This window comes from Archocentrus centrarchus, chromosome 1 (assembly GCF_007364275.1).
Source record: "Archocentrus centrarchus isolate MPI-CPG fArcCen1 chromosome 1, fArcCen1, whole genome shotgun sequence".
In the NCBI taxonomy this organism is placed as follows: Eukaryota; Metazoa; Chordata; class Actinopteri; order Cichliformes; family Cichlidae; genus Archocentrus; species Archocentrus centrarchus.
In genome coordinates, this window is record NC_044346.1 from 23,360,779 (window position 1) to 23,432,867 (window position 72,089).

At 41.3% G+C, this 72,089-nt stretch overlaps 1 protein-coding gene and 1 pseudogene across 1 annotated transcript; one reads left to right on the forward strand and one right to left on the reverse strand.

Annotated features, from left to right (window-relative positions):
* Positions 1 to 15,942: 15,942 nt before the first annotated feature.
* Positions 15,943 to 53,621, reverse strand: LOC115790039 (serine hydrolase-like protein; annotated as a pseudogene).
* Positions 53,622 to 55,104: 1,483 nt separating this feature from the next.
* On the forward strand, positions 55,105 to 57,809 carry LOC115783810 (myoglobin-like). Its single transcript, XM_030734816.1, has 4 exons — positions 55,105 to 55,123; positions 55,682 to 55,782; positions 57,168 to 57,387; positions 57,504 to 57,809. Exons 2-4 carry the CDS (start codon positions 55,700 to 55,702, stop codon positions 57,642 to 57,644), a joined length of 444 nt encoding a protein of 147 aa, XP_030590676.1. The 5' UTR covers positions 55,105 to 55,123; positions 55,682 to 55,699; the 3' UTR covers positions 57,645 to 57,809.
* The last annotated feature ends 14,280 nt before the right edge of the window (positions 57,810 to 72,089 follow it).

The window sequence follows — 72,089 nt, forward strand, 5'->3', positions numbered from 1 at the left end:
TATTTGAAACTTTGGCCGAGGAAAAGTATAAATGGTCCACTATTGTCTTTAAAAGGTTGAAGAGGGGCAGCATTGCTCTCAGCAGTGTTGACTCAGTTACTGGGAGAGTTCATAAATGAGACATGATCTTCTTGAACTTCCCGAGTGGTACGGCCCTGGCAGTGCCTGTTATGATCTTACCCCAGTGGGCGTGTCTTGCTCTTTCAACCTTAGGCACTGCCCTTCTGCGCCGCTACTCAACAATCAGGCGAGGATTACTTAAGTCCAGGGCGAGGACAGCTCCAGTGCCAGAGTGCCTTGCAGCATGGTGGCTGTGCGTTTCAAAGGCTTACTCCTGCTAAGTGGAGAAGAGGTTGCTTTTGATTGTTTAACCCTTTTCTTTTACCCTTATTTTGTGACCAGCTTCTGAGGTTTTGCTGTGTTTCCTTCTTTTAGGCAGTGATGGCAGCTTGTCTTTAAATATTATTTGCCTCCTTGCTTTGTTTTTTCAACCCAACACTTCTTGTTACTTCCCCACATCCCCCTGGACTCTGAGGGGAACATAACATCAGCTTTTTTTTTTTTTTTTTTTTTTTTTTAATTTAGCTATACCAGCATGGAAACAAATGAATTAAATATTACTACAAAGGTAAAAGTTTTGTTTTTCACATCCAGTTTGTTAAAGAAAGTTCAGTGTTTCTTTTGCCTGAAACAAAAATCGCCTCCATTAACATCATTCAAAGTGACGTTTCGTTAAAGATGTAAAGCATTAACCTTTAGGCTAAATAAACAGCTCCTCGTAAGAAAGTCTTGAGATGAGCTAATAACTATAAATATATGTAATATGCAAAAACGCCGCAGTACAAATCCTGCATTTAAAATCCTTGTGAAGTACCAGAGCATTAGTCTATAGGCGCTTTGGTGTGTTTTTGCTGCATATTTTATTGTTGAACCTTTTTAAGGTGAAGTTGTTTCACTTTCTTTATACATACTTCAGTGGTTCCCTTTTATATTATTTATATGAGTTAAATGAGATTATTTGAATACACACTGCAGTGAACCCAGAAGGCATCTGCAACGTGACGAGGAGCAGGATGCTGATATAAAAACAGATTTTATAAAAGCTTCTAGTTTAATGTCTTTGATTGTATAAACTTGGGTTTTATTGCAAATCTGTAAATTAATCTGTAAATTAGGTAAAGTTGTCATTTACAGTGGAGACAAAAATTAAAAAGAAAAGAATTTAGCTGAAAGATTAATGTGTTAGGTAGCCATAAAAGGACCTAAATTAACTACATTAAAATATAAATCTGACTCTTTCATGACGCTAATGTGACATAAAACTACACTAAGAGTTAACATATGCACCTCAGTTACAGCTACAGACTCATTTGCACAGAATTGTTCAGATGAGTGTTTTTATGCGTACATTCCCAAAAGATAAAGTTAGAAGACAGAGATGAAAGCAGCACTGAGGAGAAGCGACTAAATGACTCTATGTGGCTGTTCTTTAGAGCAGGGCTTAAATGATTTTGTATTTTTGGATACTTTTAAACAAAAAAGAGAGAAAAAAAATGCCAAACTTCTCATTCAGTCTTCTCAGATATTATTATAGGTGTCACTAGAAACAGAAAGTTTTGGCTCAACAAAGATTTATTCCTTCTCAGAGTTACCTGATTTACCTTAATAGGAACTTAATAGAAGCTGTGCAAAGTTTCAGGTCTCTGCTGTCATTAGTTTTGTTTTTAGATTTTTTTTTTCTACCGTAGTTTTTTGATGAGTCATTTTAAAATTTTATTATCTACAAATCTTCTTGAGCTGGGGGCCTTGAAGATAAATATCTGGTGCTGTGGCTCTATGAATATGGATTCTAACCAGCGAAACTCAGGTTAAAGTAAAATGATGGACGCTTGAAGTATCTAAAATATGTGCATGTCTAACCTCTGACAGCAGATTTGTGTAGAAACCACAGCTTTGAAGGAAGGGGGCTGATGTTTTATTTACAGCTTCTCATATATGAGGCACGTGGCATTTCTTTTTTCAAATAACACAGATCAGGAGAGCACTTTCACAGATAAAGCTTGAATATGGGAAAGAACATGTTTCTGTTAATTTTATATCCAAAATTTATAATGGTGTTCTCCCTCATATTCCCAATATGAATTTTTGAAATAGTCATTTATGTACAACAGCCAAAGATTGTCTGAGAAGCAGAACAAGATGTTAGAATTCACTTTATGCACCCTCACGGTCCAGCAAGAAGTTTTTTCTGGCCAGGAAGAGAGGATGTGTGCTGGCTGCCATATTCATAGAGCACATCAGATATTTACCCTAATCTGAGGAACCTCAAGGAGATTTATAGATAAGTGAATTTTAAAATGGCCCCCTCAAAAAAATGATGCTAGAAAAACTTCTAAAAAACACCTTGACCTTCATCCTTTGGAGTACTTTTTTGAGAAATGAATGACAGTAGGTGTCACGATCGCCGGGTGTAGAAACCAGGGTTTTGAAATGTCTTGTTACTGTTGTTCCTGGTTTGTTTCTTTGTTTTCATATTCTTTGATTTTTGTTTTGTTCTGCTCATGGTTGCTGTGTATGTTATATTTCCTGAATCCCTGTGTGTTACTGCCCTGCTTATGTTTCTGTGTCTGGTTATATTTCCATCTTCGTGTCCTTGCATGTGTTTTGTCTCACTGTTTATCTGTTTATCTCGTCTTCCTTCCAGTTATGTCTCTCTGTTTTCTGTCTCCTTAGTTCTCTGCCTGCTTTTGTTGTTGGCTTGTTATTCCCTTTTGTATTTCCCTTCAGTCCTGGTCTTGCCTGTGTGTTTTGGCCTTGGCATTTCTGGTGTTTGATCACTCTCTTCTCTGAATTGTTTACCTTCTGTCTCTGTGTCAAGTTTGTAAGTCTGAGTTCTGGTCTCTGTGAGTTCCTGTTTTATTTTAATAGCCTCTAGCCTCTTGTATTTTGTATTTAGTTTTACTTCCCTTGTCTCGTCTTCAGTGATTAGTTTCAGCGGTAATTGTGTCTCCTACTCACAGGTTTTCAGTTTGTGAACATCAGTGGGCCCTTTCAGGGCTTTGAGAAGCAGCCAAACCAACTGAATGAACTGATTTTGAGCTGCAAGAGGTGAAAAAAAAAAAAAAAAAAAGCATTTGTCATGTTCACTGAATTTAAGCTTCATGTGAGGATCATTTCTTTGTCTTCCATCAACACTGTGCACAGAAACAGGCAGTGAAAAGAGCAGTGAATACATTTGACTTGACGGTTAAATGGTTCGATTAAGGAGGTGGCATTTCGCAGTGATTTGTAAGCAGAACACATCTTTTATCAGGTGAAAACGTGTCACACAGAAGCACAAACAGACAAAAGGTGTTTAATGCTGTTGCTGATGTAAACACTCACAGTGCAATTCAATGAGATGTGAAAGCGTTGCCACAGCTCGGCTCCCGGGCCACAGCAAAAATAGAAAGGACACAGCAGTTGATGGGTGTTATGAGTGTTTATTATGACTCATTTAAAAAAACTTTTTTTTTTAAATATTGAGAAAGAAAGAAAGAAAACAAACAGAAACATGAAGTGTGTGCATCAGTGGTGTGGGTGCAGGTGTATGAGAATGGTGAGGAGCATCTTCTAAACTTAACCAAACTGACAAAAAGTTCACCAAGATGAAGGACAGAGAAGGCTTTTCTCATTTTTCAAATTTGTGCCTCCTCGTCTCCCCTGTCCTCCTGGCTGAGACCTGGAAATCAATCTCAGTGCACCATCTTGAAGGATGACTCAGCTCCTGAAATGCATCTAGAGGACAGAGAAAGAGGAGCTATAATCAAGGATGCACATGCGCAGCCTTTGTGGAAGGATTTTTACCTTCAACGTGTAAAAGGTGTGCGGCACACAGCTGGAATATACAAAGCATTTGTGTCTGCTTCCCAGACCAGGTGTGTCATTCGCTTCATATCAACAGGCTCCTTTAGAAAGTGGCCATCAAAGTGTGTTTATTAAAGTTTATAAATTGGCTTCAGGGTTATTTAGATCGCCACGTTAATCATTTGTTGTCACAACAGCAAGAGCAACACAACAGGATGCCAGCTGGAAACATTCAAACTCAACAACCATGAAGAGGAAAGAAAAGAAAACATTTTAGTTATATATTAATTTTGTCCCCTTTGTTTGCTCTCAGTTTTGTCCTGCAAACCCTTGAAAGGTGACTGAAGTGAAATTCTTTGGGATGGGTCAGAATTTTTTTTTTTTCCAGTCTTCTGTTGTCCAATTTTGGTGATCCCAAATTAACTGCAGCCTCAGTTTCGCATTCTCAGTTGACAGGAGTTGTGCCGCAAGACATTTTCACCCAGACAGCTGCTGCTCACTGGATATTTTCTGCCTTTCAGACAATTCTCTGTAAACACGAGAGATAGCTGTGCAGGAAAATCCCAGCAGATCAGCAGTTTCTGAAATACTGGCACCAAAGACGGTGCCATTCTCCTGCATTTTGATGCTCAGTTTGAACTTCAGCAGAGCTTGACTATGTTGACATGTCTGATTTGCTACCAGGTGATTGGCTGGTTAGATACAGTATTTGCATTAACGAGTAGCCGAGTAGGTGTACTTTATAAAGTGGCCAGTGACTGTATTCTGTATAGCAGCTTACAAACATTAATTACAGTACAGGGATCTTGGCTACATCTCTACACTCTGCTCCAAATAGATACAGATGTCTAAAAAAACATCTTTTCTGTGGTGTGGAACCTTATCAACAAAAGAAATAAATGAATTAAGAGAGAGGAGGTGGTGGATTGCTAGAGAAAATGAACTCTCTGGGGAACACACATTCATCAGAGTGAGATAATTCCTCTCTGACAGGAGAAGAAGGGATAAAGGCAAACCTCCGTTAACCTGAATTAGACCTCACTGTAAAACCATGTACACAGACTGTTTACACCGAGCAGCCTGAAAAAGAAATAAAGCACTTGTTGAATTTTCACCCCATACAGCTAGAATATGACCTCTATGATTCTCCATGTGTCTAAACTCTATTCTGTCCCATCACTGATTATTTTTTGTTTTGTTTTTTTGCCAGAAACCAAAACAATGGAATGATGGAACTAAAACTTCTGACAGGATTGGAAAACATATCAGAATTAATTTAAAATGTGCCATATTTTAATAAATAAAAATGCACATTATTGGAGCAGAAAAACTGCAGGAATAATCTTCATCACTGGATGAAGTGATGAATTACTCATCAAGATATAAAATTTCTCTTTTTACTCTAAGTATGAACATTTAACCAGAGCTGTAGCCAAATAAAAAGACCTGACTTTAGTCCCATGCTGTGATAACAACCTGTTTCCTTCGAATATGAACACAGTTTAGTCCTTCTAACCCTTCATTTTGAGAGCGTTATGGACCTTTTAATAAAAAATATGAAGACCATTTTAAGACCTTTGTTTTTGGCATCTAGTCAGACTCGGTATGACGTAGGGGTGGGATGCATTAGGAGGAATGAGCTTGCTACTGCCCTCCACTGAACAACACAAACCATCAACACTCCACCGTCTGTATTTGAGGCTAATTTTAGTGTTTACATGATATTAGGCCCCTTTTTTATAACAAGCTTCCGCACCACAGATCTACATTACTGAGATCATGTCTCTGTAATGTAATGTAAATAGTACTCACGGAGTACTATTTAGAGGGTCATTAGGATTTCATGTGACTCCTCTGATGTGTTGAACTGTGCCAGAGATACAGGCTCCCATTGTATGAGCAGAGTAAAATGAAGGACTCTCACACACACACACACACACACACACACACACACACACACACACACACACACACACACACACACACACACACACACACAAATTAATCTTTTCCTGCAATTTGCCTTCTGCTGCAATCTTCTCTGAAATGTCTACTTTCCCACGCTGTGAAAATGCTTCACAGAAAATCATTCACAGTTCTGACATCGCCACATCAGACTAAAGATGCACCGGAGATTATGTTCTTCAGATCTCTCTGAGAGACATATAACAGTGTGACCCACAGCCTCTCCATCACCGTTCATTCCTGTGTTTGTTTCAGTCATGTGGTGATAAGTGTGCTTTAAAGTTGGTTTGAACAAGAAACAGAAAGACAGCTGAGATCAAACAGACAGACAATTTTATTGATCCTACAAGGGGAAATTGACTTGTCGGGCAGCAGGATATTTCAAGCAAATAACAGAAAGTAGAAACTATATTAGCAATAAGAAATACAAATAAAGAATAGTGTGTGTGTGTATATATACTGCTCAAAAAACTAATGGGAACACTTAAACAACACAATATAACTCCAATTAAATCAAACTTCTGTGAAATCAAACTGTCCACTTAGGAAGCAACACTGACTGACAATCAATTTCACATGCTGTTGTGCAAATGAAATAGACAACAGGTGGAAATTATTGGCAATTAGCAAGACACACTCAATAAAGGAGTGGTTCTGCAGGTGGGGACCACAGACCACTTCTCAGTACCTATGCTTTCTGGCTGATGTTTTGGTCACTTTTGAATGTTGGTGGTGCTTTCACACTCGTGGTAGCATGAGACGGACTCTACAACCCATACAAGTGGCTCAGGTAGTGCAGCTCATCCAGGATGGCACATCAATGCGAGCTGTGGCAAGAAGGTTTGCTGTGTCTGTCAGTGTAGTGTCCAGAGGCTGGAGGTGCTACCAGGAGACTGGCCAGTACACCAGGAGACGTAGAGGAGGCCATAGGAGGGTAACAACCCAGCAGCAGGACCGCTATCTCCGCCTTTGTGCAAGGAGGAACAGGAGGAGCACTGCCAGAGCAGATGAAAGCAGGTTCACACTGAGCACATGTGACAGAGTCTGGAGACGCTGTGGAGAGCGATCTGCTGCCTGCAACATCTTTCAGCATGACCGGTTTGGCAGTGGGTCAGTAATGGTGTGGCGTGGCATTTCTTTGGAGGGCCGCACAGCCCTCCATGCGCTCGCCAGAGGTAGCATGACTGCCATTAGGTACCGAGATGAGATCCTCAGACCCATTGTGAGACCATATGCTGGTGCGGTTGGCCCTGGGTTCCTCCTAATGCAGGACAATGCTAGACCTCATGTGGCTGGAGTGTGTCAGCAGTTCCTGCAAGATGAAGGATGGATGCTGCACATCCATGCAACCATGGGGGGCTCCACGAGCATGTCCTCCAGCTTGACCTCGAGCAGGTTAGGCTGGATCGTGTTGAATGCGCTGGAGAAGTAAAAGGAACATGATTCGGACTATGATGTTTGGTTTGTCCAGGAAAGAGTATGCCTAATGCAGCAGGTATATGTCTTGAGATGTGCACACCAGTGGTCTTAGTGCCACCAGATATCTCTTCTTGGGCACTGGGACCAGGCAAGGTGTTTCCATAGCACTGGGACTATCCGGAATTTCAGGCTCATGTTGAAGAGACACAGTTGGCTGGTGCACTTTTTCAGCACCAAGGCACTGATGCTGTCTGGTCCAGCAGCCTTTCTTTGGTTGAGCACCTTCCTGCTGTGATGTACAGCTCTGTCGGAGGCTTGGGGGATGGTTCGGTGTCTGTAGTGAGTGTCAGAGGGGAGGTGGTGGGTGATGGTGATGGTGGGGGGTTGAGGATCATCGCGGTTATCAGGTGGTGGTGGTGGTGGTGGGTCTATGGGTATATGAGAATATGCTGCAGCTGGGGGGAGGGGGAGCTGGAGTCAAATGTGTTGAAAAACTGGTTTGACTCGTTTGCTCGTGTATTTGCTTTAACCCCCCACCTTTTCTTTGGAGGCCAGTGATTTCTGTCATGCCCCTTCACACTTCTCTGGCCATGTTTCTCTCCACATTTTCTTCCAGTTTCTTCCTGTATGCATCCTTGCTCCCTTGCAGTCTGTATTTTAATTCCTTTTGTATTCCACTCAGTTCCTTGACCTAAAGGCCCTCTTTTTAGCTTTGAGGAGACCTCTCAGGTTGCTAGTTACCCAGGACTTGTTGTCAGAGTAACAGCTAACCACTTTAGTCGGGATGGAGTTGTCCACACAGAACCCATTGTACTCAGAGATACAGTCTGTTAGGCCATCAACACACAAAGCAAAGGGGGTAAAAAAATCCCCACAGACATTAAAAAAAAAAACACAAATGGAAAGCACAGACAATGGTCGTGGTGGACAGTTGTTTTTTTTTGTTGTTTTTTTTTAAATTAAACTTCAACACAAAGAAGTTCTTTGTCTATTTGGACTTGTGTTTCTTCTGCAGCAGGGACTAGGCAAAAGGATCATCAGCAGAATAAACAATAGGCCAAATTACTGGCTGCTCAATATTTTAAACCCCCTAGCTACAACATGTAGCCATAGATCTGCAAATCTCTGCAGAACCATCTGCAGTCCAAGCACCACACTGGGACCTCCTGTGAGATCCACCAGAGAGGTTTTTATCTTCTATCCGCTGGCGTTTGTCCATCAATAACTGGCACAGAAACTGCCTATATGTTCAGTGAAGATGTATCACATTTGTGGATTCTAATATCCTTCTGTTATTAGCACAAAAAACAAAAACCCTTATACACATTTTAAATGTGTTTTTTGAATTATTGTGTTTCTGTCCTTAGACGTTGTTGGAAATCAGGTGGGAACAGGTTTTCACTCATGTTAACAAGGAAAGGAAGGGAGACCACATGTGCACAAGTCTTATTATTGCTCCTGTTCTGAAGGCTGTCCTTGCACAGGGAGTATTTATGCTATTCAGCAGTTTGTTTCCTTCAGGATTCTACACACTTAAACAGATCCCAGATAAAAGACTCTATAGCAGAAGCCCTGAGGTCCCCTGGAGAGTCAGGTTATCACGCTAAAAGAAAAGAGGTCTTCTGTTTTTGACCTCATAAGGCTTGGCCAAATAAGGGTCAACCTATCATAAAAATGTATGCATATACTTATAAATTATTACATTTTTTATTGTAAAGGTGTATAATGAGAAAAAGTTAACTCAAATTCTTTTTTAGATAAATTAATTGGGAGCAAGGATTGGAAATGGAATTTTGGAGTTGACAGAGATCCCAGCTGAAGACCACTCACCTGCCCCCCTTACCATACCTTCTCTTGGGACTCTCAAACAATTACTGCAATCTCTGCTGTTTATTCAATAAACTGTTTAAACATCTGCTTCCCGCATTCTGCGCTTGTTTCCAGGATTCTGTGAGTGCATGACAAAACAAATATTTATGGCAGCAAAATGTTTTTTGGATGAGTCCTGGTTGTCAAATTTGGTGGAGCTACAGTATTGGTTACTAACTTTATTTTAGAGCCACTGTTAATTAATTTGGTGTAGGATAGTTAAATGTGAAATGACCTTAATGAAACCATGTTCTTCAAGTCATCAAATAGACCACTCTGTTCATGAGATTGAATAAAAAAACGAGCAGGTACACAATGGAGATGAGTTTAAAAAAAAATGCTCACAGGCAGACTCTGAAAGACCAGCAGCAGAGTGGACTGTATATCTGTGAGTAAAATGAAAAACAGGTGAGAAGCAGAAGCAGAAGCAGGGATCAGTGAGGATGACCAGATATGACTGAGATCACAGGCAATTTGAAATCAGTTCAGCAGGTATGGGTAAGGACGGTGACTGATTCAGAGGAAACCGTTCATATGCTTGAAGACAAAGACAGCCAGGATTAAGACTGCGGAGGAAGACGGGAGATATCCAGGATAACAATCCAAATGACTGAAATACAGATATAATAGAGCAAATTTCAAAGTCTGGGGCTTTGGGGTATCAATAAAGCAGCAGATCTTTCAGTGGGATAATGATCCAAAGCATTGCCTTCTGAAAGAATGATTTCGTTAAAAAAAAAAAAAAAAAGAAGTAATAATAAAATAAACGTGCAATGGTCTTACCAACTCTAAAGCCCAGAAAACATCTGTGGGATTGAAGAAAATTAACTGAAAGCTTTGCTGGCTGAAACATGGAGGAAATGTTCCCTATGCTGTTTGGTACTATTATGTGGGGTCATTACTCAAAAGTGATGTCTTACACATTATTCGTTACTTTATACTTTACTACTTGTTCCATTACTTTGCAGTACTCAGTAAAACGGCTCGATATGCACTGTCACGAGTTTACCAGGTAACAATATAAACCTGCTACACACCCACAGCTTCCTGTTCAGGTGAGAAAACACACAAGCTCACTTTTTGTGTTTAAGCTTTAACAAAGCTGAAAACCATCCCAGAGAGCGCCCCATTAAAACTTTTATCTACAGTGGATAAAGTTACATTTTTGTCCTTTTTTTTGACCCACAGGCGCCCCACCTCCCAGGGGAGGCAGCAACGATCAGTGGGGAGCAGTAGGGAGGGGTAAATCCTGCCCTCTACAACCATGTCCCACAGGGGCCAAAGCTCAGTAAGCCTTAGACCCAGGACCAACTGTACACATGCACACACACATGCCAAAACACATAGGCCACATACTCATACACACAAACACACATATATGCCAGTCACGCACTCTCACACACACACTGACCTTACATGGACTTGAAGTGTGGGTGAGCAGGTACCAGCACAGAGCTAGTGGCAACCTGGGGAAACAGCCAACCCAGCCCCGAACCACTAGCTAATCCCCACCACAGGTAGGGTGCAGGAAACTGGGGTGTGGGAAGACCTGCCCATCCCTCCTCCCACTCATTGTCTTTGGGGTGATGTGTTGGTTGTATGAGCTGGTGTATGTGAGTGTATATAGTGGGGAGAATGTGTAAATAAAATTGAGGAGCAGGCAACAGTGAGGCGACAAGTGGGGCCACTTCAGCAGCTCCACCCACTAACCACTGTCTGACACACCTGCCCCTCAAGGTCCTATGTGTACTGTGATGTGTCGTGCTGTAATGGCTATGATGTAATTAAAAAAAAAAGAAAAGAAGGAGGGGCGAGACATTATCTAGCACAGCGAGCAAAGCCAGGGGAGTGGCCCTACTCACTGCGGCACAAGCCACAAATTTTTGTCCTTTTATGGATTAAAAATAAAAGTTACTAAATTAGTTCAGTCAGGACCACCACAGACAGAAGAAGACTGATATTTTCAGTGATTCATATTTGCAGGCATGACTCTGTTTTGTGTACAGACCAGAGCAGCATTAATGAAGTCAGACACAGCATGAAATGGAGGAATGCGGATGGAGGTGGGTTGCAAAGCAACTTGCAGGTGTGCAGCAAATGTTGGTGGGCTGAAACAGCATAAATCATGCACCCTTTATGAGTTGTGACAATTGGGTGTGTAGAATAGTATCAGTTGATGTGGGCTGCCACTGAGAACAGCTGATCTACAGGGATTGTGGCCTAGCTTGACTTCAGAGCCTGTCTGAACTGACGCTATGCTCAAATTTGCAACAAAGCAAAACACACATCATAGCTTTAAATAAATTTTGACCCATTCAGCACCAGATTGTGGCCTGTGTGAGAGAATACTTTTGCAGAGCTGCAGGAACGAATCTTCACAGCTCATCAAAAGGCAGATTTCAAAGAACACTGAGATCAATTTTAGTTCCCCAAAGTCAGACAGCAACAAACAGGAAAACCAGCAGAGATCTAAGCCTGTGTTCAAATTTTTATTTTGTTATTCTACAACTTCATAAATTCATATAACCTCTGCAAGTCTTTGTACATCCACTACATACACAATGAAAGAAAACTCCAATCCCAACTCATGTATGCATTAAATTACAGGTATGAATTTATTTTAGCAAATATTTATTTAATTATTTTTGAGGATATCTTCTGGAAAGCAAGATTAAAGATAAAATAAGATAATCCAGATAAAAGTTTGTATTTACTAATCCAGTACTACGCAAAAAGTCTTGAGCCACCCCACATTTTGCTTCCAAGGAGCAAGTTTCTGCAAATTTTTTAAAGAGGTCTTGAGCAAAAGTTCCCAAAAGTTCTGACACACAGTTAAGGCTGATTTGTCTTGATTTTTGTCACACCCAAACTTCTAATCCTACACACTCAAAAGCAGAGTATGGGTAGTGCCTTGTAGAATATGACTTGCTATCCATACATTTATTTAAGAAAGGGATCTGAATACTTCCTCAAGCAGAGGTGACTCTGCCATAATTGAACCTACCACAGAAATTCAAAATGGATGAAAGGGGCATCAAAGATTTGTTACCTAATAAACTGAGAATCAAAGAAACTGCTGAACTGGATCAAATGAGTTATACAGAAAGTAGCAGATTAGTGCATCAAACCGTCACTGCAATGCAATGGATTTTTGCTCGAGCTTTATATGCAATGACAGTTTTTCTTCAAGGTTGCCCACCATAGTTTTTCACGGTGAGGAGGAAGGAGCCCGAGCCCTTCTTCAGTTCAGCTCTCAGGTAGGATTCAAATTGCTTTTCTGCAGTAAAAACTTTAAATTTCTGAAGAATCACTCCTGTTTCAACTTTAACTTTAAATAAAAAAAAAAAAAAAAGACAAACAGAAGAGAGACACACATATCCCAAATCACACTCCTTAATGCAGTAGGAAGGATAACTGCAGTAAATCAGAGCATGTAAGTGTGTGACTCCATTCATGCTTTCTTTTCCTCTTGGTTAGATTTCTGTAATGGCCTTTTGACAAGTATTAAACAGAACACATTCAGTTGATTTCAGATGGTGCAAAATGCAGCAGCCAGACTTTTTACAAGAACCAAGAAAACTGATCACATTACACCACCTTAATGACTCATCATTGGCTGCCTATTACTCTTAGAGTTCATTTTAAGATTTGTTACTTTAAAACCCTTCATGGCCTCAGATTATACATTCAAACTACTGTTTCCGTACCAACCGGTGTGCATCCTCAGATTCTCAGGGAGAAACCCGTTAACTGTCCCACCTCACGCTTAAAGAGAAAAGCTGATCGACCATTTACTGTTAGAGCTTCTTGCTTATGCAATGACCTGCCTGAGGATATCCCACTCAGCTCACCAGTGTCTTCCTTTAAATTACTGCTAAAGATTCATTTATATCATGAGCCTTTTTTAAAAATAAAATTTATTGTAGATTTTATAGTTTTTGACACTCTTAGCTTAACTCCATCTGATTCTTTTAACTTACTCTTTACAATTAGAATCACAGTGTTATTCCACTTGAGTCTAGAGTGGCCTTTTTTCATTGAAATGTGATTTTTTTTTTATAATTTCCTCCTAGTTTGATTTTTTTCTTTTATTCCGTGTTTCTGGGAAGCAATTTGTAATGCTGATGTTGACAAGTACTATACAAATAAACTTATTTTTACTATTATTATTAAAATATCATCTTGTATACTCATCTTGTAAATTCAGTATATCAGTCTATTTAAATTAAATGGTAAAGCAACACGACTGTGCAACCTGCAACAATGATTCTCACAGTTTAATCTATATGGCATTCATTTAATAAAAAACAATATATAAATCATTAAAATATATGAATCATTCAATTTTGGGAACAATATTATAAATACTATATTTTAATTGTTAGTGCCTATTAAAATGAATATTTAACAAATGTTTTAGTGGTGTTATCAAAGGGTGTAGGTCTCCTTTCTGAGGTTTCAATGTGCTCAGTACTTAAGATGCACTGTTTGAACATTCGTCCAGTCTCAGTCTGAATGCTGCAATAAAATAAAACAGTACAAATAAATTTACCAGAACACATTTTAGTGGGTTATTGTGAGATGTCCAGCATCTTCCTCTTTTCTTGAGCTTCTTTCATTAACTGATGTCAGCATATCAGGCACTTTAACACCTGTCAGAAAGTCACAAATGAAGCTACAAATGAATTTTTAGGATTTTATAATTTCATGAAGGATAAACATGCTGTAAGACAGTGACAATGAAAGCCATTAATGTAAAACAAACAAACAAACAAACTAACAAAAACAGCTGAAGCTTCAAGTACAGAAACTGAGTTTTCTGACATTTTTTTTTTCAAACTAAAAGCTTTTCAGTAACAGATTTACAAAAAGACACCCTGTATACATGATAATATATTTGACACTAAAGTACTCAAGTCATGATTCGTCCTCTGCTCTCACTGTGTTGGTACACAGTTTCCTCCCCACTGCTCACTTAACCTTTGAGATTAAACATGTGGATGCACATCTGAGAAACTGTACACTTGCTAAAATATTAATGATGCACAGCAGACTGGAGAGACTTCTGAGCTGCCACAGTGAATCCCAATCATTCCTCAAAGACAGCAGAGGATGGGGGCGATGTAACTGATGGCATCGCTGGCTCTTCAGGATAAACTGAAATATGATGAGAGGCACAGCTCCATCATCTGTCCATTGTTTTGTTAAACTGTCCCAAGTATAAAAATATCATGTGATCATGAAATACAGCAGCAGTCTTTAAGTTCACAACATGGCACAATGCAACAAAATATCAGAATTTTTTTTTTTTTTAACTCACACACAGAAAGATATTATTTAAGTTTGATCATCTTAAATAACTGAACTGACCCCTGGTGGATGAAATGAGCAGTCGCTTAAAGAGTCCTCCCACAGCAGTTTGTATATTCTAGCTTTTTTTGTAGCCTATGCTGGAGGTTAAAACACTACTACAAAAGGTACAACTGTTCAGCCTCCTCTCTCCTCTCCCATCCAGATGCATTTTAGGAATAGAGACACCTTTAAACACAGATACTGATTTCCAGGTCACAGGAAGGAGGACAGAAGAGACAACGAGGGGAAAAAATTAAAGAAATGCCTACATGCCCATGTTCCAGTATTATTTGGCCTGTTGTGCTGCTGGTAAAGTGATAATCACAGTGAGAACATTTAAAAATAATCTGGGTGGCAGATCATGTTTATATGCTAAAAATGGATAATTTTAGCCTGTTGCTAGGTGGTTGCTACAGTAGACATGCATAATTTAACTTTTGTGGATATGTTATTGTTGTGAAATTAAATATACTTTTATAAGGTGTTATAAGTATGTTTAAAGTTAAAAATCATTCATTTGAGCTAGATGCTAAGTAGTTGCTAGGCAACATGATAACATCATAATATGTGATATGAACTTAGCACAAAAAGTAAAGAAATTTGTATTTGTGTTATTTCTTTTTTGCAACAAAGATTCTTGGCAATAAATATGTTGGAAATCCTGTTTATTTCCCCTTAAATGGAGCCATATTTGTAAGGAAAATGCATTTGTGGGTTGAGCAGCAGAGTTGAGTATGTGGGTTGTGTCCATGAAAAACTTGCCAAATCTTCTCTGCCAATGCCAGACAGCTCATTCTGTGACCAATGCAAACACATCGGATGAGTCGTAACAAATCCTGGTTGAAGAATGGGACTCCATCCCACAGCAGTGTGTGACCAAGCTGGCGACCAGCAGGAGGAGGTGGTGCCAGGCTGTCGTGGCTGTGTATGGTTCTTCCACATGCTACTGAGGCCCTGATTTGACACTAAAAAAGCTGGAAACACCACATTTTCATATTTTCAAAGATCCTTTTTTATTTTTAGGAGGTTCGTAATGTGATATACATTCTCTGTCGCACCATATCTAGCATTTTGTGCAGAAGAGTGAAATGATGCATGTGACGCCCCCTTAATGTGAGTGTGCACAGAGCCTGAAGCAGAAGGCCTGAATTAACAGAGAAAGTTAACTACATTCATGATACTCCTCATCTCTCAACAGCATTTTCAATTTCAAGCCAGCTAATATGAACAGAGCCTGGCTAGTTCAAACTTCATAGTGCACCCCTCTGCAGTTAAGCAAAAGCAGCTTGATGGAAAAACATTTTCTCCTTCAAATCAGCAGCACTAGTATCTAATAAAATACTTTAAGTAATTCATGAGTCCACTAAGATGACTGCCAAAGTGAGTTTTAAGCACAAAGTTAAATCTGTGTAAATAGTACAGTATAAATACAAGAAAAACAGTTAAGTCAGGGTGATGTGACTTGATGACTAACTGGTTCAAGTGTGTCTGCTATAACTTAGAAGTCTGAACATTAGTTGGTGAAGTAGAGTAAGAGAGGACTTTGGTCTGCAGGAAGTCCAACAAAACTGGAGCAACGACATCAGGATTATTCAGATGGACGTGATGATCACCTGGAATGGTCACCACAGCACCACATGCTGAAAACAGAGATGACACCAATCATGAAGGAGATGAAAGTGCTGTTCCAACATGGAATAAAGGACTTTATGGCCACTTGGGCAGCAAAAAGAAGCCGTGAACCACAGAAAAATGGACAAAGTAAAAATGGACTTAAACCTGCATAGGTGGGTGCCGCAACGAGTGGGGCCAATTCCCTGACTCTGCTCACTGCATTGCATGATGTCCCACCCCTCCTTTTTAATTACACCGTACAGCTCACAACACGTCATAGTACACATAGGGCCTTGGGGGGCAGGTGTATCACACCATGGCTAGTAGGTGGAGCTGCTGAAGTGGCTCCACTTATTTGTTCACTGTTGCCTGCTCCTCAATTTTATCTACATCTTAGACATTGAGGGCCTTGGGGGGATGGTGTAGATGGGCGCTGTTGTCCAGTGCGCATGTTACATCTGTCCCCCCAATTTTAATAGCACTGTAGCTTTCATACAGTCATGTACATTCCTCCCAATACATGCACCCACATACACCTAACATATCACCCCAACCATTTTGAGTGGGAGGAGGGGGTGGGCGGGTCTTCCCACACCCGGGTTTCATGCACCCTGTCGGGGGTAGGGACTGGCTAGTAGTTCGGGGCTGGGTTGGCTGCTTCTCTGGGGTGCCGCTGGCTCAGTGCTGGTGCCTGCTTGCCCACACTGAATGTCCATGTATGGTCCGTGTATATGAGCATGGGTGTGTGACTGGCATGTATGTGTGTGTATGAATATATGACGTGTGCGTGCATGTGTGCGTGTGGACAGCTGGTCCTGGGTCTGTGGCTTGTTGAGCCTTGGCCCCTGTGGGACACGGTTGCGGAGGGCAGGAGTTACCCCTGCCTACTGCTCCCCGCTACTCCCCACGGATTGTCACTGCCCCCCCTGGGATGTGGGTGCCTGGGGGTCCTGGGGTGCATGGCCGGATGTCTTGGCGTGGCTCCTGGCCCGCTCCCTTGGCGGCTGTGGCCTGGGGGTGGCTCGGGCCTCTTTGGCGTCGGGGGGGGGGGGGTTCTGCTGGGTGTCGGGCGGTTCCCAGGTGCCTGGGGCCTCGGGGCTGCATTCTCGGCTCGTGCTAGGGGGGGCCGGCCTGCCGGAGGGGCGGGCTGCTCATTGCCTCTGGCTCTCTGGGCTCTTGCCCGTTGACCGTGGGGGCCCCGTCTGGGGTCTTCCTCCTATATATATATATATATATATATATATATATATATATATATATATATATATATATATATATATATATATATATGTGTGTGTGTGTGTAGCTTTTTTTCCTGCCCCCCACCCCCCACCCCCCTTTTCTTTTTTTTCCCTTTTTCTTTTTTGTTTTTGCTTTCCATCTCTCTCTTCTTCTTTCCCTACCTGTCAGATCTGGCAAGAATAAAAAAAAAAAAAAAAAAATACAATTAACAAGAATAGCCTATAGCAGGGGTTTTCAAAGTATTAAAGGGTGAGCCCCCCTCCAAGGAGCACAATGCCTGCTGCGCCCCCCCCCAATAATCAACCCACACACAAACAAATGCCACTACAAAACACCTTCTAATTGCTTTTATTTTAGAACCATCTTATATTTTAAAATGACACTTTATCTGAATGAAATTTAACGCATGAACATTTTAAAACATTTCCTCCCATTTTAATTATTTTATCAGGGCTTTTGTATGGCAAATACGCCCTTTTTTCATTTTTCTAATGATAAGAACAACCCCAAACTCATTTTTCAACCGTTTTCTCAAACAAACGTTACATCTGAGATTCTGAGTTTAATGTTTGAGATACCAACAGTGTTTTCACATCTTATTTGTCCATTCTTTCTCTCACATCAGTAGACAGCAAGCAGATAGCTTCTTTTCCCGGTTTATTTTTTCCCTCGCACCGCGCCTCCCCTAAAGTGCTCTGGCGCCCCCTAGGGGAGGCGCGCCTCACACTTTGAAAACCGCCGGCCTATAGAAAATAATTATAGAGCACGTCTTGTAAAAGCAAATATGTTTGGTACAATAATGCCTTCGGATTATCATTCCGATTGCGAAAACTGCCAGACATGACCGGTCAAAAAAAAAAAAAAAAAAATTTATGTCACACTCATTGATGGGATGCTGATAGGGGCAACAATTCTGATGCAGCCACCAAATGAAACCAAACCATTTATTTATGCACAGGCCTCACATTTGACACTGGTCAAAAGAATACTTGGTTTAAAATACTTTGACATACAGAGGAGCTCATGGTGGATTCAATGAGTGGAAGATGCCTGCAAAACAAGCCCAAGTCATCACCCCTTCACCACCGTGCTTGACAGTTGCTATGAGGTGTTTGTGCTGATTTGTTGTGTTTCCCGAATCATGGAACTGTGCATTATGGCCAAACGTCTCCTCTGTGGTCTCATTTGTCTAAAGGACATTGTTCCAGAAGTCTTGTAGTTTGCTCAGGTGTAATTTTGCAAACCTAAGCTTTGCTGCCGTGTTCTTTTTAGAGAGAAGAGGCTTTCTCCTGGGAACCCTTCCGAACAAGCCATACTTGTTCAGTCTTTTTCTAATTGTACTGTCAAGAACTTTAACATTTAACATGCTAACTGAGGCCTGTAGACTCTGAGATATAGCTCTTGGATTGTCTGCAATTCCTCTGAGAATTGCAGAGTCTGCCCTAGGGGTGAATTTGCTGGGATGTACACTCCCGGGAAGATTGTGGCATTGTGTTAAAACACAGCTGAATGCTCCAGTTTATACTTCTATAGAGTGATCACACTTGCTGATGATCAATTAATCAACTGCATTTGATTAGCAGCACCTGCTACTTACTCTCTTAACTGCATCGACTCCTGTGAAAAACTCATTCACAGGACTGTGTGTTAAACATAAAACAAAGTCACTGATTTATACATGCAGCATTATTAGTCATTTGGAATAGTTTGTGGCATCTAATGAAGGCAAGTCCTATATTCCCTTGCACACGTCTACATCTGTGGTAAATGGCTGAATCTATAGTTGCTGAACGCGCCACTGTGCTCACCATGCAACACTTGTCTTTTATTGCTAAGTGAAAATCTGACTTGAAAGAAACCCACTCAGAGGAGACGATTAGTGGACACGCATCCTCTGCTCTCCCTCATCAGCAGCACTTGACCAAGTTCTTGTATGTAGGTCAGTGTTGAGATTCACCACTATAGAAATTTCTGCTGCCTCTGAGACATTGAGCTCATACTGCACTGCTACTCTAGCATCTGTGCAGCTGTCTGTCTGCTAAGCACAATTGTTCACAGGTTTAATAGCTAAAAATAAACACGGAGATGCAAACATACCTGCTTTAAACAAACAGACTGTTAGGCACACTCACATTTTTGTCCCTATAGGCTTGAAGAAGTGCTGATGTAAATTTCTTTTCCTCTTCTTCAACACATATTTTCTCTAAGCCATTTTCTGCTTTGTAAAGACAAAAAGATTGCATATCTGTTTAGCTTTGTATTATTTTCAGATGCAGTAAGAAAATGAGGGGCAGGAGAATATCTTACAGAATAACTAGGACAGAGGACGTTATCCTCGACTGCAGCTCCACATCCATGCATACTATGTTTGCCTGAAACCAAGAAACAAAGCATTCTCACTCCAGAAGAATTTTTGCTGAACGTTCAGTGTGGTTTACAGATATCAACCTTAAGGTGTCATGGTCCTGGGCCATGTGCCCAGCGTTTTGTGTTTAGTTCTTTTAGGTTCTGTTTTCATTGATTTTCTTCTGTTATGTTTCCCTGTTTGCATTTGGTTTTGATTCCTTGTTCATTATAGTTCTGTTCCTGTTATTGTTATTTACGTTTTGATTTTCTGGTTCCCTTTGTTCCTGTCTCCCTTGCGTAGTGATGCTACATCTGATACTAAAGCCCTGAGACCTGTGTTGGGCAAAGGGGGCATGTCCAAATGAAGCCTGTGTGGAGGTCCGTATTGTTTTTTTAGATTATCATGTGACAAGAGCCAAGTTGCTGAAAAAGATGTGGGAAATAGAGAAGTAGTGGTGTGTGACACTGCAAGATTTGGTATCGATCTGATACCAAGTAAGTATAGGGTCAGAATCGCCAATACTTATACCGATACTTTTTAATAATTATGAAGAATTTTAATGAAGTTTAAGTGTTTTGTGTCTTTTTTTCCTCTGACTCATTAATTAGTTAAAATCCAGGATAGAATTGGTCAAAGTTTATAGGTAAATAGAAAATACTTTTTAAAAATAAATTTTTGTTCTGAAACATTAGAACAGTAACAAAAACAATTTTCCCCATACATTGTGATATCTGGATTTTTTTCTTAAATAAAGTGTACAAAATGATGACTCAATAACTTAATTCAAAAATTTATGTTAAGAAAGTATAATACAAAATGTAATAAAAAATATCCCTTCATTCACTAAATTATCACTCCACAACAAGACAATTTGGCCCACTTTTTTGACATTTCGTTAACTCCTCTTAATTGGAGAGGAAAGAGAAATGTCAAAAAAAGCAACTTAAAGGGCCAAACTTTTGACATCAAATCGTGGGCCGGAAGTAGGGGGCGGGGCCGGACGTGGCTCGCAGGCCGGGAGTTTGAGACCGCTGACAAATTCCTTTTTTTTCCCAAGTAAAATATGTTACATGTCACGTGAGGGTATAATGTCAAAACACTGCGGGGAAGGGAGGAGCAAAGTATGCCTACTCTGTGCAGTGACAGGAGGCACTTAAACAGTCAGCTCGCATCTTTGATGAAACCGCAGCACTGCATACAGGAGGGAAACTGAAGCTAAAGTATTGATCTCATTGCACTGGTATTGGTCAGTATCAATACCAACGTCGGTATCAATATTATCGATATTTGGATCGATCCGCCCACCACTAAGAGGAAGTGTTCTGAGTGATCTGAGATGAGTCTGATCCACCGTTATAGCCGCATAATCAGAAGCACCTGTATACTCTCGGGTACACATTATAACTTCAGTTTCAGCGAAGTCCTGCTTCTTCAGTCCTCTGTGAGAGAGTTTTCAAAGGCTGGGGAAGTTAGATCAAAAAGAAGGAATCGCCTGAGCCCCAACACTTATTCATGAATAAAAATCAATAAAGCACGCCCCCCCCCCCCCCCCCCCCCCAACACACACACACACCTCCACCCAAGCACTTCCTGTAACTGTTTATCCACAAACACACCACATACTGTCTATATACAATACTTTATTGATATACCACAACTGATCCATTGATACTTAGATATACCACGATCTGGATAGATTTATTCAATCTGGTTTCACAATTCCTCAAATGGAGATTTTGACATAATAATTGCATAATTATGCTAACAGATCCACCAGCCAATATGTAACAGAACAGTAGGAATGCTTTAAATCAAATGTCCAGCAGATGTCAGCACTCCTAAATGAGCTGTTAAATGGGTCTTCATGTGATCAGGCTTTTGGCGAATCAGCTGGACGGAAAGATTCGACACGTTCACGGGGCCTCGTCATACCATCACTACTCCTGTGTCTCTGTGTCTAAGTCCCTTGCCTCATGTGTTTTTTTTTTGGGGTATTCAGTGTTATTCCCTGTTTTCTGACTAGTCTGCATCTTCGTCCCATCCCGTGCCTGCTTGTTTCCTGTTTACTTTATCAGTCTCAGTCTCATACCTTTCTACTGCCTTCTTGTAAATGTACACTCGCTTCTTCTCTATCTTTCTTTCAAACTGAAGCATCTCATCAAACCCCTGCCTGATCACTTTGGATATTTCCTTCTGCAAGGGAGCAGACACAAGCAAGCCCAGGCCTAAAGGTCAAAACTGTGCCAGAGTTAATTACACTGGTTGCTAAAAGCATTTCTTAAATGCAATGCTTTTCAAAATGTCAAACGGCCTCCAGCATTTTTCATTTTCTTACCATCTAAACTCCATCAGACACTGTCACAAAGTCATGAAGCCCTGAAGTGTAAATCAAACTATAATTAGCTAGAGGTCACCAGAGAGGTGCTTCTCTCTGAGGAGGGATTCTTGGTAACTTCAAATTATACGCTCTCAAACTGAGCAGTTCCTCTAAAGCTCTAAAGCACCTAAAGCTCTGCATGTTCACTAGAAAAAACTTTATTTAGATGATGTTGCTAGACAACAGAGAGACTTGTTGCATACTATAAAAGAAGCTGTCACATTAAATTTCATCCAAAAGAATTAGTTGTCCACTTTTGAAACTGTCAACCAGGTCATCTTTTTCTCAGGTGTCAATATGTGAAAATATAAGAGGCGACAAACAGGGTAGGAGGGATTGCTTGTAAACAGATACACCAGCATTATAATGTCCCCTTTTGTGGGTACACATGATGCAAATTTTGTCATTAGAGGGTGTACATGAGGCTCTGACAGGACTTCTATATACTCTATGTATTTTTGGAATAAATTATGTTTTTTTGTGGTAGGCTGCTAGTAATAAAGTGCCTAAAGATAACATTTAAAATTGTATCTTTCCCAAGTTTTCTGCTATGTGTAGACACAGCACTGTTTCATGCAAGGGTGTAGGAATGAGTTTACTATTGGGGGGGGGGGACACATATCGGAAACCTGACAGATCCGTAAATACTCTGAGCAAAGCATAAAAAAATGCTATTGGATCTTTAACTTTCATCTTTTTCAAATGTTTCTTGGAAAAATAGTGTTGTGTACACCTATATTATTGCATGTATAATTTACATATGTATATGTTTCATAATTGTAAGACGTGGGCAAACCACTGAACAAAATGGCTTGAGTCTTTATCAAGCATAGTGACCATGTCATTCCAGGCTGTAGGGCTTACTTTATCAGGTGGCCGCACTGGTACTAGCAAGCGAAATATTTCAGTAGCACAAAAATAATTTAGTAGCACAGACAAGTGCAACATTTGATATGTTTTATTGGTCGAAAACATTTAATACTGGTCAAAAATGCATTAATGTAGGTTGATTGGCAATAGAACTGGTTCTTTAATTAGACAACTTTCTGACATGAAAGAACCCTCACAGCTAATGTAATGAACAAATTATTCACTTTGTAATATCAACCCTAAGTATAAAACAGCTGTTAAAATATGTCGATTCAGTTTGAAACACTGTTTGTTTGGCCAACAAAATCTAATAAATAAAAATAAATATCAATAAAAATAATAACCAACAGAAATAAATAAAAGTGATACCTCTCACATTTAATAGACAAGCTGTATGCCTCACTAACAACACAGTGTGCTGTTGCACTTTACAGCCCTGCATTTAATAATTGGCAGCCACCCCCCTCCCCCCCATAGCAATTGCCGCAGCAGCGCCTACCGCATTACTCCACTTGGGGGGGTAATGAGCGCCCTCTGCCTGCTGTGTGGTGCATGTAGCTTTCTGCCATGGTCTGACAGGCAGGTTTTAACAGAAGGTTAGAATTTCTTTTAAATTTTTATTTGAAAAAAACATGGAAGAAACTCAAATATCACCAGTGGCGGCTCCAGAATTATTTGTTCTGCAGGTGCTAAGGGGGGGCTAAGCATTTTACTGAGGGTGCTATGAACAGTGGCGGTCCTAGCCTGTTTGGTGCCCTGAGCGAGCACCCCCCCTTAGCAACTGCCGCAGCAGCGCCTACCGCACTACTCCACTTGGGAGGTAATGAGCGCCCTCTGCCTGCTGTGTGGTGTGTGTAGCTTTCTGCCACGGTCTGATAGGCAGGTTTTAACAGATTTTAAGTGGTTACAGGAAAAAGCGCTGCTGCTTTGGATGCCAGAAAAACGTTTCCTTTCGTTCCATCCGAGCTCATTGGTAACGGCTCCGCCTTTTTTGCGCTTGCTGTGTGTGCACAGACTGCACGTAAAACAGCTGCTCCTGTTGTTGAAAAACTGTGAACATAATTTTTTTATGCTTTTTATCTTGACGCTTCTGTCATGACGCTGTGTGATGTAATCACGCAAATGCATCCTCATGTTAGTGGGATCGATGAGCGGAATCATTAAGCAAGCAGACTAACGATTCCAAGGAATTGAATTACTGGGAGCCGGTTCTTGATTCCCATCCCTAATTATAGATGAAATGTGCTTTGTGTTCTATCAATTGTGTGCATCTAATTTTATTAGATGCACAGATTCATTCTAGGGTCAGCAGTCAAGACGAGAGAATCCCCCATCTGCTCCTTTCCTTCTGTTACAACCTATCAGGCCATGGCAGAAAGTTACATGCACCACACAGCAGGCAGAGGGCGCCCATTACCCCACAAGTGGAGTAGTGCGGTAGGCACCACTGCAGTGATCGCAATGCGTAGGGGGAGAAGCTGCCCTGGGCGGCTGCCCATGTCGCCCATATCAGGAACCGCCACTGGCTATGAAGGATCATTTGTTCTTTCAGTTCTGAACACACAGATACAAACTATTTTCTTGGGGGTGCTATGGGGTGCTATGACTTTTCCAGGGGGAGCTATAGCACCCCCTAGCGCCCCCCCGGCACCGCCACTGAATATCACACAGCTTCTGCTTACCTTTATCTTTTGCTTGTTTCTCCTCCTCTTCTTTCTCTTTTTCCTAAACTGCACACCTGATGGCTTTGACCTTTTCCTTTCCATCTTTCATAATTCGCACTGAAGCAGAATAGGTTGTCACCGCTGCCCATCCCCAGGGTTGCCAGGTCTGACTGACAGTTGCCAGCCCAACATAACAAAACCTCCACTGAAACTCATGTTACTAGCACCAGGTGTGATATATATTTAAATATACATAGCTTTGGGTGAGTTGTTAAAAATTTGGTTGCTTTTCACCATATTTGGTATGTTTCAAGGAAGTTTTTATTGGAAAATTATATATCTATATAATTTTATAATTATATAGCTATGTCTATATAATTTTCCAGCCCAATGTGTTCACAAGTTGCCCAATCTGGCAATACTGCGCCATCCACCAACATTTGTCGGAACCGTTGAGATTCGTATTTGTGTTTTTTTTTTCATCTGGATTCAGGTTCACACAAATACTGTGAATTAAGGACCATATTTACAGTATTATAAATGAAATGTGCTTTGTGTTCTATCAATTGTGTGCATCCAGTGGCGGTTTCTGATATGGGCGACATGGGCAGCCGCCCAGGGCGGCTTTTCATCTAAGGCGGCGTGACCGCCCCTCTCCCCCCAACGCATTGCGATTGCCACAGCAGCGCCTACCTCGCTACTTCACTTGTGGGGTAATAGGCGCCCTCTGCCTGTTGTGTGGTGCATGTAGCTTTCTGCCATGGTCTGACAGACAGGTTGTAACAGAAGGAAAGGGGCAGGTGGGGGATTCTCTTGTCTCGGTTGCTGAGCCTAGAATGAATCTGTGCATCTAATAAAATTACTTGCATTAATAAAATTAGATGTTAGATTCAACTCATTGTCATTGTGCGCACAAGGCACACAACGAAATGATCGTTCCAGATCACTCATCCAGAGATGAGCATCTGCGGTCATGCAGCCAGAGACCGGCACTACCATTAGGCAATGTGGTTTAAGTGTCTTGCCCAAGGACACAACGCAGCGCAGGGACAGGGGCTCGAACCTGCAACCTTCCGGCTGCAAGGCGAGCGCCTACCCACTGCGCCACTGCCAAGAAAATTAGATGCACACAGTGGCGGTCCTAGCCTGTTTGGCGCCCTGGGCGAGCATCCCTGCCGGCGCCCTCCCACCCCCACCCCAACCCCCCATAGCAATCGCGCAGCAGCGCCTACCGCACTACTCCACTTGGGGGGTAATGAGCACCTGCTGTGTGGTGCGTGTAGCTTTCTGCCATGGTCTGACAGACAGCTTTTAACTGAAGGTCTCCCCACCATCACAGGCACACTCAGAATTTCTTTTAAATTTTTTAAAAATTAAAAAAAAAAAAAAAAAAAAAAAAAAAGAATTTCTTTTAAATTTTATTTGAAAAAAACATGGAAGAAACTGAAATATTACACAGCTTCTGCTTACCTTCATCTTTGCTTATTTCTCCTGTTGTTCTTTTCTCTTTTTCCTAAACTGCACACCTGATGGCTTTGACCTTTTCCTTTCCATCTGCCGTAATTTGCACTGAAGCGGAATAGGTTATCACCACCGCCCATCCACAGGGTTGTTAGATCTGACTGACAGTGACCAGCCCAACACAACAAAACCTCCATTGAAACTCATGTTAATAGCACCAGGTGTGATATATATTTAACTAGAAGCACTCAGAGAGCGCAAACCTCCGCCAAGGCCATAGGGTCACTGACGCTGTAATACGTGTATCTAAATACTTTGAAATAATCTTTCATCTTTCCCAGACAACAATAACCCCCTATCCCGCAATAGTGTGTTACCTCGACCAGATTGCGGCTCCTAACCGTAGTAGGGAGACCTCTGGTCTCTACTTCGCTTGGCTCGTGGCTGGTAACTAACTTGCTCATCCATGTGGGTCACCTTTAGCAAGGCGGAGAAATGCAGCAAGTCGAAGGATTTTAGCAACAGAACTTTTATTCCTTTTTCCACCGCCACCGAACACACTTTTTCCCTCGCGCTCGTCTCCCACGCTAGCCCGCATACACACACACGGGGCAGAGAAAAGTGGGTGGTGTCTCTTAAAGGGGAAGGCTCTGCCTGTATCCCGCAATACTGAAGAATCCTTAAAAAAAAATTCCTGGATCCAGATCGTGATTTGGATCGCCACCAAAATTTAATCACTTCTTCCTCTTGTCATTTCCAACCGCTCCACAAAATTTCAGTGACATCCGTTCATAACTTTTGGAGTAATTCTGCTGACAAACAGACAGACAAACAGACAAACAAACAACGCAACCGAAAACATAACCTCCTTGGCGGAGGTAAATATACAGAGCTTTGGGTGAGTTGCCTTTATTTATAATTCAGCAGTTACTGTTGGCTGTAACCAGGCCAAAACTGTACAGGCATGAATGAATGAACCCGGCTGACTGTCTCCCTCTCACGCCATCACTGCTTCACTTGACTCGCACCCCAGGCTGAGAGGAGAAGGGGGCGGGGCAGCGCTGTGTGTGTGTGACGATCTAGTGAAGCAGTGACAGCGAGACAGAGAATCCCCCGCCTGCCTCTTTCTTTCTGTTACAACCTGTCTGACCATTGCAGAAAGCTACATGCAATACACAGCAGGCAGAGGGCGCCTATTACCCCACAAGTGGAGTAGTGCGGTAGGCGCTGCTGCGGCGATCGCAATGCGTTGGGGGAAGGGGGGCGGTCATGCCGCCCTAGATGAAATGCCGCCCTGGGCGGCTGCCCATGTCGCCCATATCAGAAACCGCCACTGGATGCACACAATTGATAGAACACAAAGCACATTTCATTTATAATACTGTAAATATGGTCCTTAATTCACAGTATTTGTGTGAACCTGAATCCAGATGAAAAAAAAAACACAAATACGAATCTCAACGGTTCCGACAAATGTTGGTGGATGGCGCAGTATTGCCAGATTGGGCAACTTGTGAACACATTGGGCTGGAAAATTATATAGACATAGCTATATAATTATAAAATTATATAGATATATAATTTTCCAATAAAAACTTCCTTGAAACATACCAAATATGGTGAAAAGCAACCAAATTTTTAACAACTCACCCAAAGCTATGTATATTTAAATATATATCACACCTGGTGCTAGTAACATGAGTTTCAGTGGAGGTTTTGTTATGTTGGGCTGGCAACTGTCAGTCAGACCTGGCAACCCTGGGGATGGGCAGCGGTGACAACCTATTCCGCTTCAGTGCGAATTATGAAAGATGGAAAGGAAAAGGTCAAAGCCATCAGGTGTGCAGTTTAGGAAAAAGAGAAAGAAGAGGAGGAGAAACAAGCAAAAGATAAAGGTAAGCAGAAGCTGTGTGATATTCAGTGGCGGTGCCGGGGGGGCGCTAGGGGGTGCTATAGCTCCCCCTGGAAAAGTCATAGCACCCCATAGCACCCCCAAGAAAATAGTTTGTATCTGTGTGTTCAGAACTGAAAGAACAAATGATCCTTCATAGCCAGTGGCGGTTCCTGATATGGGCGACATGGGCAGCCGCCCAGGGCAGCTTCTCCCCCTACGCATTGCGATCACTGCAGTGGTGCCTACTGCACTACTCCACTTGTGGGGTAATGGGCGCCCTCTGCCTGCTGTGTGGTGCATGTAACTTTCTGCCATGGCCTGATAGGTTGTAACAGAAGGAAAGGAGCAGATGGGGGATTCTCTCGTCTTGACTGCTGACCCTAGAATGAATCTGTGCATCTAATAAAATTAGATGCACACAATTGATAGAACACAAAGCACATTTCATCTATAATTAGGGATGGGAATCAAGAACCGGCTCCCAGTAATTCAATTCCTTGGAATCGTTAGTCTGCTTGCTTAATGATTCCGCTCATCGATCCCACTAACATGAGGATGCATTTGCGTGATTACATCACACAGCGTCATGACAGAAGCGTCAAGATAAAAAGCATAAAAAAATTATGTTCACAGTTTTTCAACAACAGGAGCAGCTGTTTTACGTGCAGTCTGTGCACACACAGCAAGCGCAAAAAAGGCGGAGCCGTTACCAATGAGCTCGGATGGAACGAAAGGAAACGTTTTTCTGGCGTCCAAAGCAGCAGCGCTTTTTCCTGTAACCACTTAAAATCTGTTAAAACCTGCCTATCAGACCGTGGCAGAAAGCTACACACACCACACAGCAGGTGCTCATTACCCCCCAAGTGGAGTAGTGCGGTAGGCGCTGCTGCGCGATTGCTATGGGGGGTTGGGGTGGGGGTGGGAGGGCGCCGGCAGGGATGCTCGCCCAGGGCGCCAAACAGGCTAGGACCGCCACTGTGTGCATCTAATTTTCTTGGCAGTGGCGCAGTGGGTAGGCGCTCGCCTTGCAGCCGGAAGGTTGCAGGTTCGAGCCCCTGTCCCTGCGCTGCGTTGTGTCCTTGGGCAAGACACTTAAACCACATTGCCTAATGGAAGTGCCGGTCTCTGGCTGCATGACCGCAGATGCTCATCTCTGGATGAGTGATCTGGAACGATCATTTCGTTGTGTGCCTTGTGCGCACAATGACAATGAGTTGAATCTAACATCTAATTTTATTAATGCAAGTAATTTTATTAGATGCACAGATTCATTCTAGGCTCAGCAACCGAGACAAGAGAATCCCCCACCTGCCCCTTTCCTTCTGTTACAACCTGTCTGTCAGACCATGGCAGAAAGCTACATGCACCACACAACAGGCAGAGGGCGCCTATTACCCCACAAGTGAAGTAGCGAGGTAGGCGCTGCTGTGGCAATCGCAATGCGTTGGGGGGAGAGGGGCGGTCACGCCGCCTTAGATGAAAAGCCGCCCTGGGCGGCTGCCCATGTCGCCCATATCAGAAACCGCCACTGATAATTGGCCAAACAGGTTAAAACTGGAGTGATTTGAAAACGGGTGACTCGCACATGGCTGAAACGCATCAAAACGACACAGTTTCCAGTGGAAATGGCACCATGTAAACGGGGCCTCAGAGACGTTCAGAGGGGGGCGGGGGGAGCGCAGGGACATGACACTATGTTGCGCCTTCAAAATAAAAGCCCGCGAATTAAAGATTTCAAAATCAAGTATTTTTCTCCTATGGTTTCATGCCTTGATTTAGTTGCCTTTTTATGCTTGAATGATTCACAGATCACTGTTTAGTGGCTTCACAAAAAAAAAAAATAATTTGGTCAGGTAAAAGGAGTGGACTGAATATGAGTGAAAAAGCAGCCAATGTCCAAAGGAAAACTTTGAAAGTCCTTCACAAAGCTTAAAGAACTATTGATCAGGACCACTTTAAAACATTACAAAAAGTCTGGCTGTTTGGAAGCAAAATATAAAAACATTATGGGTAGCACAAGATTTTTGCACAGTATTGTAAGTCATCCCAATTTCTTTAGTTGATTCCATGAAAAAAGATAACAGCTTGACAGGCATACAGTAAAACAGTATTGCTGCACCAACAAGGTGATTCCCAAAGAGATATTAGCTGAAAACCTGGCATATTTCAGCATGGTGTGCTGTGTGTCCTTCAAAAATTGAGGAAACTGAACAAGAGGGGGACAAAAGAAGTGACAGGCCTAAAAAACTGTGCAGCAGATGAAAAGTATCCAAAAGTCATGACACTGAGAAACAGGAAAAACAACCCCAAAAACAAAGATTCTTTAGGATGGTTGTGTAAAAGAAGTTTGATCAATGTAAAACTATGCATTTTTTGTGTTAGTTTAATATCCTGCTTTTCATTTTTACAGTGTCTAGTATTTGATTTCATTAACTAAAATGTATTTATATAGTTAGCTTAAATTTAGTTAACTATATTAATCTGCAGAGCCAGTTCTGCCTTGGTGCCTTGAGAGCAACCAACATTTCATGTGGACTGAGAAACTATTAATACGCAGCATTGCTAGAAGAAGTTGAGAAGAAAACCATGTTGGACAGAAATGATCTTTTTTTGACAACAAACTTGACTAGCCATTATGGGGAGAAAACTGAGTGGTAGACAAACAGAGGAAGAAAGCAGATGTGGCAATACCAAGTGATGGCAACATCAAGAAGAAGGAACACAAGAAACTGGAAAAATACCAAGGGCTGAGAGAAGAGCTTGAGATGATGTGGAAGGTGAAGGCAACAGTGGTCCCTGTGGTAATCAATAACTCAAGGCAGTGACCCCCAAACTGGGAGAATGGCTCCAGCAGATACCAGGAATAACATTAAAGATCTCTGTCCAGAAAAGCACAGTCCTAGGAACAACTAAGATACTGCGCAGGAATCTTCTGTCTCTTGCTCTATGACAGCTGGGATAGGCTCCAGCCCCCTGAAACCCTGAAAAAAAAAAAAAAAAAATATTGTGTATTGTTGAATAACTTTTCCCATAAAAAACAGATGTGAAAACAGAAACACGTACCAAGTCTGTAGGTAAAAATCTGTAGGAGCCCAACAGCACCAAGGCATTCACCATCTCAGGATGCAAAGCACTGAACTGTGGAAACCACCACATGGACAATGATACCACACACTCTCAAAGCACAATACTCTCAAATGTGTCATGAATCACCTACCATTCCTGCAATGTTACATAAGGTGGACAGATTAATTAAAAAGACATTTTCAACATACATTTTAAAGCTCAAATTCTTTATAAGGTTGCACTCACCCATGCTGTGGCCTATAATAGGGAACTTGCTCCACTGCAGAGCTGTGGGAGTAATTTCACACATCATCAACCAGATTCAATATCAGAACACAGACCATTTTTAGCTCAAAGAAATCCTCACTGCTGTGATTCAGCTGTCAGAAAGATGCATGGCAGCTCTGGCAATGTACTCAAAATTAATAACAATCATTAAAGGGCTTTTTTCTATATCTATAAAGTTCATATTAAATTATGTCACATGTATATTCATATTAAAATAATCACATTTGAACTGCAATTTATGGTCTCCCTCACACTTCAGAGTTTAACTGTAAAAAACCCCAAAAAACTGCCAAAGCTCATAAAGCAACCTGTGAAAAGGTCACAGATGCTTTTGTATTCATATATTTTACACTCCCTCTGATGCACAGAAAAAGAAGAGTATTATGACACTCTCCTATGCATGATGCAGCAGATCATCACTACTTATGACCAGAGTGTGAGTGGGTGAAACCTCAACAGCAAGACTGTTTCATTCCTCTGTGACTGGCTGTAGATGATGATTGTGACTGCAGATGCCTGAGCTTTGGCATAACACCCAGATGTACTTGGTGGTATTCCAATTATAGATAAATGTGTGACAGATGCAATTTTAACAAACAGTTGTGTTCAGTTTGGGTGAAGCTGCATAAGGTAATCACTATAACTCTGACCAATACTCTAGGAGTAGCACTTCTTGTGACTTGAGCTATAGAATGAGCATTTTTACCAAATAAAAATGTATATGTAAAATAATTGTACTAGTGTGTGTGTGTGTGTCTATTTATGTTCCCAGCACTGGGTTTTAAGCCACTGGCTGGCTGGGGCGTTTCTGTGTTGAGTTTACATGTTCTCCCCGTGTGTGTGTGGGTTCTCTCCAGGACCTGTGGTTTCCTCCTACAATTTAAGGGTCAGCTTAATTGGTGATTCTAAATTAATTGTAGGACTGAATGTGAGTCTGCAAGGTTGTCTATCTCTCTGTGTTAGCCCTGTGACAGACTGCCAACCTGTCCAGCGTGCCTTTCACCCTGTGGCATCTGGTGAGAGAGGCTCCAGAAATGGAATGGAATGACAGATGGGCAGATAAATGGAATGATAGATACATGGACTGACTTACTGACTGATCCATAGATGGAGAATGGATGGATGGATGGAATGATAGATGCATCATAGTCCTAGTTTGTATTGTTTCGTGTGAAGTCTTAGTTTGTTCTTAGTTTCAGTGGCTTTAGGGTTTAGTTCTCAGTGTTTCTCCCTCTTGTATGAAGTCTCTTGCATTAAGATCATTCATGTGTCCGTGCCTTCCCCATTTCATTATCACTCTTCCTGTTGTACTTTGAAAGTTTGTGTTCATTGTATTTTGCTTTTAGTTTTGCTTCCTTTGTCTTATCTCCAGCTGTCTTGTTCTCCCTAGCTGTCTCCACTTCACCCTCCTCTGTATATATTGTCTCAGTCTCACTTTGTCCTTTGTAAGAGCATCTGCCTATATTCCTGTTTATGTTCCAGTTTAGCTTCTTTGCATCTCCCAGTCCATGTGTGTTCTTATATTTTTTAGATTTCAGTAGTTTATAGTTTTTCCTTTGTATGCCAGGTTTCATGTTTATTTTCTGCCTGCCATCAGCCTGACAACAAATGGCTTGTTTTGAGTTAAATCCTGTTTCCTTCCATATATCCTGCATTTGGTTCCTTACTCCTTCACACTGCAGATGGCCAGTATCATCCACTGACCATGATAATACACTCTGATCAGTAATGGACCCAGTGGACAAAGACCTGTATGAGTGGCAGCAGGTAGCTCTGTCTTTTTTAAAAGAAATCTTCAGATGGAAGCTGTGGCTCATGAGCCACTCTTCTTTGGGACTCACCTGGCACTGGGGAGACCCACTGGAAGACACCATGCTTCGCGGGTGCCAGCTACTCAGCTTCTTTTGGCAACCACTGATACAGCAATGGGTTACCTGCCTGGTCCCACTTCCTCCAACTCTTGAGATGATGTGGACTACGGTGGCACCACTCATTAGTCCAGCAGCAGCAGAAGCTCTGCACACAAGACTTGCTGCGGCAACAGTAACAGCCCAGCAACCAAACCAGCTCCTCACCACCCTTTTCATCTGGGTCAGTTGATATCAGCCCTCAGCCTGCTCTGAGGACAAGCGATGCTGGGCCCTCTCCTATGTTCCCACCTGGGTTGGTCGACATTGAGCCCCAGCCTGCTCCTAGGGTGAAGGACGGCAGGCCTTCTACAATGTTTTCACCTGTGTTGATTGACATCAGGTATTGGCCTGATCCCGAGACTGTGCCTGTTCCAGTGCTGAGGATGGAGGCTGCCAGGCATGCAGCTGTTACTCCACATGTAACAATACCAATTCGTTAATCCTGTTTGCAATTATATCCTGTCCATCTGTTATTTTCATGTTTATTTATGTTGAATTTCACATAATTTATTTGTTTATTTAGTTTTAACTGACATGTTTGGTAACTCCGTTTGGTGTACAGAACCCCTTTGTTATCAACATCTGTTCCCCCATGTTTATTTTTCTGAAACAACTCCCCTCCCCCTTTTCCTGTTGTATTCTGTGGGAGTGGTGAGTGAAAGTTTAGCAACCGGTCAGAAACCAACTGTAATAGACAATAATGTCTTTGTGTGTTCGGTTTTTGCAGGGGCTTAGACTGAAACTGAAATTGTTCTATCCCAACTCCTGTTGGTGAATGAACACAGATTCCCTTCAAAAATCGTTGGTGGTCCGATCTTTTATTAATGGACACAATGCAGAGAGAAAGAGGGAAGAAGCCACCAGTTACACACACATGTGTACCAATGCTGGACTTGTAGTGAGAGAGACTGTTTTTGTCCCCGGTGCTACTCGTTCAGAGATTGCTGCTTGCACTCCCGAGTGCATCCCCAAAGACTGTTGCTCCACCAGGGGCCTCCCCAGAGACTGAGCGCCGTGCACCCGTTCCTGTTCCCAGAGTGAGGATGCCTAAAGCCCAGCCTGTCCCTCCACCCATACGTGTTCACAGGGTGAGAAATGTGGCCAAATATATTAAACCTCCCAAAATGTATCTATCCAGGGTTGAGACCAGGAAGCAGAGTTGTAGTCTTGCATGCCTCTCTGCAGCGTCTCTCCTCCTGTCATCCCCCCAAAACCCCATCCTCATAGAGACTGTCTGGTCCCTGAACACCAAAAAAGAAACCAAAAATCAGCAAAAAAAAAAATATATATATATATTTAAATGTAGAAATTCATAAAGAAAGAACAATGTAGCATCCTCAACTGCACCAGAGTACAACAGTTAACTGTGGATTTTTAAACATTAGGTCTATCTCTTCTAAATCTCTGTTAGTAAATGATTTAATAATTGATCAACATATTGATTTACAGAGACCTGGTTACAGCAGGATGAATATTTTAGTTTGAATGAATAAACATCCCAGAGTCATACTGTCAGAGACCTTGCAGCACAAGGCAAGGAGGAGGAGTAGCAGCAATCTTCCACTCCAGTTTATTAACCAAATATGGAAGCAAACTTATGTCATCAGGATATGAATTTTAAATGCAATGAATTTCTAGCACTGAATTTTTTTTAAATGCTGAAAGAAGTGAATTTTTTGCCTCTGAATTTAAGTCTCTGAAATTTCACAATCTCATTTTCAGTTTATTTTTCAATTATCAAAATTTCAGGATAAAAAATTCACCCTTTAAAAAATTCCATGCAAAATTCTGTGTCTAAAAATTTGCTGTCAAAAAATGCGCATGAAACGTCCGCCACCCCCAGGCAAGAGTGAAGTCAAACCAACCTCCAGCCTTTGCTTACCAGCACTAACACACTGGTAAGCAAATTATTCTTTTCTTTCTTTTCTTCAGATAAACCTGAAACACAAACAATGTAACAGACAACACATGTATGTTACTGACAATAACTTTTAGTAAAAATTATAAAAACCGTACTTCTGCTTATTTAAATAGCAGTAGTGCTAACAGTAAACTAGTGTTCCTAACACTGCATGAAAAGTGGGTTTTTCGACAGTTACTGGCATGTAATATTGCCGCGTGCCTTGAGATTTAGGGCTCTCAGCAGGAGGCTTTGGTCAGAACAGAAAACTGTAGGCAACTGCCGTGGACTTTCTGTGTCAGTGTTCCCCCAGCTCCCCCCTCTCCTCAGGTCTAGAGCAGGCTTTCATATGTAAAGGAGGTTTCTGTGAGTCATACAAATGCAAATCAAGTGCTCACCAGTGGTCACCAGTACTCACCAGTGGTCTACCCCTCTCAACAGTTGTAGCCAACATATTTTTATTTTGAGATATATATAATCACATTTACATTATCATCTTTTAAGCCCTTTTCCATTACAATGTGACTACACATAAATTATTATACAGTGAAACATTCAACCAAGACTAAATTCACAAGAAATCATTTTAATTTATAAATTAGTATTATCTAGTTGAAAATATACTTTTGGAAGTTTTCAGCTTTTGTCCCTTTTTCCAATAAGGCTGTGAGCTTCTGTCTTTAGAGCCTTTGTCGTGGAGTTTTTTGTGAACCCTGAACTTTAGTGGACTGAGGGAGATAAACAAAGGCTTTAACTTTATTTTGGTGACACCACAAGCATTATTTTCATTGAAAAGCATACTCAGTTTTCAGTCTAATTCACTGTAACAAAAAGTCTGTCACACCATCATCCTCTTCTGTGCAGTGGCTTCCCAGCTAGCATTGAACATTCAGAAAACATCCCATGGACACTGCCATAAACGTTGAGTGAATGTTTGCAGACAACGTTCACATGCATTAATGACATTAAAGACTACCAAGGCAGATGTAATAAGAAAACATATACTTTTATTTTGCTATACATGGATGTACATAAGAGATATCAGCAAAACCTTCATGAGCAAAATGTAAAAAAAAATAAATAAATAAAAAAAAATTTAATGTGACAGTCACCTTCTCGGTTGTCCTGCTTAAATGGACAGTGGATGTGTATACAACACATCTTCCAGCTCATAGGGGGTCGTTTTGACTGTTGGGTTTTCTCTGTATTATTGTAGGGTCTTTACCCACAATACAAAGTGCCTTGAGGCAACTGTTGTGATTTGGTGCTATATAAACAAAACGGAACTGAATTGAATTGAAATGAAATGAATTGAATTCTGTGTGGCAGCTTCCTCGCCTTTGATTGGACAATACAGATCACGTGTGGGATCACACTGAAGGTCTCCAAGACCACATGAAACCAGTGCTGTTGTTCTCTTCCGTTCAAACTGAATGGCGTTCTTTGTCTACGCTGCTTTCTGGTACGACAATGGAGGATGTCGTCTATAGTTTCAACACCCCAGAAGCTCCTCGTAAAAGCGGGCCTCTCTACCGGCCAGCTTAAACCAGTCCCGCTGCAGACGAGAAGACACTGCCGGCTGCAATGAGTAGGTTATCTTGTCAGTTACTCAAGTTTCTACTACCGCAACTGAAAGACAAGGTGGCGTCTATTGTGTAGCGACTCGATGCTCTGGACTCTAACAAAGACTCACCTACAGAAGGACTCAAAAGGAAAATACGGTAGCACAATCCAAAAACTGCAGTAAGACTTGATCGTTTCTAAAACAAAAATACTAAGAGTCACGAAATGGTCACAGTTAGGGATGGCACAATACCACTTTTTTAGGTCACATACCGATACCGATATTTTATCTGCCGATACCAATACAAATCTGATCTTTATAAAAAAAACAAAAATACAATTGATTTCAAATGCCTGGATACATTTTACATACATCAACAGTCTCACACACAACAAAATCAAAATCTTTTAGTTGTCCCACATCAAAAATCCCTCTTTTCGTGCAGTGTAATTATACTTCAATTACGTACATAAATAGATATGCTCATTACAGACATCTAAAATACTTATATTACAATTTCCAAAGCCGTTTGTAGACAGTTTTTGACATCTGTGTTATGTTCAATAACCTTTAGGGGGCAGTAGACGTTAATTGTAAGACTTCACCAACACCGGAGGCAATGACCAAGAACAACAACAATCATGGCGGCACCAAACAAGGGCTTTTCACCATAGACATACAAACCTAGACGCCGCGTTGAGCACTGACTCGTACGTCAACGTCGCCGCCATATTGGATATGACAAAATCGGCAAACATAACATCAATGTTAATTTCATTGACGAAATATTTTCATCATAGTTTTCGTCAACGACCCTTCTTTTCATGACGAAAATGAGACGATAACTAAATTAAAACCACATAAAGGGATAAAAATGATGACGAAATTAATTGACACATTCGTCATCGAATGAAAACGAGACGAAAATGCTTGGCGGGGACAATAATTCAATCAGAACTTAATTAATTTTGTGACAGGGCGGGACAAGTTAGGAAAACATCCAATCAGAACTGATTTAATTTTTGTGACAGGGCGGGACAAGTTAGGAAAACATCCAATCAAATGCACAGTTGCACAAATTTGCTCTAAACCTGGGAAGACCAAACTAGCCTGTGATTTGTCTTTACTTCTGATAGAACTAAGTTATGTAAAGAATGTCAGCAGGGAGGAAGAGAAGAGCCAATGTATGGACACATTTGTCCTTTGACGTTGTGACAAAATTCAATATAAAATTTACTTTTACTTTTGATTTTAGATTTATTTATTTTTATGTAGCAACACCAACTGAACTGCTGAATCTGGTGAAATTCTGGACAGGCTGGGAGGTCCTGCCAACAGCTCTCTCTGTAGAAGTAATCACAGGAAGCTATATCACAGCCTCAACCCGATTTGAGATTCTGGCATCCCTTGCCACTACAATGATTACAATTCATTCCAGAACAACTTGCTTGCTTCTGATTCCACCTGCCACACAGGATTTGGTTTAGTGTGAAAGTGCCAGCTGATGTTTCCATAATTCAAAGTAATGTTTTCCTGTTCTGTTTAACTGTTTTTAAAGTTTTTTTTTTTAAGTTTAAAAGAAGTCATCTGGACTCTGTTTTGTAAAGTTGATATTTCATGTTTTTGCAAGAGACTCAGTCAATTCAGAATTGATTTTCTTGTCTTGGATAAGACATGAATTATTTCTTTGTTATCAAAACCTGAATGGCTGAGAATCTTCAGTTCTTAAAATAAAACAAACTTATCATTACAGGTAAGAGATGTAAAGGTTTCAGAATTTTTAAAAAGTCCTGAGTTTAAATGTTCTGCCTTGCATGTACACTATTCACAGGAATTCATTAAATAAATGAGCAAACACCCAACAAGTGCAGTTATTTTGATTCTTAGATCATCTTTTATTCTCAAAGAAAGCAAATGCTCACAAAACTGAACAGCAGCCATATAAATGTTGCAGCCAAAGGACTGAGATGCAGCTTTTGGGTCAACTACCTCCTTTAAGGCTCTTATTTGTTCATAAGTCAGAGGGCATGCCAAGCTGGGACCACAATGCCCAAGTACCGATTCTGAGGAAGTCCACTGTCTTCCCATTCAATACAGGAAAAGTCCAGATCCTACAGAAAGAAACAGACTTAAAATGGTTTTGAAACTATATAGCCTGTCCTAATTTAATTAAATGTTAAAACATGCACGTACTATCTGGTCTGTAAATTGGGTGGTGTGCACAGCTCAGTGCCCACAGCTGGTTAGGAGTCATGTAGCCTTCTGTTCTGAGTGGGTGATTGTCCCAACCACAATCCGGTTGTTAAGTGATGACGTAGAACTCCATTTCCGGGTCCAAACTGTCACGTGATCAATATGCCGCAATGCTGTGTCTCTGGTTGTTTTAACCAATCCGACTCGAAAAAAACACACTCAGCTGTGATTTTACCGATGAGAAAGAGAAGCGGAAATGGCTGCAATTGATAAGGAATGTTACAATCATCTTTAATAGTGAACAGTCATTGGTTATGCCATTGCTGTTTATTTAGGAGCATTTGGACCCAGAAATGACGTTGGACTTAAAGACCGGATTGAAAGTGTCAAGACCTTCCTGTAGGCGTGGCAGGAACACACAGTGGCAACAGAAGAGGTGTGTAGCATTACCAATGCTGAGGAAGCCACTTTCTTCGAGGTAATGTAGATGATTGTTACAGCAACCCACAGGTCCTTCCACAACCTCTCAATCCTAAAATTACACAGATTACATCTGAATATAAATATTTAAAACTTGACATTAACAAATTAAGAATAAAAGCATTATAGATAATTTGAAAGGTAGTATAGGAGTAAATAGGGTCTTAAAATTTCAGCTTTTGGTTATTTGTATTCATTTTCATAAGATAAGATAAGATAAGATAAGATAGTGTTTATTTGTCACATGCACAGTTATACACAGTACAATGCACAGTGAAATGTATTTTGTACCTGCAACCATATATACACACACATATAAATAAGAAGAATAAAAATAAAAAAAAAAGTAATTCACACTATACATTATACTCTATATACTATACACTATACACACTTTTATAAATTATAATATTTACATTGTGCAATAATGGTCCAGTTAGGGCTCAGAGTTGAGCAGACGGATGGCTTGTGGGTAAAAACTCTTCTTCAACCTTTCAGTCTTAGCCCTCAGGCAGCGGTAACGCCGGCCTGATGGGAGCAGGGAGAAGAGAGAGTGTCCGGGGTGGCTGGGCTGTTTTAGGATCTTCATGGCCCTCAGCCTGCACTGCTTGGTGTAAATGTCCTGCAGGTTGGGGAGGGTGGTTCTGATGGTCCGTTCAGCTGAACGAGCCACCCTTTTTAGGGCCATGAAGTCCTGCTTGGTGCAGTTTCCCATCCAGGTGGTGATGCTCCCACGCATGATGCTCTCGATGGTGCAGGTGTAAAAGTTCCTGAGCACCTTGAGTGGGAGCTTGAAGTCTCTCAGCCGCCTGAGGAGGTAGAGACGCTGTCTGGCCTTCTTCACAGTGATGTTTATGTGATGAGTCCAGGACAGGTCCTGTGAGATGGTCACTCCCAGGTATTTGAAAGTGTCCACTCTTTCCACCTCAGCACCACTGATGACAAGTGGATGGTAGTCCCTCTGCTGCTTCCTGCTGAAGTCCACGATCAGTTCCTTTGTTTTGCTGACGTTGAGCAGGAGGTGGTTCTCCTGGCACCAGTTCTCCAGGCGGGAGACCTCTCTCCTGTAGGCTGTCTCCTCATTGTGAGAGATTAGTCCCACAACAGCAGTGTCGTCAGCAAACTTGATGATGACGTTGGACTCTGACGTGGCCTCGCAGTCATGGGTGTACAGTGAGTACAGCAGAGGGCTGAGCACACAGCCTTGGGGGGATCCAGTGTTGAGGGTGAGGGAGGATGAGGTGAGGTGACCCACTCGTACCACCTGTCATCACTTTATCAATACATTTTGCGGGGCGCCTGGGTGGCTTAGTGGTGACCACATACATACGCCATGGTGCGGGCAGCGCCAGCTCGAGTCCCGGCCCATTGCCAGCTTGTCTGCGTGTCTTCCTCTGTGTCTTTCCATGTCTTTTCCCCGTTTCCTGTCTCGCTCCACTACAGATAAAAGCCACTGTGGCCAAAAATGGGGAAAAAAATGAATAAAATCAATACATATACTACATTCTGGATTTTGCTAGATTTTTATCTATAAATATTAGGTGACAGCTTTCAAGTAACAGTGTATTACATTCTTCATGATGGCAAGAAATGTTCACGTTTTCCACCCCCTGATCACCACGTACCCTTAAAAAAATAAATCTATAGGTAGTGAAGTAGTGAATAAAATGACTAAGTAACCCATGGTTTGGGGCATTATCAAACAGTTCAGGAAAATATACATTTTCCTTAGTGGAAAACCAAACTTCTCAACTGACGCGTGGAAGAAGGCCAGGGCAGTGGATGCAAGGTTGTTGGAGGATGCACCCAGGTACATAATCTGCAGCACAATGCAATGACACCACTATGAAATACTAGAAATACTACTTGATGATTGTCAGAAACATATTTATGCTGGACAACTATGTTTACCTTACGGGAAAACCCACCAATGCCTCCAAATATAACAATGTTACAGTCATGGCCAAAAATGTTGGCACCCCTGAAATTTTTACAGAAAATGAATTATTTCTCCCAGAAAATTATTGCAATTACACATCTTTTGTTATGCACGTTTATTTCATTTGTTAGATGTTAGATTCATGCACACAAGGCACACAACAAAATGATTGTTCCAGATCACTCATCCAGAGACGAGCATCTGCGGTCATGCAGCCAGAGACAGGCGTTAGGCAGCTTTCTTACACTGGGCCCTATATTGAAACCCCAAATCCTTTGGTAATCTTCAGATTTCATGATGCCTTGCACACAGACAAGGAATCCAGTGCCAGAAGCAGCAAAACAACCCCAAAACATCTTTGAACCTCCACCATACTTGACTGTAGGTACTGTGTTCTTCTCTTTGTAGGCCTCGTTCTGTTTTCTGTAAACAGTAGAATGATGTGCTTTACCAAAAAGCTCTATCTTGGTCTCATCTGTCCACAAGACATTATCCCAGAAGGATTTTGGCCTAGTCGTGTACAGTTTGGCAAACTGCAATCTAGCTTTTGTATGTCTCTGTGTCAGCAGTGGGGTCCTCCTGGGTCTCCTGCCATAGCGTTTCCTTTCATTCAAACGTCGACGGATAGTTCATAATGACACTAATGCACCCTGAGCCTGCAGGACAGCTTGAATTTCTTTAGGACTTGACTGGGGCTGCTTATCCACCTTCCGGACTATCCTGCATTGCAACCTTTCATCAATTTTTCTCTTTCGTCCACGTCCAGGGAGATTAGCTACAGTGCCATGGGCTGTAAAGTTCTTGATTATTTTGCATACTGTGGACAAAAGAACATCAAGATCTCTGGAGATGGACTTGTAACCTTGGGATTGTTGATATTTTTCCACAGTTTTGGTTCTCAAGTCCTCTAACAGTTCTCTTCTCTTTCTGTTCTCCATGTTTAGTGTAGCACACACACAGATGCACAATGCAAAGACTGAGTCAACTTCTCTCCTTTTTATCTGATTTCAGGTGTGATTTTTATATTGCTCACACCTGTTTCTTGCCACAGGTGAGTTTAAACACGCATCAAATGCTTGAAACAAAGTTTTTTTACCCACAATTTTGAAAAGGTGCCAACAATTATGTCCTGCCCATTTTAGAGTTGTGCATGAAATTATGTGGATTTTGGCTTTTTTTGTGTTTTTCCAATACACACAAAGGAAATGAACATGTGCATAACAAAACATTTGTGATTGCAACAATTTTCTGGGAGAAATACTTTATTTTCTGGAAGAATTTCAGGGGTGCCAACATTTTTAGCCATGACTATATCTAAAAAGAAAAAAAAATTGTGTTAAGGCACACGTTATTGTTTTTGTCACTTGTCTTTAACAGCAATAAGTATACTGTACAATAACATTAAACTATGAATTGCACTACAAATGACTAAAAAAACAAAACAAAAACATACCAAATCAATTTATGGTTTGTATCTATGTGCATCACGGAGTAAGGGCCTGGAACAGAGTAGGTATGTAGATTGATGCACCCCAAATTGAGTGTCTGAGCTATGACACCACTAGTGTCAACACGGTGCATGGATGCTGTGACGCAGTCATACTGCACCCTCAGTCCTCTATTTATATAAATCATCATCACATATGAAGAGCACTGAGGTGTCATGATCGTTATCCCCATAATACAACTCTAACAAATCTTCCATCGACAAAGCCGCCACGGCTAGGTCCAGCTGTGAAACCCAGGTGGCGCCAGGAGGCATTTTGTCTTCCATGACTCCTTCCTTGTCGACACCATCTGTCGCACCCCCAGCAGGTCTTTATGTCTTTCCTACAGTTATGACATTCCTACAGTTTAACTAATTGGTTTGTGTCATCTGGCTTCATGGATAGATAAAGCTGGGTATCATCTGCAAAGCAATGAAAATGTATGCTGTGCCTTCTAATAATACTGCCTAAATGAAACATGTATACTGTAAATAGAAATGGTCCTAGCACGGAATCTTGTGGAACTCCATAATTAACCTTAGTGTGTGAAGCAGACTGCATATCTACTTGAACAAATTGGAGCCTACTAGATAGATATGATTCAAACCACTGCAGTGCAGTACCTTTAATTCCTACAGCACTTTCTAATCTGTGTAATAAAATATTACGGTAAATAGAAGTGTTGTAGTACTCAAGACCGGTCTTGGTGGTCTCGGTCTTGTCATGGACTCGACCGCATTTGTACTCGGTCTTGTCATGGACTCAGACAATGAGGACTCAGATTTTATTTCAAGACCAGTCAAGACCACAGCTGTGGAAATATCAGTAAATTGTCAGAATATTGTCCAATTTATTTGTTAACATCCTTGCTTTTATTGGATGCAAAACACACAGATTCAAATCCAAAAAAGATTGCGCTCCTCTGTCTTCTCCCAGGAATGCACCCCGTGGACTCTGCCCCAGCTAGGTTGCTACTATTATCGCCGCTTGCGCCTGTATCATTTCACCGCAATTTGCAATCTACCACAGGGCAGGGGCAGTTTCATTCACAATGTGCATATTTGATGTTGCTACGGTCGTGCGTGTGCTTGATTTCGTGGCTACAGCTAAAGCTGAGCCTGGGACTGGTTTGGGGGACCTTTGTGCACTGTGCAGAGATCACAGTGGCGGCAAAAGTCCTCAACATCTCTCCTGAGCTGCCCTGAGCTGTGAAGGAACTCCCTTGGATCAGGATGTCATCCAGATAAATCAGACATTCCTGTCGGGGGATATCAACAAGCATTTTCCATTAATCGCTCAAATGTGGCCGGAGCATTGCACAGGCCGAAGCAAAGGACATGGAACTGCCACAACCCCCTGCCTGTGCTGAAAGCAGTCTTCGGTCTGGCTGAGGGGCTGAGGGGCACTTGCCAATATCCACTACGCAGGTCCAGTGAGGAGAACCAAGAGGAGCCAGAAACCAGATCTAGGGACTCATCGATGCGGGGCAGAGGGTATGAGTCCTTCTTGGTCACACTGTTCAGTGGCCTGAAGTCGACACAGAACCTCATTTTAGGGCTCTTCTTTTTTACCATCAGAACTCCCGAGGCCCAGGGGCTGTCAGAGGGTTCAATGATGCCGGCCCTCAGCATCTCACCAATCACACTGTCAGCAGCAGCCTGATGTGCCAGGGGGAGGCGGTGGGGGCGTGGCTTAATGGGCCGTGCAGCTCCTGTATCAATGTCGTACTGCAGTAGGTGAGTCAAGCCCACCTCATCTTCTGACATTGCAAAAATGTCTTTAAACTCTAGCAGCACCTGCCACAGCTCCTCTTGTTGCGTAGGATCTAAGTTGTGGCAGCTGCATGCCTATATTTCCCTCACTACTGCCAGCCTGTCCCCACCACCCGCTACAGTTTGCTGGTCCGAGGCAGGAGGACTCATAACAGTAGTGGGAAAGGGGGTGGGGGACTGGGGTGGAGTTTGGGGTGGGGGGTGTAGCTCATGGTGCACCCCTGCTGCTCTCGACTTTGGTGGGTGTAGACTTGGGGCCCATGTGGGGTGCACCAGTTCAACTGTGCCCCCCCCCCGGAAAGGCCAGTGTGTTATTTCCCAGGTCTAAAACACTTCGTGTGGGACGCAGAAAGTCCAGGCCTAATATGTAGAGGTCCTGCACTGGCGCCACCCACACCTTCAAGTTCACTACTAGTCCCCTCACCTGTATAGGGACTAGTCCTCTTCCCAGCATGGGGGCTAAGTTACCAGTCACTGTATGCAGTTTTACTGTAGTAGGTTCCAATTGAGTCCCCACTGGCACCATGTTGGGTCTCATCAAGGTTGCAGTGGAGCCAGTGTCGACCAGAGCTGTGCATGGAGCCCCTGCCAGGGAGTCCCCTGCATGCGTCCAGCCAGCCACCCTCGCAGACTCTGTGCTGTCATCTGCTTCTGGGGGAAGTGGAGTCCCGCTTCCCCGCTGTACAGTTGGGCTCCCTCCACTGAAGCACAGGCAGGTTCGGACACAGAAAAGGGGGCCTGCGCCGTCCTATCTACACAGGCCCTGAGGCGTTTCCCTGCACACCAACACACTTTGGGCAACGCGCACTGATGTGACCCGGCTGGCCACACGTCCAGCATACAGGAGGGTCTTGGCGAGGACCGGCACTGCGGTGTGATGATTGCAGGGACACAGCTCAGATCAGTTCAGTTAATTCAGTAGCCCAGGCAGGCATTCCCTGGCTCGGGGCCTCCTGCACCGGGGCCCTCACAACCAGCCAGTGTTGCCAACTTAGCGACTTTGTCGCTAGATTTAGCAGCTTTTCAGACCCCCCTAGTGAGTTTTTTCCAAAAAGCGACTAGCGACAAATTTAACGAGTTTACCCAGTCCCGGCGGATACGATGCCGCATTGAGCGGGTGGGCCCGTTGCTTTGATACATCAGCGTATATGTCTATGGATTTACTGAGCTGGCTAAAATCCTGCTGACTGAAGGATGGAAGTTTGTTCATTCAGTCTGTTTACATGTTTGTTATCTTACACAGAAGGAAGCACTTTGGTGAAGTCTACTTCACTGCAGACTGGCTTTTTAAAGAATAAGTCAGCCTTTTGCTATTTTTGCTATGTATCTTTTCTGTTTACATTTTAATTGCACAGTTGCGAGTCTTTTGTTATGGAGGAAAAAAGCATGAATTTATTTGAGGAGCATTATTATTTAAATATGCCAGTGGTTTATTTTTGAGCAATTTCTCCTGTACATCTACAGCTGAATGTTAATAAAAGTGTCTGTGTGACATTTGGGACATGTAGCTTTGACTCAGAAGTGCCTTTTTGTTTATACCTTTGGGAAGAAAAAATATCAAGATATAGTTTGTATATCGCCAGAGATACTTTGGTCCATATTCCCCAGCCCTAGTAGTTCTAAACATATTTAGCATGTTTTTCTTCAGTGTTTGTCTCTCCAAAGATGTTATTTCTCTCTCCTACAGCGTTGATTGCAACTGCATGCAAATAACGAATTATACAAATTAGGTGATGATGTCATACAGCGACTTTTAGGACAGCCAATAGCTACTTTCCTTGCTGAGGAGTTGGCAACAGTGCAACCGGCTCACTCCCACTATTGTCACACCCTGCAGCTTGTTCTGCACATCGTTGGGCATGTGGGCATATGCTTTCTTCACCAAAGTCGTTTGCCAGTGCACGGAGAGGCTCACCCGGTTGTCTTTGTCTATTTGTCAGTTCCAAACGCAAGACAGCAGGCTGACCACACTGACCAAACCGCTGCTGCAAGGCACCAGCCAAGGCTCTTTAGTCCCCCCTCTTGGCCGGGCTAAGCAGCAACAAATATGCCAAAGCATCATCGGTGAGACACAGGGCTAACTGGAATGCTTTAGTGTCCTCAGACCAGGCTGCAGCATGTGCTAACAGTTCGAATTGGGCATGAAATTCCTCCCAGTCCGTGTTACCAGAGTACTTTGGCGTTTTCACATGTGCCTGGTAGTGCTGGGTGCCGCCATCGCTGCACACGGGTCCTGTGCTGTTCTGGGTGAGCGTTCCTGTGCCAGTGCTCCCTGCCGTGTTTGATGGTCTAAGTCCGTCTAAGGTGGGCCAAGTGCTCTGCTACACTGTCAAAAACCCTTTCGTGTCACGTGTGCCACCACACTCACTGTCCATAGCCTCTTTCTTGATTTTCGGGCAAGCACCAGCCATATCTTGCTGTGCTGCCATAGTTACCGCAGGCTTTTGCTGAGTTAAACAAGTCCGGGATAATCGTGGCTAACGGAGGTCAGCAGTTTAACTTCTGACACCAACGTAGTGTCCGTCAGGACGTTAAAGAAGAGGGCAAGAAGTTGCCAGCAAATGTTGCCTTTCTTTATTCAACAAAAAGGGTTGCTGTGGGCTGCCACCACGCCAACAAAGCAACAGGCAAAAAACGGACTCTCCTCTCTCTCTCACTCTCGTGCTCCCTCTCCCTGCACGCATACACACCTTCAGGTAACAGCAGAACAGTGGGAAATCACAGCAACATCATGGCCTAACGGCATCTAACTTTAACAAACAGAATCGCTACAGTACATTGAGTGATTGACAGTGCTAAGAAACCTGTTTCAGAATTCATCACAGTACAGAAACAGCATTAGTGAAGGTTACAAATGATCTTCTCATGGCCTCTGACAGTGGACTTATCTCTGTGCTTGTCCTGTTGGACCAGCTTTTGATACTGCTGACCATAACATTTTATTACAGAAATGTAGAGCATGCCATAGGTATCAAAGGTACTTCACTGCAGTGGTTTGAATCATATTTATCTAATAGACTCCAATTTGTTCATGTAAATGGGGAGTCTTTCTCGCACAGTAAGGTTAATTATGGAGTTCCACAGGGTTCTGTGCTAGGACCAATTATATTTACTCTATACATGCTTCACTTAGGCAGTATTATTAGAAAGCATTGCATACATTTTCATTGTTATGCAGATGATACCCAGCTTTATCTATCCATGAAGCCAGATGACACACATCAATTAGTTAAACTGCAGGAATGTCTTAAAGCCATAAAGGCCTGGATGACCTCTAATTTCCTGCTTCTAAATTCAGATAAAACTCAAGTTCTTGTGCTTGGCCCTGCAAATCTTAGAAACATGATGTCGAACCAGATACTTACTCTGGATAGCATTACCTTGGCCTCCAGTAACACTGAGAAATCTTGGAGTCATTTTTGACCAGGATATGTCCTTAAATGCACATATTAAATAAATATGTAGGACCGCTTTTTTGCATTTCCAAAATTAGAAACATCCTGTCTCAGAGTGATGCTGAAAGGCTAATTCATGCATTTATTACATCTAGGCTGGATTATTGTAATTCATTATTATCAGGCTGTCCTAAAAGCTCCCTGAAAAGCCTTCAGCTGATCCAAAATGCTGCAGCTAGAGTACTGACAGGGACTAGCAAGAGAGAGCAGATTTCTCCCATATTGGCTTCTCTTCATTGGCTCCCTGTTAAATCTAGAATAGAATTTATAATTCTTCTCCTCACATACAAGGTCTTGAATAATCAGGCCCCATCTCATCTTAAATACCTCATAGTACAATATCACCCCAACAGAGCCCTTCGCTCTCAGACTGCTGGGTTACTTGTGGTTCCTAGGATACTTAAAAAGTAGAATGGGAGGCAGAGCCTTCAGCTTTCAGGCCCCTCTTCTGTGGAACCAGCTCCCAGTTTGGATTCAGGAGACAGACAACCTCTCTATTTTTAAGATTAGGCTTAAAACTTTTCTTTATGATGAACCTTATCAGGTGACCCTGAGCCCTCCCTTAGTTATGCTGCAATAGGCCTACGCTGCTGGAGGGTTCCTATGATGCACTGAGTGATTCTTTTCATTCACCTCTTTTAATCTATTTATACCCCACTCTGCATTTAATCATTAGTTATTATTAATCTCTGACTCTCTTCCACAGCAAGTCTTTTGTACTGTCTCTCCCCTCAGCCTCAACTGTTCTTGGCAGATGACTGCCCCTCCCTGAGCCTGGTTCTGCTGGAGGTTTCAGAATCAGAATCAGAATCAGAATCTTAATACTTTATTGATCCCAGAGGGAAATTTCTGTTGTTACAGCTGCAACTGTTTCATTTAAATGAATAAAACCAAAAATATATAGTGGCATAAGTGGCAATGGTGCAGTGGGTAGGCGCTCGCCTTGCAGCCGGAAGGTTGCAGCTTCTAGCCCCTGTCCCTGCGCTGCGTTGTGTCCTTGGGCAAGACAGGGAGGAGTTATAGAGTCTGATGGCCACAGGTAGAAGTGACCTCCTGCGGCGCTCTGTGGTGCATTTTGGTGGGATGAGTCTTGCACTGAATGTGCTCCTGTGTCCCATCACTGTGTCGTAGAATGGGTGGGAGCCATTGTCCATAATGGCCTGCAGCCTGGACAGCATCCTCCTCTTCGACACTGCCATAAGCGAATCCAGCTCCACTCCCACCACATCACTGGCTTTGTGGATCAGTTTATTGAGTCTGTTGGCATGTGCCGCCCTCAGCCTGCTGCCCCAGCATGTAACAGCATAGAGGATGGCACTCGCCACCACAGACTCGTAGAAGATCCTGAGCATAGTCCGGCAGAAGTTGAAGGACCTCAGGTGTCTCAGAAAATAGAGACGACTTCTTCCTGTTAAATAGAGACGAGTTTCTTCCTGTTAAAAGGGAGTTTTTCCTTCCCACTGTCGCCAAGTCCTTGCTCATAAGGGGTTGTTTTGACTGTTGGGTTTTCTCTGTAATTATTGTACGGTTGTTACCATACAATATAAAGCTCCTTGAGGCAACTGTTTGTTGTGATTTGGCTCTGTAAAAATAAAATTGAATGAATTGAATGTGATTTCTCTTTAGTATACTTAGTTTGGTCTTAGTTTCAGTGGCTTTAGAACGTAGTTCTCCATCTGTGTTTCTCCCTCTTGTGCCAAGTTTCTTTGTTAAGATCATTCATGTGTCCACATCTTACTCATTTAGGTATCACTCTTCCTGTTGTACTTTAAAAGTTTGTGTCAATAGATGTTTCAGTAGTTTATTGTTTTATTTCTTTTGTACAATAAGTTTCAGATTTACTTTCTGCCTGTCATAAGCCTAACAATAAATGGCTCTCTGCAAGTTTAATCCTGTTTGCCTCCATGCATCCTGCATTTGGATCCTCGCTCCTTCACACTCCACATGGCCAGTATCATCCAATGACCATGACATGATGTATGAATGACTAGTTGGATATAATGGTAGATGGATGGATGACTGGAACGATGGCGGATGAATGGGTGGCTGGATGGATATTTTGTTTTGTGATCTTCTAAAAGTAAAATTATGACTAAATTACACAGCTCCTAAAAAAGTCAGTTAACACATGGTAAGGGACAGCTGTTTTCTGCACATAAATCTTTTTTTTTTTTTTTTTTTGGTAGAAATGCATGGAACTGGCACTAGATTGGAAACAATCAAAATTTTGATGAAAAACAGCTATTTCTGGCCCACACTGGTGATTTTCAGCTTTTTTTGGTTTATATTGTAATATTATATTTAAATTTGCCAGAAAATCCCACAGCACAGCAGGACTTGCCTCTTGTAAAGCTTTGTTTTCTTTGTCAAAAAAATTGTAAAAAAAAAAAAAAAAGTTTTGTTTTTTAAATTAAAATCATTGTTCTGGGCTGTAAGCCTACTTTAAAAAATAAATTTAAATGATTCAACAATAACCATATCCATAGTTTGCAGTAGGTCTTTGGGCAGGCTGAGGGTTATTCTGCAGCCATCCACTCTCTTGACACGTGGTGTATTATTACACACCTGTCATCCCAGGCTCAGACTTAATGCTAGCACATGGTAACAGGAGCAGTGAAGATTAGTTACTGTGCAGTCATGAATATATAAATAGCCTGAGCATTAGACACATCCGCATCTTCAGCCAGAAGTTGTGCTAGCTGCAGGGGTTGTATAATGCTACAGCTTGCCTTTTGAGAGCAGTAATGAGCAATAAATACGTCATATTAACTCTCACAATATCCCAGAGTTTGTCTCAACCTAATGGACCAATATGATAACCGTTCCTGTGGATATGAGGAAATGCAAGTAGACATATAGTTAAAAACCTCTCGGATTATAAATGTGAGCAGCGGAAATTTATGGAAGGATAACGCAATCTGTTTTGTACGTTTTTCTGGAAAGATGCAGCCTACAAGCCTGAACAAACACTGATGTCTCTGATGGGATTTAGAGGCTTAACTGCAACTGCCCAGCAACTCCTCAAACCCACGCACCGTCAGCGACTCAGCGTACATCCATCACATAGAAAAGAAAAGCATAGCGAACTCCAGGAGGACGGTGTGACGAGTGACCGTGACCTGCCGGGTCGTCCGCCGTATATCGGCACTTTCAATGGAAACGCATTAATCAAGATGTATGGAAAAAGGCCTTTGACATGTTGAGTGCAGCGTCATTTATGCTAAGGCAGTAATTACAAATACGCCAACCTTCTCTTTGATGAAACTGACCAGATTGATTGCATATCTGAGAGCTATACTAAATGTATAACTTTAACAAAGATACTGCTCAGACAAAATCATACACACTTAAGTGCAGCAGCTCGGGCCCTCCAGTTAACTCATTAACTGTATTGACCTCAGATCAAATGTGGCACCTAATTGCAAATTATGCTCAAACGAAGCTGAGTTAGACTGTGCAGCATGTGTGTACACACTTTCCATTTGCTTGAGTAGCAAGATGCTTATTTTGAACATCCATAATGTGAGCTATAACTGTTACTGAGGGATGCAGTTTGCACACAGAACCTAAAAAATTCCCCCAAATTATTTTGAATCTTGTCCTAAAGATAGTAGTATTAAACATCAGTACAAACTGAGTAAAGTGGCTTTCTTTGCAGTAAAGGTCAAAATATCACTTGTCCAAATACTGGGTAGGTGTTATGGTCCCTGGGTATTGGACCCAGAGTGTTGAGTTTTGGGACTTCATGATTTATTCTTTTGTTTGAAGGTGTGATCTATTTTCAGTTACAGTATGACATTATTTCCTAATGATTCTGAGTTATGATCTTTGCTCCTAGATTTGGGTTCCTCATAGTTTTGGAAACTCAGTGGTAGTTTCCGTTCAGTTCCAGTTTGTCCTAGTCTTGTCTGTGTCCTGTTATCTTGGTTGTGTGGTTCCCCATTTAGTTGTGTCAAATTAATTTTGCCTCCCCATTCAGTTATGTCTCTCTTATTCTTTTCTGTCCCTTTAGTTACCAGCTGCTTTTGTTGATAGATTGTTAATTCACTATTGTATTTCCATTCAGTCCTAGTCTCATCTCTGTGTTTTGGCCTTAGTGTCTCCTGTGTTAAGTCAGCCTCATCACTAGGGCCCTTCTGTCTTTGTGTCAAGTTTTGTCGTACTTCTGGTCTCAGGGTTAGTTTATTCCTGTCTTATTTTTAGTCTCTTATCTCGTGTGCATTGGGTTTAATTCTGCTTCACCAATCTCTTTATCTGTGATTAGTTTCAGTTGCTCTCCCACTTGCTGCCTTTTCCGTCATTACCCTTCTGTGTATTTATTGCCGCACTCTCCCATTGTCTTTTGTCAGTGTATGTTTAGGTACTTGTCTCCATGTCTAGTAGTTCCTGTTTCCTAGCTCCTAGCATTAGTGTGTCTCCCAATTTAGGTTTTCAGTGGTTATAGATTTTCAGTGTCCTTATACCTTATGTTCACATTTTTGTACTCATGCTATCAGCCTCAATAAAAGGCTTGCTTTTTCTTTACCTCTGCCTGCCTGCTTTTTGTCCTGCATCTGGGTCCTTGCACTCTAACTTCTGTGACACTAGGGCTCTCATCGCTAGAGTTCATTAGTTTATGTGAACTAAAATGGAAAAAGCTAGTCATGTGCATGTGTTACTCTTTAACACATCTGCAATGTTGCAGCTCTTTTTTTTTTAAGCCGGGACAATTTACAATTAAGTCTGCCTGATTAAAAAGCATAATTTTGCCATGATTTGACTTGAGCAAAGGTTTAATTTAAAAGCATGTGGGCAGCACAGGGGCTCAGCTTCCAGGTTTAGTGGGAATACAAAATAATTAGTCATTAATAATGGAATATGACACATTTCAAATTGGCTGACTGGAATCAGATGAAACAAAGACTGCATTGTTAGTATGTCCCGTTTTAAAAAGAAGATGAATTGGACTCACTAAACTTCTAGAGGGTGAGAAAACTTGAGTCTGTATTGCCAAAAATATTCACTCACCCATCCAAATCTCTGAATTCAGGTGTTCCAATCACTTCCATGGCCACAGGTGTATAAAATCAAGCCCCTTAGCATGCAGACTGCTTCTTCAAACATTTGTGAAGGAATAGGTCGTTCTCAGGAGCTCAGTGAATCCCAGCAACACCGTGATAGGATGCCACCTGTGCAACAAGTTCAGTTGTGAAATTTCATCTCTACTAAATATTCCACAGTCGACTGTTAGTGGTATTATAACAAAGTGAAGGGACTGTGAACGACAGCAACTCAGCCATGAAGTGCTAGGCCACATAAAAATCACAAAGTGAGGACAACAGATGCTGAGGAACATAGTGCACAGAGGTCCAAACTGCAGACCCCCAAACTTTAAGTGGCCTTCAGATTACCTCAAGAACAGTGCATAAAGAGCTTCATGGAATGTGTTTCCATGGCCGAGGAGCTGCATCCAAAGTCTTACATCACCAAGTGCAATGCAAAGCATTGGATGCAGTGGTGTAAAGCACATCAACACTGGACTCATGAGCAGTGGAGACATTTTATCTAGAGTGATAAATCCTGTTTCTACATCAGGCAATCTGATGGGCAAGTCTGGGTTTGGCAGTTGCCAGGAGAACGGTACTTGTCTTGGTAGAGGGGGGATTATGGTGTGGGGATGTTTTTCAGGAGTTGGGCTCGGCCCCTTAGTTGGGGATGGCCCCTTCCTGTTCCAACATGACTGTGCACCAGTGCACAAAGCAAGGACCATAGAGACATGGCAAAATGACTTTGGTGTGAAAGAACTTCACTGGCCTGCACAGAGTCCTGACCTCAACCCGACAGAACACCTTTGGGATGAATTAGCGTGGAGACCAGGCCTTCAGTGTCTGACGTCACAAATGCACTTCTGGAAGAAGAACTTTGTCTGAGTTGGCTAGTGTGTAACTGTACACATAGTTCCTCCTGGTGCAGTTTCAACCAGGCATTTTTATATTTTATCTGGATTTTACAGCATCCCTCTTTAAAGTAAAACCTTGATTACATGAAAATGTTGTATGCATCAGAGCTATGAATATACAATTACGTGATAACAACTAGACTTTGTGTAGACTTTAATATATACAAAAAATGGTCAAGCTTTAAAATTCTGTATTTGCACTGTCTGATAGTAATTTGATCTTAACTGGGCTGAAATGTTGCTGTTGTGGAATTTGATATGAATCTACCAACAAGAATTTACAGTAGAGCTGTGTTTTGGCATATAATCATGCTATAGAACAAAGTGAAGAGGGCAAGGGGGGGTTTCAAGATTAATTATAAACCAGGTCTGTCCCTCATTCCTGCAGCTCACGTTGTAGAGTTGTTATGTAGCCTCGTGTTTGCATGCAGTAGTGTTGCTAAATGTATCTTGAAAGGAAAAACGCATGAATGAAATTGTAATATGACAGGAGTGCAACCAGATCCTGAATGGATTTACTCGAAGGTTATCATAGTAACCTAAAACCTGATGTGAAAAAATTAACTAAAATGACAACTAGATTAAGGAATTTTAAACTGAGTGATATAATTCTGAATTTTAAATGTCCTTAGTTTTAGTACCTGGTAATGCAACAACCTGCTTGAGGCTTTGGACATGTTGGGACTCAGGTGTCGACAAGACTGAGTCAAAGGTTTTCTTTTTTAATTAATTTAATTCTTTTTTTAATTGTAATACCCCCCCCCCCTACACACACACACACACAAATTCTTGCTTGCTCCTTATAGGCAAAAGCTAACACTAAAACTAAAGTCAAAGTGAAATGGAAATAGCATGACTGTAGCCTTTTTCCAGTGCCCAATGTAATTTTTCCTTTTAACATGAACAGGTCAAGATGCTGAAATCAACCATGACCTGAAAATTGTGCAACTAAACTGATGCAAAAACAATTTTCCCCCAGACAGGCTGTTACTGGCTGAAATGAAATCAAGTTTCTAATAAGAGCCCGGAGCCTTACTAGAAACCGGGGGAGACATGCAGTGAGACAGGATGACCAGAGCTAAGGGGGGTGGGGGGTGGGGGGGGGGGACACAGAAGACACAGGGAGGGAGTATAAAAGGTCAGCTCCTGTGGGATTTGGCAGGATAAGAGGAATTTGGCATAACTGCACAGGATATTTTACAACCTTGCAGGTAAGGCAATGAATTCTGTCTGTACAACTTAATCTTTAATAAAAGGGTGTTGTGGTATAATTGTTTATGGGGAATAACTACAGAAATCACTGGTTAATTTTTAGATTCAGGATCCAAAGGTTGATTTTTATTACTTAAAGGGGAAATGTAAAATACTAACACTGCCAAATAAAAAAACTATCCTAAACTCATGCAATGACTGAATGCATGACTGAAGCATTATAGGATAAAGATCTGTTAAACCAGCACTTTTTGGTCACATGTCTCATAGCCTTGTGATGATCTCAAATTCATTAAAACCAGAGGTGAATCTGATTAGACTTCAAATTAATTATGTCACTCAGAGGTCAGCTGAGGTAATACAGCCATCTCCATGAGTTGTTCTTGACTGAAGTAGTTGTTGACTGTCAGCTATTAAATCAAACAGATGTGCAGCGCAGGATAACAGTATCTGTAACTGGCAAGCTTGATATAAATAGGCAACTGCTTTTATTTTACTTGTCAATTTCCATTCCTCAGATAAGTGTCCCAAAATATTATTTCCTCTGTCCTCATCAGGATCTGTCTCTTCACATCATGGCTGACTTTGATGCAGTTCTGAAGCACTGGGGTCCAGTGGAAGCAGACTACACCACCTTTGGTAGCCTGATTTTGACTCGGTCAGTGACTCTGGGGAAATGTGTTCTTTGCTGTAGGTCAGATTACTCAAAGCTGCAGCCAGGACTTGAAATTCAACTCCTCAAATGCAGTTTAAGAATAGAATCCGTGCCTTTCAATAAACTGTTTAATTACACACTTGGCAAATACTGCCACATGAACTCTTATGACGCCTGATAAGTGTGTTTTAAACAATAATAGTGGTAATAAATCTTAGTCTTGAGGTCATGAATAATGTTTGACTCATTATAACAAAGGTTGCTTCAGATGTTCAGCACTTTCTCTAATTTGTGTAAATGGATTTTGCCAGTGCCAACAAAAACCTGAACATACTGAGGATCACAATAGTAGCACTGGTGTTGTTGTACCTGACTAAAGCTGTCATGATCCTGGGCTGTTGGCCCAGTGTGCCTTGTTTTTTGAGTTGTGTTTCTTAGTTATGGATTAGGATTTTAGTTTATCATGGTTTTGTGTTATAGTTATTTGTGTTTAGTTCCTGTTTCCCTCATGTCGTCTTGCCTATGGTCTGTGTTCTAATGTCTGTTTCATCCCTCTGTGTCTAGGTTCCTTGCCTCATGTGTTTTGGTGTTTGTGTTATCCCTCTGGTGTCAAGTCTGTTATGTTTTGATTCCCATGTCCTCCTGTTTGGTCAGTGTTCATACATCTGTTTTGTTCTCATGTCTTAGTCCCTTGTCTCATTGACTCATTGTCTCTTTGACTTCCTGGTGTTTCCCTGAGTGCTGTGTTTAGGTTCCTGTTTTGGTCATGTTTAGGTTCCCTTTATGGCTAGTCAGTGTGTTTGGTTACTTCCAGTTTTGACAGTCCTTTGTCCTGCGTGCTTGTGTTTCATTTTGCTTCCCCTGGTCGTCAGTGTAATTATGTTCAGCTGTGATCCCACCTGTTGTTACTCCCCTCTTTCACCTAGTGTGTATATATTGTCTGTGTTCTTGGTAGTTCCTTGTCAGGTTGTTGTTTATGTCCTCTGTTCTTGCTGTGCGCTTCATGTTTTCATGTCAAGTAGTCAAGTTAAGCCAAGTCATGTTTTGTTTTGTTTGGGAGTTAAAGTTTGTGCTGCTGGCCCCAAGCAGTTCTTCCTATATTCATCACGCACTAGTAAAGCTTACATTTTAAGTAAAGCTTTTCACCTCGGGTGTTCTGCATGTGGGTCCTCTGCCTGGCCTGCCACAGTGGTACATGACAAAAGCAGTCCCATGTGTCCACTCTCATCACTGCAAGGAATAAACATGCTGTTCATAACCACAGAACTTATGAGTATGATTAAATTGTGGCATTTACATCCCTCCTACCCTCTGCCCACCCTATGGATAAAATGCAAAAATGATCTGAGTGCATCAGAGTCATAACACACCAATTTCCTCTTCCTCAGTTTATTCCTGGAGCATCCAGAGACCCAGAAGCAGTTCCCAAAATTTGCCAACATCCCTCAGGGTGAGCTGGCCAATAATCCAGCTGTTGCTGACCATGGTGCCACTACCTTACAGCAACTGGCTGATCTGCTGAGGGCCAAAGGCAACCATGCTGCCATTCTCAAAGATGTGGCCAACATCCATGGAATTGAGCAAAAGGTCCCCGTTAAGAGCTTCAAGGTGAGGTTGCTGTTTAAGAGGGCAAAGTTTAATGTAACTCACTTTCCTTCATTGTCCTACTTGTTTTTACACTGAGCTTTACCTGAAATTAATGAATTTTCTTTTTCTCCTTCCAGCTACACTTTGACGTCATCATTAAAGTCATGGCAGAAAAGGCTGTACTCGATGCCGGTGGACAACAGGCCCTGAGGAACGTGCTGGACAAAGTATTTGCTGACCTTGAGGCCAACTACAAAGAGCTGGGCGTCACATGCTGAGACTGACATCCTACAAGTCATACAAAGCAGAACGCATGAAAAATATCCATGTGCAAGTGATTGTTTTTTTATAGGAACATTAAAAGCCTCAGTCATCTTTAAGTTATACACTTCAGATCAGATTAAGAGTATTCAGAGTTGCTTGCATTGCAAGATTACTGTCACTCAAATTAACAGCTTCATGCTTCAGCTAAATGGAATTCTTGATCTGCATTCTTGAAGTTGGAAACTCAATATACTGAAATTACTTATAACAATAAAATTCTCAACACTAATTTGTAATTTTTTAGTTCTGTTATTTGTACATAGATATGCCTCCCCAGACCATCGCCAACCCACCACCAAACTGGTCATGCCCACAGCATGTTCTCCATGGCTTCTCCAGACCCATTCACATCTGTTCCATGTGCTCAGGGTGAACCTGCTCTCATCTGTGAAAAGCAGTGTGCCAGTGGTGGACCTGCCAATTCTGGGATTTTATGGAAACTGCCAGTGAGCGGCCATGGTGCTGGGTGGTGAACACAGGGCCCACTAGAGGATATCGGGCCCTCGGGTCACCCTCGAGAAGTCTGTTTCTGATTGTTTGGTCAGAGGCATTGTTCTGGGTACATCACTTAAGTAATCAGCCAGTGCTTCTCACAGAAGAAGCACACCAGAAGACCCCCACACCCAACTTCCCCAGACCTGCCTGATCCAGACTCTGCCTGTCTATCTTACCAAGACTGAGCTTACCAAGCTCAGGGCGGCTTTAAAGGCGAAAACACAGCGGGCAACCGCCTGAACCACCTACCCCCCCGCCAGAGAATTAGCTTCTCCGCTGTTACCTCAAAAATAAAAAAGGCAAAATAATTACTGAGCACTCCTGTGCTGTGTGGCTCAACTGACCGCTCCCCTAATGTAGCTGAGGAAGTCGCACAGTGCAACACAACACCGTTAATACCGTTTACCGTTGGTAAAATAAATACTGTTTATTTACAAGAAAAGGCTAAAATGAGCCAGAACACAAAACAATCTCCAAACAGGAGACACTACCTGTCCTGCCATGGGAAAAGAAACACAATAAACCCACAATCAACTAACTCAAATGAACCCACTCCTCCAGAACCCCGGAGCACATCTGTGCTCGGCCCACAGACAGGTCACTCTACACCACTGGAGTAACAAAGCTTCCACACGAACATACTGTTGTGCAAACTGGTGTCGCCACCACTCTCTCCTTACCTCTTGCCGAAGCCTCATACCCACCTCCTTATACCCTGTGTCCTTAATTAGGATGGGAGATGCCCCTGCTGTGGAGGGAGAGGGGGAGGGGGAGAGAGAGAGAGAGAGAGAGAGAGAGAGAGAGACTGCAAAGGGATCCCACTCACACAACCATAACAGTACAGCACGCAGCCGTAACAGGCATTCACACCAGTTTCCTGCAGGAGGTTACTTTGTACTGTAGCTCTGGCAGTGCTCATCATACTGGTCCTGCTGATGGGTTAAAGACCTTCTAGGGCTCTGTCCAGCTCTCCTAGAGTAACTGCTTGTCTCCTGGAATCTCCTCCGTGCTCTTCAGACTGTGCTGAGACACACAGCAAACCTTCTGGCAATGGCACACACTGTGATATGCTGTCTGTAGGGTCCAGGTATTGCTTCATTCCACCAGTAGTAACACTGATGTTAACCAAATGCAAAACTACTGAAAAAAGTTAAAAAACAGTCAGAAAAGATGACGAGGGAAAACAGTCAGTGGTCTCCACCTGTAAAACCATTCCTATTTTGGTGGTTTTCTCATTGTTGCCCCTCTAGTGGAACCGCTGTTAATTTCATTAACACCCTGACACCTGGGATAGGTGCCAGTCCCCTACAACCCTTGAAATAGATAAGCAGTTAAGAAAATGGATGAACTTTAGGCTTTGGCACACAGATAGTTGCAAAAACACATTCTACATTCATACACATAAAGTATACTGCACTTCTTCTTCTAATTATCCTGGGGGGGAACAAGGTATTGTTTTTGGTTTGTTTGTCTGTTTGTTAGCAATATTACAGCAAAACTACCAGCGTGATTTATCCCAAATTTGCATGAAAGATGCCCAGTGACCCCTAGGTCATCTGATTAAAATCTTGCCATAACTGGGTCAAGGTCAGAGGTCAGACATCTTATAAACATGATAACTCGAGAACAATGGCAGGATGTTCAAATTTACAACATAGATGCATTTACTAAAAATCTTGGACGAGTTTGAATATTGTCTATTCTCTATTACGTTTTCTTGTCTATTACGTCGCAGTATTTTCTGTGGAACTGCTAATATAAACAAATATAAAATATAAAAATATAAAATATAAACAAATTCCTGCTATCCAATTTCGTGAATCCGCCATTTTTTTTTCTCACAGCGATGGTGTAGTCTGAGTTCAGTTATGCCAAAGTTGCACGTAGACAAGTGAAAATGTTTGGTTGTTATTAACCCACACGATTCCTTACACACACAGCCCGGCATCACAGCCTCTTCTAAGTGCCTGTTTCTCTGCCGGTAGATAATCGTATCACTGCTAGCAAACTACAAAAATGTCCAAATGGGGTGGGGTGGGGCATGAAATGTCTCATTCACATTTAAAGAGACCGCACCAAAACAAGTTGCTCTAAGACGCGCCTCAGAACAGGGTTAAAAGAGGGGTCTGTGGAGCTACAATAATGAGGAATTCAGACCAAAGCATTGCAGTTCTACTCTATACAGACCACAAGTGAATGATTTACATATGAAAAGGAAGGATTTAAAAGCATGACATATCCCCTTTAAGATAAAGGTCAAATGAAAATTATGGGCATGGACAGTAAGACCTACACTATATTGCCAAAAGTATACGCTTGTCTGCCTTCACACGCATGTGAACTTGAGTGACATTCCACTCTTAAGTCAAAGGGTTTAATTTGATGGCAGCCCACCCTTTACAGCTTCAAGTCTTCTGGGAAGGCTTTCCACAAGGTTTAGAAGTGTTTTGGAACTTCTGACCATTCTTCCAGAAGCACATTTGTGAGGTGATGCTGGACAAGAAAGCCTGGCTCACAGTTTCCCCTCTAATTTGTCCCAAAGATTTAGGCCAGTCAAGTTCTTCCACACCAAAGTCCTTCATCCATGTTTTTATGGACCTTGGTATCATCTTGGAACAGAAATTGGCTCTCCCCAAACTGTTCCCACAAAGTTGGGAGCATGAAATTGTCCAAAATGTCTAGGTACATTTTGGGCATTTCATTTTTTGGACGATGTGGTCTTGGCCACATGAAGTTTGGAGGTCTGCAGCGATTGACTCTGCAGAAAGTGGGCGACCTCTGTGCACTATGTGCCTCAGCATCCGCTGTCTTCTTTATTACTTTTGGCAATATAATGTATGTGTTATCTTCGTGATTCAATATTTGGAGAGTGACACTTTGTGAGATGAACAACATTAAAATCAGCTAAAATGTCTGCTGCGGGTGGGGTTTGTTGTGCTCTGCACCACTTGTTTCATACACTGTGCAAAATCAAAATGTTCTGTAAGAATAACTTTATTGATCCCAGAGGGAATTTCATATGTCTGACATAGCTTATCTGCTATGTGTATGAGAACTGAAAAGCCTAATGGTTGTGAGTACAAATCGTTTTTCTGTATCTCTCCGTTTTACAATGGAGAGAGAAGAGTCTTCCAGTACTGATTTTTTTTCCATAAAGATGTTATAAAGTGGGTGATTATTCATGATGGCTTTAGGATGCTCTGTGGTCAGAAAGTCACCAAATTGTGTAAATCCAGTCAAGTGGGAGGAGAGAGAAACATGACTGAAGTCTCCTGAAATTATGAAGAGTGCTCCTGTATTCTAGCAACAGTTTGCAACAGTTGGAGAACTTCACATGGAACTTGGAACTTCAGCTGTTGCCTTGAATGGAATGTACACAAGTGTTGTTATGAAATGGCTGAATTCTCCTGGTACATAACGTGGTCGCATACTAACTGCCAACAATCTAACACCAAGACAACGCATCCTCACCTTGACTGTGATATGAGCAGGATTATACCATCCTTTGTTCTTGCCACTAGCGTCTCTCTCTGACCATAAGAGGGTGAAACGAGATAGATCCACATTAGCGTCTGAGATGTTTTGATTCAACCATCAATCAATCTATCCATCCATCCATCCATCCATCCATCCATCCATCCATCCATCCATCCATCCATCCATCCATCCATCCATCCATCCATCCATTTACTTCAGCTTATTCGGGGCGTGTTCTCAGGGGCAGCAGCCTAAGCAGAGAAGCCCAGCCACCTCCACCAGCTCATCTGGAGGGGGAGGGTGGGTCAGGTAGATCCCCATTAGAGTCTGAGATCTTTATATTCAACCATGTTTCAGTAAAACAGATGAGCCTGTACTCACAGTATATTTTCTGAGTCTTCACCAATATCTCCAGTTCATCACTTTTGTTGGGCAGAGTTGACATTTTCCATGATGACTGTTGGCAGAAAAGGCTTATATCTCCATTTCCAAGCCTTTACTTTTGCGACAGCATGGCAACCACAAAAACGCCTCTTTATCTCAGCTGGAATAGGGTGGTATTTTCCAGGTTTGCTCCATTTCAGTGAAATAAGTTCTTCTCTTGAGTAAACTCTTCTCCTCACAGAAGTGTCCATCAGTGCTTGACAAAAGCAAAAAAGAAATTGAACAAAAAAATACAACAAAAATAAAATAAAGATCAGAACGATGAGACTTTGCTGCTGCCAGTTGATGTGTAGGTTTGAATGAGCCCATGAACAGGGGCGGTTCTAGGGGCAGGGCCACAGAGGCATTGGCCCAATCTGAAATCTGATTGGCCCCCTGAAGTGCCCCTGTCCTGTCACTCATCTGTCCTTTGTCCGAGAGCGAGGATCAAATTATAGGTGGATGCAATTCCATGCCAAAACACCAGTAGAGCTGATGAGCCAAATAGGAATGTCCAGCATGAATACAGCTTACAGAAGAAAAAGAAGATTTGAAGGATCTAGCGGAGAACGTTTTTTAACCGACAACCAATGCCAGTCTACTTTTTGAGGAGTTTGTTGGTAATGATAAGTCATAAATTCCTTTTTACTCACAGCTGTCACATAGCGTAAGTCTCATAAACATTAAATTAAGAAGCAAAGTTAGTTAAGAGTAGTGTTAACTGAGGCCCTACTTGTGTTTGGACATGAATGTTAGCATTTCACTATTTCATGTAATACTGATTCATGTACTTGGTAATTTGCATTTGTGTGCTAACTTTAACTATAATGTTTGACAGTGATAGAGAAGAATATGAAAAGAAAGGGTCAGTCTCAGGTGGGAATTCAGCAGTTTTTGAGCAAAAGAGTGAGTCTGCCAAATGAAAATGAGCAGGATGAGAGGACGGAGAGAGCAGCAGAACACAATAGACCAAAGGCTGGTCAAGAGCAGGGCACCTCCAGTCCCTTTTCATCAGGTCAGAAATCATTTAGGGAGCACAACAACAGTTAATGCTGTAATAATGTATGACCAGTCACAGGTTTTACATGCCTATAAGGTACAGAGAAGTGGTGTATTTAGCTAAAATAAATGGGACCACTTTTGTGGATGTGCCACAATCTGTGTGTGCAATCTGTAACTGGTGAATCTAAAAAAAAAACTATTTTAGTCCACTATGTGCCTGTTAAATCTTGTGGTTTAATGGTAATGAGTTAAAAACATGCTAAACAGTAATAGTTACATAATGTCGATTTGAGTACACTGGTCTACAAACTTTTTTTGGTTGCTATTGGTAACTTCAGACCAGCTCTTTATCTAGTTTTTTTTTTAAAAACGCTGATTTGAAATATGAAATATGATTTGAGCTGGCATGTCAGATTTTTGAGATGAACATCCCTGATGTTTTGACACTTTTGAATATCAATATAATATATCAACACAATGTCTGGAATTTTAATTATTTCCCTCCAAAATTATTTCAATGTGTTTTTTGGAAGACAAACCAGAAAAACATTAAAATTTAGCTCAAAATAAAATGAGGTCAGCCTGCTCAAAACTGTTTGAGGCATCTCACAGTAGTCACCCATCATACTCGGATTAAATTTTCCCCCAAACTGATTTTCCATCACTTTTATATCTTGATGCAATCTTTCACCATGCTCATCGCCGACTTTGCGCAGATTTGATGGAGAAAAGTTGAGATGAAAATTGAAAAAAATCCATCTTCACTTCAGTGACATTCTGGTACTCATTAGCTGATATGCTTTCTGCATGTTATCCACAAGCTCAGCATAATTTCTGCTCTGTGATTGCCAAGAAAACTCTGGACAACCTACACAAATACTTCTCATTCCGTTGGCTTCAATTTCTTTTAGAACTCATGCATCATTTCATGGATTTCAGGACCAACAAAAACACCTTCCTTAATTTAGGCTTCACTTTTCTGGAGACCAAACTTATTTCTTAAATGCTGAAATGCATCACCATTTCTGACCAGTCATCCTAGAAGACCTAAAAAAAAAAAAAAGGGAAATGCTAGACAAAAAACAGTTTTTCAGATTTGGAGCCTTGGAAGTAAAATTTGCTAAAGTACAGGTGGAAGAATCCCAGTAGCAAATGCTTGTCAACCATCTTATTAGTTTATACAAAAAAAATGCCTCAGTTGATAGCAACCGTCAACAGCTGTGCAGACAGTTTAGGTGTCATCGTGCCAGGAAAGGCACAATAACATAAATAACAAGTGGATGCCATTATGGTGAGGTAGGTCCAGGACTTTGATTCACTGGTATGGTATACTGGATAAACAATTTTAAAAAAAAAGATTATAAGTGTCATGTGTGGCTGTGTGGGATGTAGGGAATGGACCCAAGGGGAGGCAAACACATGAAAACACAACACAGGAACTAACTAGCCTCATGATAAATAATACTTGAAACAACCAGAAGGCAAAACCAGTGATAACAGAATGACAGAACAGAAACTCAGAAAGTCCATAACTCAAAAAACACTGGCTCTGAGACCCAGGACATGACACTAAGTTGTTCCATTTGTGTATTTCTGGTCAATGGCGTTAGGTCCATTCTTGGACAATGACAACATTTTTGTAGCTTTGTTTCTAAAAACCAACACAATGGATTTTAAATCAGTCAGTCAAGATGTAATTGACGTGCAAACTTTCAGCTTTAATTCAAGGTGTTTAAACCAAAGTATTGCATTAACAGTTTAGGAATTACAGCCATACAGTCCCCCATTTTCTGAAGCTTGAAAGTAACTGAACAAATGTGATTTTAAAGATAAGCATTTTTAAAATACATGACCCCTCAAGGGAGTCACTGAAAGAAGAAGGATGATATTCCTTTGCGGTCAATGACCACCTTAACTCTTCTCTTCTCCTCCCTTGAGATGTTCTGCTGGGCCTTTACTGCAGCTGCCTTTAGATGCTACATGTTTCTGGTCTTTTGTGCCTTAATTCCTTTCTTCAGTAACTGAAAACTATTATTATTCTGTTTGGATCCGGCGACTGACTTGGCCATTGAAGAATATCCCATTTATTTGCCTTGAGAAATTCCTTTTGCAGGATGCTTTGGGTCATTATCCATTTGCACTGTGAAGCACTGTCTGAGCACATTTTATTCAAAACCATGGACATAATTCTGTCATCATGCACTTTGGTTGTCTTCTGTGCTTTTTCAAGCCTTTTGGTGTTCCCAAGCTGGCCAGTAAATTCAATATTAAGAACCTGCCAGATTGTTGATTCGCCACTCCTAAAGTTTTTGACATCTCTCTGATAGACTTGTTTTGCTTTTTATCCTAATGATGACTCTATAACATACATGAACATCTCTTTGGATCTCATATTTAGAGTTCCAGTGAAAATGTACCAAATACAAGTTAAACACGTCTTTTATTTGCTTAATTTATCATGGAATAATCAGGGAACAGCCCTCCCATGTCCACAAAACTGCTTGTCAGTCAACTGCCCAAATACTTTTGAGCCTTTGAAACTGGGAGACTGTGTATATATATATATATATATATATATATATATATTTCTTAAACTGTTTATTCATTATACCCATTCAATTAAAGTTGAAAGTCTGCACTTCAATCACTTCTTGATTGTTTTATTTAAAATCCACTGTGGTGGTGTTTAGAGGCAAAATTACAAACAAACAAACAAAAACTAGACGCATGACCGATTGGGATGTCCTCTCGCCAATAATGAAAATATAAAATTTACATTTTTTTGCCCTATTTTTGCCCTAATTTGGAGAATTTGCCCTAAATTTTCATCCTAAAACTTTTAGTCACCTCTGGGTTAGTAAAGATATAATAAATATTGGGTTCATTCACACTTACACTTAAGGCAAGGCAAGGCAAGGTAAGGTAAAGTTTATTTCTATAGCACATTAAAAACAACTTCCGCTGACCAAAGTGCTGTACAGATCATCAAAACATGCAATAGTCATTAAAACAACAATAAATACAATAAAAAAAAATCAAATATTAACTGGTAAAACCCCAGGTAAAATCACAGATATATAAAAACTATGATACCATAGTAAAGCCAGAATACTCCACTCAACTAGTCTCAGATGCAAGCAAATATAAATATGTCTTAAAAAGTGCTTTAAAATGATTAAGTGATTGAGTTTCTCTTATATGACAAGCTAAGTTATTCGAAAGCTTAGGTGCCACCACTGCAAAGGCTCTATCACCTCTGCTTTTCAACTTGGATCTAGGTCTACTAAGAATTGTACATTTGTTATCAGATCACTAAGGATGTTAATGATGGGTTTGAACAGGGACAAGTCCAAATGTCTAAAACATCTCTGAAATCAAAGCATCTAAACAGAATTCAGGCATTGTTAATTTTATTTATTAAATTTACAGATGGACATTTTCCTGCAGTGTCACATCAAAATCTTTCTACTGAAAAAGTTAATTAGTTTGATCTATAATGGGTCTATTTGTGCAAAAGATCCAATTTTATTAAATTGCTTCAATCTCGAAAGTTTGTTCTGTGAGAAAACAGAAAGTGCAGTTACTATAAGACAAACCAAGAGTGAGTCATTTGAAATAAACAGTACAACAGATCAGTGTGTAAAAGAAAAAGTCAGCAGTTCACTGGCATTGTCTCATGACTTTCTGCACACTTTAAGCACCAACAATTGTCTCAATAAGGGAAAAAATATATGATTTTCTTTATGTATAAATAATGTAAATGCATGAAAGAGCCACGAGAGTAGCAGATATCAATGTTATCACTGACATTTTTCAGCCCTACTCACCACTCGCTGTCCTCCCAGTTCCTGGCATGAAACATTACAGTGTTTGGCTAACCTGCATGATGGATAATTGCTGTAATTATAACCTAACTATTAATAGCGTGTGCATGCGTTACTGCTCGTGATACCAGGCACAGTGCTATTGGTCACACTCTGTGAAGGACACTCCTCTCTCCTTGGTTCGTACCCCTTTTGAAGTCTGAGCAGCTGATGACGGTGCTGAGGTCAAACAGTTGCTGCTAATGAAAATGACAGGTTGTTTCTTCGTTTGGTAAAAAGCAGGACAAACTTTATTTGCTGACATTTCATATAAAAACTTTATTTTCAATATGTTTTGGTATTGGAGGCTGGGCTTTACAATTGAAATCATCATTCAGTAATTATTACTCCTCAGTACTACCATTTTTATTTATCTATGGAGGGGTTTTATTTCCACAGGTCTTGAGGCACCCCTCATTTCTTTATATTTTTTCCAAGGAGCCAGACCTTTTTCTCATTTTTAAAGTGGTCTTGAGCAATAGTTCTCCAGGTTTTCTGAAGGTCTTTCAAAGCCTGACTATTTTCAGAGGAATGTTTTTTCTATGAATCATTAGAGCATTTAAAGCATAAAAGACAACTTAGTAAAGAACCAATTTTAGCCTTTTGCAAAAGTACATAAGTTGTTCCCATTTATTTAGTTGAATCAATGAAAAATGTGAAAGATAACACAGTTTGACTGGCGAAAATAGTATTTTTGCCCCAGTAAGGTGATTCCCAAAGAGCTATTAGCTGAAACCTTCGCATGTCTCACCATGGTGTGCAGTATAAAAAAACATTTGAGGAAACTGGACAAGTGGAGGACACAAGAAGAAGTGGCAGGCTTAAAAACGATTTACAGCAGATTAACAGGATTTGAAAGCATGCCCTTATGATCTTGTTGAAACTGATGGAATCATGAACAGAGAAGTACAGTAAGATTTTGATCCACTATGCAATGTCATCATGAAACTATTTGATTGGCAATAGCTTAATTTTCCAGCATGACAATAATCCTAACTGCCAATGAAGTAAAAGCATACCTTTGATAGAAAAACACACAGGGAACACTATCAGTCATGGACTGGCCTCCCCAGAGCCCAGACATCAACAGGGTGGCAACAAAAAGCAGCCAATATCCAAAGAAGAGCTTTAAATGTCCTTCAAGGAGCCTGAAGAACTATTCCTGAAGACTACTTAAAGAAATGACAAGAAAGTTTGTGTATGAGAGTTTAGGCTGTGTTGAAGAACAAAAGTGTTCATATCAAATATTGATTTTCAAGCTTGTATAAAGTCTGTTTTTGTCTTATATACATACTGTATATCTACGTTTCAATAAGTCACTGCACATATTCCTAGCAAAATATGAAGAAATGAGGGGTGGCTCGAGACTTTTGCACAGTACTGTATTGGTACAAAGTTTTGCTCTTCAAAGGATTCCACAAATGAGATGATCTATGAAATTAAAACTGTCTCATTTTTTTTTTTACTGTTATTTTTAAAACTTATTAGGCTGCCATATGTTTCATTCATTATTCAAATAGGCTACTTTAAATCTGATTTATTTGCACGAACTCTAGCATCATGTGAAAAAAATGTTTTCCCAGGACTCTACGCCTTGTGAAAAACTAAGTACACATTTGCTGCTTCCACAGGAATCACAAGAATAAGAAGCAGCCAATCAAATGCACTTAATTAATTGACAATCAGCAAGTGTAACCACCTCTATAAAGGCTCGCTGGTCTGGAGCATTTAGTAAATTCTGACCAAGGTTAATGACTGTTGACTGTGTTATACTCAGAGAAACTGGAAAAAAAAAAACAAGCGCTACACCTCAGACTCTACAGGTCTCAGCTAGCACGTTAACTGACTACCCAGGGTTGAGACCAGGAAGCAGAGCTGCAGTCTTACACGCCTCACTGCAGCTTCTCTCCTCCTGCCATCCCCCAAAACCCCATCCCCGTAGAGACGGTGCTTGCTCCCAGACCACCAAAAAACAAAACAAAAATCAGTTAAAAACTATTTAAGCATAAAAAATAATAAAATAAAATAAGAAAAAATAATATAGCATCTTCAGCTGCACCAAAGATTAAAACAGTTAAAGTGGATTAGTAACCATTAGGTCACTCTCTTCCAAGCCCCTGTTAATAAATGATTTCATGATTTATCAACACATGATTAATTCTGCCTTACAGAAAATTGGTTACAGCAGGATGAATATGTTAGTTTGAATGAATCAACACCCCTGAGTCAACTGTTACAATGCTCAAAACACAGGTCAAGGAGGAGGATTAGCTGCAATCTTCCATTATAGCTTATTAATTAATCAAGGACCCAGACAAAGTTTAAATTCTGTTGAAACTCTGACTCATAGTGTTGTCCACCCTAATTGGAAAATTTAAAAGCCTGTTTTATTTGTTATTATCTATTGTCCACCTGGCCCTGGCACCATTTCTCAGACTTTTTATCTGATTTAGTGCTCACTTCAGATAAAATAATTTTATTGGGTGATTTTTAACATACATGGCATAGAAACTGAAGACTTAACAGCATTCCCCAAAAGCCCCCTCCTGTCTGATCATTTTTTAATAACATTTACTTTAATGGATTACACTGTGGCTTATGAAGCAATGCCACCTCAAGTCACTTTATATTGTAAAATAAAGACCATACAATAATTATAGAGAAAACCCAACAATCAAAACGACCCCCTATGAGCAAGTAGGTGGTGAAAGTGGGAAGAAAAAACTCCCTTTTAACAGGAAGAAAGCTCCAGCAGAACCAGGCTCAGGGAGGGGCAGTCATCTGCCATGACAGATTGGTTGTGAGGGGAAAAATCGGGCTCATGTCCTCATTTCATTTCAGTAGACACTGATATCTGTCTCATGAGATGCAGGCTTCACTCTGACGGAGGCCATCACACACATAAAAATCAAATGGACAAACGGACGGGACACCTGGATCAGTCGTCCAAAAGAATGAGATCAAACTGTCATCTTGGCCTCTGACGGCGCTGCCCGTTCATCGTCTTCTTCTCTTAGGAAGCAGACCCACTTTTTTGGATGGATGGATGGATTTCAAAGTTACCTGAGCTCTGAGGTTAGGTTGATGATGAACACAACTAGGTCTATCCTGGGACGACTCTCATCATTCTCCATGGGCAGAGGAAGGCTCTTAGCTAGTCTCCTGTTTGATACAAAGAGATGACAATAACGGGACTCTCATCCACCTTTGTCATACATCCCCTTTACTTAGATTATGACAGTTTTATTAGTATTTAAATTCACACATAACTAAAACTCTTGTATAAAATTGTATAACTGTATAATTCACTGCAGCTGCAGAATAATCGTGTATGTGTTAGTCCTCCAGTCAAAATTACAACACGACACAACTATTTAATTAATACAGTATAAAAGTCCATATCTGTTTGTTTATTGTTGATTATCAAAAAAAAATTGTTAATAAATAAACTGATGCAGTCATACTGGTTAAACATAAATGTGATAAGTGGTACAAAACAAATCTTGTTTCACTGGGAGGATGGCAGATTCTGTTTCCATTCATGTGCTGCAGCCATTTCCCCTGACAGACAGCAGACTTCAGCAGTTTGCAGGATGAAGCGAGCCTTACTCACACGTTCACAGTGACACCGGTCTCCTCCACCAGAGCATCTGCTAAACTCTGCTGAAACTGCTCCTCACTCTCCACCAGCTGCAGCAAACAAAACTGCAGGTCAGCACAAAACCTGATGATCCCACTTTACTCCATCACACACCGTTAATGAAAAAAAAAAAAGTCTTAAACCTGTAAGAAACATATCCCAGTCACATACAGTGTTTATGCACAGTTTAAAGATGTTGGTACTTTCTTTCTGGCATTACAGCTGCAGTTGCTAATACAGAGATTTACAACTTAAGTCATAAAATACAATGCAATAAAAATTCTGTAAAATATTCATTTATACCAACTATATTCTAACCTGACTCTGAGGTCATCTATGACTGTGGTTATGGTGAGAGGTTATGGAAAATAAATGGACCATCTACTGGACAGGCAGTAACACTTTCTCTAACATATGAAGCTCATGCCTAAGTTCAATAAAGAAGATCTGTAGTCACTTATCTACTTTCTTGGGTGTTCAGCTGCAAGTTCATTCTTCATGCCACTTCTGCTTTTGCATGCTGTCAAATTCAAAGCTGATATCACCGCTCTAGACCAATTCATGTTCTGCCCAACCCTTTTTCAAGCAAATCAGCTTCCAATCTGTATACACAGAGCTGCACCAGCCTGAAAATCATACCCAGTGTTTTCTTTACCAATTTTCTCCTCTGTATTTATTAAAACTGTTCCATATCATGACATCCATGATAATACAGCATCAATTTTTATGTGATATAAAAATGTCATACCACAATATCACTGATAAAGCAATACCAAAATCTGTTCTAGCTGAAGTTGGAAGCAACAAACTTGTTTCTTCACTTGAGGAAAAAAGAGTCAAGTACAACCAGGCTATGAAGACACATGAGGACTTCATAGCAGCTGGTGATTGTGAACCATCTTAAACAAATGAGTTAACCCACAGAATATAAACCAATAAATTTATATCTATATTCTGACTCAACCGAGCATCACAGGAGCACTCCTAAACTGTGCTATACATGACAGGAAGAGCAAACAGTGGATGGAAATTTCTGATGTGGTTACATGGCGGTAAAGGAGAGCTTTATGCAACTGGTTAAAAAGCTCAACCCAAGATACAACATCCGAGGTGGAAAATATTTTATGACAATCTTATGCAGGATCCTGAAGCGTTCGAAGGTTTCTTTAATTTAGTTATTGTTGAACTAAAGTGTTAAGCACTTATTTTATACGTTTACTTAATTTCCAGGGAAACATTACTTTGTCTACTTTTGTGCTTTTATGCTTACTTTCACGTATGCAGTGTCACTGCTATTGTACTGTGTGCACAATTGCACAAGTGTTACAATGTAAATATTCACATCATTTATATCCCTTCAGATCAGAGAGGAAATACTCGGATGACTTCTTTCAGGGGGTGATTGAGTTTATATTCAGCGTACAAGCTCATCACGGCATCTTAACCAATGTGTGTCAAATTGGCAAAATGAGATTGTTATGGCTTGAAGGCAGCAGGTA

What these genes read in the sequence shown, in the direction of transcription:
- LOC115783810 (XM_030734816.1), top strand. Translation starts at nt 55,700, where the DNA reads ATGGCTGACTTTGATGCAGTTCTGAAGCACTGGGGTCCAGTGGAAGCA. An exon ending in GGTAGCCTGATTTTGACTCG is followed by an intron (nt 55,783 to 57,167) that starts GTCAGTGACTCT and finishes CCTCTTCCTCAG; the next exon opens with TTTATTCCTGGAGCATCCAG. An exon ending in TCCCCGTTAAGAGCTTCAAG is followed by an intron (nt 57,388 to 57,503) that starts GTGAGGTTGCTG and finishes TTCTCCTTCCAG; the next exon opens with CTACACTTTGACGTCATCAT.